The 67217-nt window shown below is 37.0% G+C and overlaps 5 protein-coding genes across 8 annotated transcripts; 3 read left to right on the plus strand and 2 right to left on the minus strand.

Moving 5' to 3' along the window:
• The first annotated feature begins 13507 nt into the window (after positions 1 to 13507).
• LOC104710935 (arogenate dehydratase 4, chloroplastic) lies at positions 13508 to 15459 on the plus strand. The gene has a single exon (XM_010427587.3). It carries the CDS (start codon positions 13860 to 13862, stop codon positions 15141 to 15143), a length of 1284 nt encoding a protein of 427 aa, XP_010425889.1. The 5' UTR covers positions 13508 to 13859; the 3' UTR covers positions 15144 to 15459.
• Positions 15460 to 36099: 20640 nt separating this feature from the next.
• On the plus strand, positions 36100 to 43238 carry LOC104710936 (kinesin-like protein KIN-14F). Of its 2 annotated transcripts, none has more exons than XM_010427588.2 (18): positions 36100 to 36481; positions 36824 to 37004; positions 38046 to 38209; positions 38293 to 38439; positions 38588 to 38974; positions 39123 to 39191; positions 39295 to 39522; positions 39660 to 39741; positions 39825 to 39920; positions 40004 to 40183; positions 40378 to 40484; positions 40592 to 40770; positions 40887 to 41051; positions 41144 to 41397; positions 41492 to 41655; positions 41740 to 41934; positions 42117 to 42838; positions 42915 to 43238. In XM_010427588.2, exons 2-18 carry the CDS (start codon positions 36908 to 36910, stop codon positions 43060 to 43062), a joined length of 3384 nt encoding a protein of 1127 aa, XP_010425890.2. In that variant the 5' UTR covers positions 36100 to 36481; positions 36824 to 36907; the 3' UTR covers positions 43063 to 43238. The 2 variants fall into 2 exon arrangements, with proteins under 2 accessions (XP_010425890.2, XP_087320675.1); XM_087464549.1 differs by having other exon boundaries at positions 36168 to 36481; positions 36878 to 37004.
• A 206-nt stretch (positions 43239 to 43444) lies between these two features.
• On the minus strand, positions 43445 to 44333 carry LOC104710937 (putative phytosulfokines 6). Its single transcript, XM_010427589.3, has 3 exons — positions 44176 to 44333; positions 44017 to 44081; positions 43445 to 43697 (listed from the first exon to the last, which is right to left on the minus strand). The coding sequence occupies exons 1-3, from the start codon at positions 44249 to 44251 to the stop codon at positions 43587 to 43589; spliced, it is 252 nt and encodes an 83-aa protein (XP_010425891.1). The 5' UTR covers positions 44252 to 44333; the 3' UTR covers positions 43445 to 43586.
• Positions 44334 to 50554: 6221 nt separating this feature from the next.
• LOC104710938 (histone deacetylase HDT1) lies at positions 50555 to 52561 on the plus strand. Of its 3 annotated transcripts, none has more exons than XM_010427590.3 (9): positions 50555 to 50726; positions 50968 to 51038; positions 51144 to 51358; positions 51477 to 51496; positions 51580 to 51636; positions 51714 to 51781; positions 51927 to 52074; positions 52158 to 52239; positions 52330 to 52561. In XM_010427590.3, exons 1-9 carry the CDS (start codon positions 50714 to 50716, stop codon positions 52391 to 52393), a joined length of 738 nt encoding a protein of 245 aa, XP_010425892.1. In that variant the 5' UTR covers positions 50555 to 50713; the 3' UTR covers positions 52394 to 52561. The 3 variants fall into 3 exon arrangements, with proteins under 3 accessions (XP_010425892.1, XP_010425893.1, XP_087320676.1); XM_010427591.3 differs by having other exon boundaries at positions 51720 to 51781; XM_087464550.1 differs by lacking the exon at positions 50968 to 51038 and having other exon boundaries at positions 50590 to 50726.
• Positions 52562 to 57075: 4514 nt separating this feature from the next.
• LOC147938250 (uncharacterized) lies at positions 57076 to 57393 on the minus strand. Its single transcript, XM_087465545.1, has one exon. The coding sequence runs from the start codon at positions 57391 to 57393 to the stop codon at positions 57076 to 57078; it is 318 nt and encodes a 105-aa protein (XP_087321671.1).
• Positions 57394 to 67217: the final 9824 nt, after the last annotated feature.

Raw genomic sequence — 67217 nt, forward strand, 5'->3', positions numbered from 1 at the left:
TACAGCTTCTAAGCAATGTTTTCTTGGTTTTACCCTGTTTTGGGACAAAATGGGTATAAGTGGCTTTTAAACTCTCCACATCTATCTCAAACTCTTATACTTAGTTAGTTGCATTGGATTAAGACACATTTTAACCCCATAAACACAAACATAGCTGTTTACAGCTACTAAGCAATTTTTTCTTGCTGTTAGGCTGTTTTGGGACAAAATGGGTATAAGTGGCTTTTAAACTATCCACATCTATCTCAAACTCTTATAATTAGTTAGTTGCATTGGATTAAGACACATTTTAACCCCATAAAAACTAACATAGCTGTTTACAGCTTCTAAGCAATGTTTTCTTGGTGTTAGCCTATTTTGGGATAAAATGGGTATAAGTGGCTTTTAAAACTCTCCAGCTTCATCTCAAACTCTTATAATTGGTTAGTTGCATTAGATTAAGACACATTTTAACCCCATAAACACTAACATAACTGTTTACAGCTTCTAAGCAATGTTTTCTTGGTTTTAGCCTGTTTTGGGACAAAATGGGTATAAGTGGCTTTTAAACTCTCCACATCTATCTCAGACTCTTATAATTAGTTAGTTGCATTGGATAAAGACACATTTTAACCCCATAAACACTAACATAGCTGTTTACAGCTTCTAAGCAATGTTTTCTTGGTTTTACCCTGTTTTGGGACAAAATGGGTATAAGTGGCTTTTAAACTCTCCACATCTATCTCAGACTCTTATAATTAGTTAGTTGCATTGGATTAAGACACATTTTAACCCCATAAAAACTAACATAGCTGTTTACAGCTTCTAAGCAATGTTTTCTTGGTGTTAGCCTATTTTGGGATAAAATGGGTATAAGTGGCTTTTAAAACTCTCCACATTCATCTCAAACTCTTATAATTAGTTAGTTGCATTGGATTAAGACACATTTTAACCCCATAAACACTAACATAGCTGTTTACAGCTTCTATGCAATGTTTTCTTGGTTTTAGCCTGTTTTGGGACAAAATGGGAATAAGTGGCTTTTAAACTCTCCACATCTATCTCAAAGTCTTATAATTAGTTAGTTGCATTGGATTAAGACACATTTTAACCCCATTAACACAAACATAGCTGTTTACAGCTTCTAAGCAATGTTTTCTTGGTTTTAGCCTGTTTTGGGACAAAATGGGTATAAGTGACTTTTAAACTCTCCACATCTATCTCAAACTCTTATAGTTAGTTAGTTGCATTGGATTAAGACACATTTTAACCCCATAAAAACTAACATAGCTGTTTACAGCTTCTAAGCAATGTTTTCTTGGTGTTAGCCTATTTTGGGATAAAATGGGTATAAGTGGGTTTTAAAACTCTCCACATTCATCTCAAAGTCTTATAATTAGCTAGTTGCATTGGATTAAGACACATTTTAACCCCATAAACACTAACATAACTGTTTACAGCTTCTAAGCAATGTTTTCTTGGTTTTAGCCTGTTTTGGGACAAAATAGGTATAAGTGGCTTTTAAACTCTCCACATCTATCTCAAACTCTTATACTTAGTTACTTGCATTGGATTAAGACACATTTTAACCCCATAAAAACTAACATAGCTGTTTACAGCTACTAAGCAATATTTTCTTGGTTTTAGCCTGTTTTGGGATAAAATGGGTATAAGTGGCTTTTAAAACTCTCCACATTCATCTCAAACTCTTATAATTAGTTAGTTGCATTGGATTAAGACACATTTTAACCCCATAAACACTAACATAACTGTTTACAGCTTCTAAGCAATGTTTTCTTGGTTTTAGCCTGTTTTGGGACAAAATGGGTATAAGTGGCTTTTAAACTCTCCACATCTATCTCAAACTCTTATACTTAGTTAGTTGCATCGGATAAAGACATATTTTAACCCCATAAACACTAACATAGCTGTTTACAGCTTCTAAGCAATGTTTTCTTGGTTTTACCCTGTTTTGGGACAAAATGGGTATAAGTGGCTTTTAAACTCTCCACATCTATCTCAGACTCTTATAATTAGTTAGTTGCATTGGATTAAGACACATTTTAACCCCATAAACACTAACATAACTGTTTATAGCTTCTAAGCAATGTTTTCTTGGTTTTAGCCTGTTTTGGGACAAAATGGGTATAAGTGGCTTTTAAACTCTCTACATCTATCTCAAACTCTTATACTTAGTTAGTTGCATTGGATTAAGACACATTTTAACCCCATAAACACTAACATAGCTGTTTACAGCTACTAAGCAATGTTTTCTTGGTTTTAGCCTCTATTAGGACAAAATGGGAATAAGTGGCTTTTAAACTCTCCACATCTATCTCAAACTCTTATAATTAGTTAGTTGCATTGGTTTAAGACACATTTTAACCCCATAAACACAAACATAGCTGTTTACAGCTACTAAGCAATTTTTTCTTGCTGTTAGGCTGTTTTGGGACAAAATGGGTATAAGTGGCTTTTAAACTCTCCACATCTATCTCAAACTCTTATAATTAGTTAGTTGCATTGGATTAAGACACATTTTAACCCCAGAAACACTAACATAGCTGTTTACAGCTTCTAAGCAATGTTTTCTTGGTTTTAGCCTCTATTGGGACAAAATGAGAATAAGTGGCTTTTAAACTCTCCACATCTATCTCAAACTCTTATAATTAGTTAGTTGCATTGGATTAAGATACATTTTAACCCCATAAACACTAACATAGCTGTTTACAGCTTCTAAGCAATGTTTTCTTGGTTTTAGCCTGTTTTGGGACAAAATGGGTATAAGTGGCTTTTAAACTCTCCACATCTATCTCAAACTCTTATAATTAGTTAGTTGCATTGGATAAAGACACATTTTAACCCCATAAACACTAACATAGCTGTTTACAGCTTCTAAGCAATGTTTTCTTGGTTTTACCCTGTTTTGGGACAAAATGGGTATAAGTGGCTTTTAAACTCTCCACATCTATCTCAAACTCTTATACTTAGTTAGTTGCATTGGATTAAGACACATTTTAACCCCATAAACACAAACATAGCTGTTTACAGCTACTAAGCAATTTTTTCTTGCGGTTAGGCTGTTTTGGGACAAAATGGGTATAAGTGGCTTTTAAACTCTCCACATCTATCTCAAACTCTTATAATTAGTTAGTTGCATTGGATTAAGACACATTTTAACCCCAGAAACACTAACATAGCTGTTTACAGCTTCTAAGCAATGTTTTCTTGGTTTTAGCCTCTATTGGGACAAAATGGGAATAAGTGGCTTTTAAACTCTCCACATCTATCTCAAACTCTTATAATTAGTTAGTTGCATTGGATTAAGATACATTTTAACCCCATAAACACTAACATAGCTGTTTAAAGCTTCTAAGCAATGTTTTCTTGGTTTTAGCCTGTTTTGGGACAAAATGGGTATAAGTGGCTTTTAAACTCTCCACATCTATCTCAAACTCTTATAATTAGTTAGTTGCATTGGATAAAGACACATTTTAACCCCATAAACACTAACATAGCTGTTTACAGCTTCTAAGCAATGTTTTCTTGGTTTTACCCTGTTTTGGGACAAAATGGGTATAAGTGGCTTTTAAACTCTCCACATCTATCTCAAACTCTTATAATTAGTTAGTTGCATTGGATTAAGACACATTTTAACCCCATAAAAACTAACATAGCTGTTTACAGCTTCTAAGCAATGTTTTCTTGGTGTTAGCCTGCTTTGGGATAAAATGGGTATAAGTGGCTTTTAAAACTCTCCACATTCATCTCAAACTCTTATAACTAGTTAGTTGCATTGGATTAAGACACATTTTAACCCCATAAACACTAACATAACTGTTTACAGCTTCTAAGCAATGTTTTCTTGGTTTTAGCCTGTTTTGGGATAAAATGGGTATAAGTGGCTTTTAAAACTCTCCACATTCATCTCAAACTCTTATAATTAGTTAGTTGCATTGGATTAAGACACATTTTAACCCCATAAACACTAACATAACTGTTTACAGCTTCTAAGCAATGTTTTCTTGGTTTTAGCCTGTTTTGGGACAAAATGGGTATAAGTGGCTTTTAAACTCTCCACATCTATCTCAAACTCTTATAATTAGTTAATTGCATTGGATTAAGACACATTTTAACCCCATAAATACTAACATAGCTGTTTACAGCTTCTAAGCAATGTTTTCTTGGTTTTACCCTGTTTTGGGACAAAATGGGTATAAGTGGCTTTTAAACTCTCCACATCTATCTCAAACTCTTATACTTAGTTAGTTGCATTGGATTAAGACACATTTTAACCCCATAAACACAAACATAGCTGTTTACAGCTACTAAGCAATTTTTTCTTGCTGTTAGGCTGTTTTGGGACAAAATGGGTATAAGTGGCTTTTAAACTCTCCACATCTATCTCAAACTCTTATAATTAGTTAGTTGCATTGGATTAAGACACATTTTAACCCCAGAAACACTAACATAGCTGTTTACAGCTTCTAAGCAATGTTTTCTTGGTTTTAGCCTCTATTGGGACAAAATGGGAATAAGTGGCTTTTAAACTCTCCACATCTATCTCAAACTCTTATAATTAGTTTGTTGCATTGGATTAAGATACATTTTAACCCCATAAACACTAACATAGCTGTTTACAGCTTCTAAGCAATGTTTTCTTGGTTTTAGCCTGTTTTGGGACAAAATGGGTATAAGTGGCTTTTAAACTCTCCACATCTATCTCAAACTCTTATAATTAGTTAGTTGCATTGGATAAAGACACATTTTAACCCCATAAACACTAACATAGCTGTTTACAGCTTCTAAGCAATGTTTTCTTGGTTTTACCCTGTTTTGGGACAAAATGGGTATAAGTGGCTTTTAAACTCTCCACATCTATCTCAAACTCTTATAATTAGTTAGTTGCATTGGATTAAGACACATTTTAACCCCATAAAAACTAACATAGCTGTTTACAGCTTCTAAGCAATGTTTTCTTGGTGTTAGCCTGCTTTGGGATAAAATGGGTATAAGTGGCTTTTAAAACTCTCCACATTCATCTCAAACTCTTATAATTAGTTAGTTGCATTGGATTAAGACACATTTTAACCCCATAAACACTAACATAACTGTTTACAGCTTATAAGCAATGTTTTCTTGGTTTTAGCCTGTTTTGGGACAAAATAGGTATAAGTGGCTTTTAAACTCTCCACATCTATCTCAAAGTCTTATAATTAGTTAGTTGCATTGGATTAAGACACATTTTAACCCCATAAACACTAACATAGCTGTTTACAGCTACTAAGCAATGTTTTCTTCGTTTTAGCCTGTTTTGGGACAAAATGGATATAAGTGGCTTTTAAACTCTCCCCATCCATCTCAAACTCTTATAACTAGTCAGTTGCATTGGATTAAGACACATTTTAACCCCAGAAACACTAACATAGCTATTTACAGCTTCTAAGCAATGTTTTCTTGGTTTTAGCCTGTTTTGGGACAAAATTGATATAAGTGGCTTTTAAACTCTCCACATCCATCTCAAACTCTTATAACTAGTCAGTTGCACTGGATTAAGACACATTTTAACCCCAGAAACACTAACATAGCTGTTTACAGCTTCTAAGCAATGTTTTCTTGGTTTTAGCCTATTTTGGGACAAAATGGGTATAAGTGGCTTTTAAACTCTCCACATCTATCTCAAACTCTTATAATTAGTTAGTTGCATTGGATTAAGACACATTTTAACCCCAGAAACACTAACATAGCTGTTTACAGGTTCTAAGCAATGTTTTCTTGGTGTTAGCCTGTTTTGGGACAAAATGTGTTTAAAGTGGCTTTTAAACTCTCCACATCTATCTCAAACTCTTATAATTAGTTAGTTGCATTCGATTAAGACACATTTTAACCCCATAAACACTAACATAACTGTTTACAGCTTCTAAGCAATGTTTTCTTGGTTTTAGCCTGTTTTGGGATAAAATGGGTATAAGTGGCTTTTAAAAATCTCCACATTCATCTCAAACTCTTATAATTAGTTAGTTGCATTGGATTAAGACACATTTTAACCCCATAAACACTAACATAACTGTTTACAGCTTCTAAGCAATGTTAAGGTTTAGGGGTTAGGGTTTAGGGTTTAGGGGTTAGGGTTTAGGGTTTAGGGTTTAGGGTTTAGACGGTGTTGGGTCTAGGGTGTTGGTTTTAGGGTTTAGGGTTTAGGGTTTAGGGTTTAGGGTTTAGGCTTTTGGTTTTAGGGTTTAGGGTTTTGGGTTTAGGGTTTAGGGTTTAGGGTTTATTGTCATTTGTATATGTCAGGTAATCTTTTAAACAAATGACGAAGTAAGTCCTATTATCGAACAATGTTCAGGTTTTATTCATCGAAAAGTGATTGACCAAGTGGATATAAAGAGGATCTAAAGTCCAGGTTTGGGATATGTTATGGATACGTACACAGTGACACCATTTTTTGCATCTAAACTCTCGAATCAACAGAGTGTAGGAGCTGATTAATCGTACTTGTTTAAAAAATATTCGATTTTCATGGTATCCGCAACAACATGTACATTTAGATACAGGCTGTTAATGGAAGGTAAACTATTGCTTTGTTGCATTGTAGATAAAGTTTGAGGTCGTCGGCGCGATGAAAACTGGTAACTAGTTAAGTAGTAAGGATATCCAAAGATGTCTGATCACGTTGATATACGTGGATATATGTTATGGTTGTAGATATAAGCCGCGAAACAACAGGGTACAGGAGCTGAGCAATCGTAAAATATTCAATTATTACGGTATCCACAAAAACATATACATTTGGATACCAGGTTTAACTGTAAGGGGTTTTTATAGGTAAACATTGCTTTATTGTTTTGTAGATAAACTTTGAAGTCGTTAAATAGTAACGATATCCAAACATGTCTGTCCACGTGGATATATGTGTATATATGTGTATATACGTGTATATATGTCATGATTGTTGATAAATGTTTTCGAGAGAATATGGTGTCCACATGGACACGTGAATAGATAAATACTTAACCGCGAATTTTTAAGAACCTAAAATAGGTAAAGGTTAATAGTACGGCATGATACAAACACACAGATAGGAAAACTAACAAAGGGAGCGAATGAAAGTTTGAAACTAATTGGAGTAGATGGGTGCCACATATTCCTTATAAACGTCCAATGCGTATTGTGCCCTGATATCATTGACGAAGGGGTCAGTGATCTAAGACATGAATTATGGACCAAATCCAGTAGCGGCGATCTCTAGCAAATTCATGGCAAGGGGACCACAATCACCACATCTCTCATTGACGTAAATGTCCTGGACCCTTGACCAAGTGAATGGAGTGCAGCCATGATCTTGAGTTGAAGGCGGTGTGCAAAGTTTAGAAATAAGGTATGGCAGCTGCTCTGTGAACGGGGCTATATAGTTGGCAACCTTAGCATTGTCGTATAGAGTGACATTAGGATCGAGGATTTCTATGCTATAATTGGAGAGGTTGATGACTAAGCCAACCCAGTGAGAATTGTCCCAAATGATCGGAATATATATCGTGTTCCAATCCACAAACCACTCTGAAGGAGAACCATAGGTTTTACGTTTTAGCTTATTGTCCCACTTGACTCTGGCCTTCACTTTTGCTTGACAGAAGGAAGGATACTTCTCTTGTAAGTAGTTCCTAAGCCAGGGTGAGAGGAAGATAGACCGTTCAATGGATAGGAGTTTAGACAGCTTTTTTTGTAGAAAATCCACTAAAACCTCCATATGCTGAGAAAAAAGGGTGAAAAGAATGTGTCAGTATAGATGAACTAAAATCGACTTCAGAAGTTGGTAGATAGGAAATACTTACCAATGTACTAACCCAATTCTTAGGCTTCGATAGCTGTTTAAAAAACAAGTTGTCAATTGGGTATCCACATTTGGTTATGTGTATCCTGGAGGTTTTGAAAATGGTATCCACAGTTAGCTCAATGATCTGATATTGTTAGAATAAAATACGGCATAGAATGTTTAGAAAGTTACGTGTTTGGGCATGATTCAGAGATTTTTTCATGAGGGATGCTAAATCTTTGTCGACAATGAGTAGAAGGCCAGGCAGATGGGACGGTGAAGGTGTAGGTATCCGCAAAACAGCCGAGATAAGGGCCTCTTCTGGTGCCGAGAGAACACCCTTTTGTGTAGGTCTGGGTGGCGAAGAATCACTGACATCAACATGGTTTGTGGGCGTAGCATTGCTCTGTGAGGTAAAATCAATCTCATTTTCAGCAAACTATTAGGCAGTAAAAAATTAGGCAGGGATTCGATGGAAAGTAGAGAAGGATGCAATACCTCTGTGTCTTCGCTGTCAGATTCGTTAGGTTGTATGGGGGACTCACGTCCATAATCCTAATGAAGCAATTTGGGAAATTTAAATTTAAGGTAAAATAGAGAAAGTTAAGTAATTGTTTTTGAAGTATTATTTGTCTGCGGTACCTCATCTTCACAAGCTCTGTCAATGTCAACATTGGTATCTTGGGAGAAAAAAGTATCGAAATGATGATGCATATCCATGTGGATATACCAAAGTTGTTCCTAAAAAACTAGCCAAGCTGACGTGTCCATGTGGATAGGATAAAAATGATAGGAAATTATCAAAATTGCTTACCTCAATTAACGTTAGGGGAGTGGCTTCCAACACATTATCAGCGTCAATTTTCTGCGTCAAGCTCATCAAGTGTTTGAGTATTCAGATATACTTGAGGATAGAGACTTACTCGGGAAGTATATTAATTTGGTGAAAAAATACCTCAATATCGTCGGAGGGTGTACCGTCAAGGACAGGACTAGGAGCAAGCAATTGAGGATTGACATTAGAGTTCCCCATAAATCCCTGTAACAAGCTGGTGTAAGGTTGTAGGGGTTGTGGATATACATTATCAGCGGAGTTAACTTGGTTTTGATCAATATGTGTCGCAGCATGTATATTGAAAATGTATCCACATGGACAGTGTAAGTTCTGCAAACTGAGGTAAGTGTGGAAGAAGGAAAGATATGGGATATGTACCGATTGGTCATCGAAGGGAACAGGTTTGGTGACAGTGTCATATACCAGGGATTGCTGTTTTTCAAAAAGTCGTTTAGGTAACAAAAAGGAAGCTACTTGAAGTTTCATATAAAAGGTACAAGTGTGTCTAACCTTAGTCTCGGTTTCATAAATGGGATAGAGGCAAGAGTCCGAACATCCTGAATCATCCTGATTCACATCTTTCATAGCGGACGGGCAGTTTTCAACAGAATGTTTCTGTATCAAATCCCTAATTTGATTAAGATGAATATAGATGCAGACAAACTAGGTCCTGGATAAAGGAAAACAACTACATACCGTTGTCCTAAAAGGGTGGACATATTGTTCCCAGTCGTGTTGGTTAAGAAGGATATCATCAGGAGACGTTACTGCTTTGGTAGGAGATTGTTGAGGAGTTGGTGGTGGCGTCTGGACCGTCACATTCTCTGCTGGGTTCTCTGGACAGGTAAACTCATCGACTGCGACAGTGGAAGGTGGTGATTCCTTGACAGTGGAAGCAGTAACGGATGCAGGCCTAGTAATGGTGCGCCTTAGTGGTAGTCTTAACCGCCTACGGAATCGTAGGGTGTTAATCTGAGCCTGTAGTTTCCTGTTCTCAGATTCTAACTTTTTAAACTTACTATCTGCCGCATCTCTAATAGAATTAAGTTCTCTCTCTACAACAGCTTTGAAATCAGCCAAAACGTTATCGTCAGTATTGGAGAAGATAACACGGGGGCTCTTAGAACTCGAGCATTTGGACTTGGGTGAAGGGTGATTGACACGAAGTTTGGCAGAAATCTATTTCTGCCTAGGAATAATGTGCTTCCTGTGAAGCCCTTTGCCCTTCTTATCTGGTAAAGTTATTAAAGGCAAAAAAACAATCACCCCCTGGCCATTCCTTCTTGGTGAAGATATGTCCTGCCTGAATGAGACTTTCCATATGAGCAATCCTTTGTCTTTAATCTCATCGTCCCACTCTCCCCAACCAGATTCTTGTTGAACAGCTTCCAAAAACGGAGAAACTAATAGCTGCGGTTGTGATAGACAAAATGTCATAATGTGTGTATCCACATGGATAATGTTATACAAAGATTAATAATGACGACATATGACAACTTACATCTGGATAATGCTCAACACATATGACGTCTGTCAGAGGTAGATTATTCTTTGGTAGGCCAACTGAAGACCATTCCAGGAAAGTGCGGCTGTCACCAGCACCTTGTACCTTGTCTCGTAATCCAGAAATGTTACGATATGCGAGCAGTTAAAGCGCAAGAGGGAAGCTATGCAAACTGAAGGACTTCTGTTGTAACTTCTCGGTGAAACTCTTCAAGGGGTCCGTTGCTTGAAGAACCTTGGCCTGCCGTTTAAGTCTTTTAGCCACTGGTTTGAATTGCGGTTTGAGATCAGGTCTCATAGTGGAAATAGTCTTCAAGAAGGATTCTCTGCCCTAAGGAAATGCTAGGAACAAGTCGATGTCTTCAAGCATCTTAACATACTTCCAAGTGGGTCTATGCGTTTGGCTGGAGGCAATGAGTACACCATCAACTATGAGAAGCAGCGCAAGCCGAAGCTTCCGATCTAAATCCTTGATAGTACGGTCTTCAAAAGAAGTGCACACATCACCTAGGGTCGCCTTGCGATCTTCCCCAATCAACTTGTCCCAGTAACATTCATCATCAGAGTCGGGAGCAGGGTTGTCTTCGGGGTCGTAACCTTCCGGAAATTCGACACATGGAAGGCCAGTTACCACACCAAATTCAACTAAAGAAAACCTCAAAGGGTATCCACCGAAAACAGTCCACAGCTCGTACTTTTTTTTGGACAAAAGCTGCCTACAAAGCCGAGCGTGGAGTATTTTGCAAGAGAAAGGAGACTCACCAATACGAAGCCTGAATAGAGAACCCATACTTGAGCTAAGAATCATATCGAATTGGGGAGTGCCTTTGAGGACCTTGTAAACTGTCACAGGATATCAGGTCGTGAGTAAACATTCAACCTAGCGTCGGAAAAACGGTCAGTTGCGAATAGACGGCGAGGGAGAAGATCATCCCATTCTGCAGATTTTTCTCCAGAAGTATCACCAACAGTTGTAGATGACGGTTCATCGGCCGAGAATTTGGATATGCGACGACGGGTCTCTGCCATGTGCGAAGGCGGTTAACGGCGGCAAGTTAAAGGGAAAACAGAACAAATGGAGGTAATGGGACAAACGGGAGGAGTGGTGGGATTCAAGGGATTCGTAATTGGTGAAATGCAAAATTAGGGTTGATGAGAATTGGGGATCTAGAGTTTGGGGAATTTGGGATTTTGTGTTTTTACGGTTGTTAAAAAAAATCTACTGAACAGAGAAAAAATAGACATAGGTAAGTTAAGTTTGGTAGAAGAGAGTTTTGAGGGGTAAGTTGTAATTTTACAGGTAGAAAGTATAGAGATAGTAGAAAGTGGGTGTGGGTGTTAATTGTTTATGAGAAAGTGGGTGTAGATGGATAATTTCCTTATTAAAAATATAAAGTCTATCAAAAATATGTTGTGTACTTCCCTTTTATTAAAAAGGGGATTCGTGTCTTCTATCTCTGTGTTTTAATTTATTTTGACAGATCGGCAAAATGTAAAATTTACTGAATTTCGGTTATAGACTCAATCCGGTTCTCGGTTAACCAAAATATTTTGTTTTTTGTTTGAATAACCGGATTATATTACATTTAATCCGGTTTTCCTAAATTGAAACCAAATTTTATCAATTACCGAACCAAATCGAATTATCCTAATGTTACCGAAAAAACAGAATTATTCAAAGATAACTGAAAAATCAGTTTTAAAAAATATGTCAGTTAATTTTTGTTTAAAATTTTAAAATCAAAATTAACCGAGAATAGAACCGAACCAAATTTATGTCGATTAATTTTGGTAACATTTTTGAAATCGAGACTAACCAAATTAACCAAATTGAACAGAAGAGCAGAATTCCGAGGGGTATACTTTTACGTTGAGATTGAACGAAACACTCTAAAAGAAGTTACGGATTTACCCTATCATAGATTCATAACCCTATTATTGTATTGGTGATCAAATCAACAACGTAAGAGGTTATAATAGTTTTTATTTTGCATATTAATAGTTTTATTTAAGGATAATGGAGGAGTAATAGTTTTTGCGCTGAAAATTTAGAACATTATTTAAGATGAAACAAATATACTTGGCTAAAATATGATACACATATAATAGTTAATATGCATATTACTCTTATCTAATTCATAAAAAATATAATTTTGACACATTTCACAAAAAAAAAAAATATATATATATATATATACATGTTTGCCTCTATTAGAAAATGGGAGATTTTTAAAAATATTATTTTCCTATGTTACTTTTTAAAAATAACTTTTTATATTGTTCATTTTCAAAAATACCCATTTTCAGTATATAAAATAAACCCTAAGTCATAAAGTCTAAAACTAAACCCTAAATGTAAAATAGAGAACCCAAACCTAAAAATTAATTTAAAAAATTAATTTAACATATTGTAATTATGTAAAGAGAGTAAAAATGAAAAATGTTAAAAAAAAAAATAGTATTTTTGAAAAATATATCAAAACAGGGTATTGCTAACAAATTCTTAAAAAATAAACAAAAAAATTAGAAAACCCCACCACGTGTCTGATAAACTGAAGGTTGTAAACTATATGTTTATAAGCAAGTCCTAGATATTTTGTTTTAACTTTTTACTGCCTATATGTAAACCACTTGCTGGCTTCAACCAAATTATATTCCTTTTTTTTTTTTGACAAACCAACCAAATTATATTCCATCTAGCTACTTTTACTAGAAACCGATTCAATCTGCAAAAGCCAGAAATTATTTACCAATCAAATACAAATCATAAATTCCAAATGATAGATCACCGTCCGACATTTCTTAAAACATGACATGATATTCAATTTGTTAACTTACACGTACCAAATATTTACACTAAAGCGAACAAATTAATAATACACATCTTCAACACTGAAATTGACCTACAACTTCATAAATCCAAAATGATAGATCACCGTCCAAAGTTATTTCTTAAAACTACTGTTTCCATTATGGTTCTGCTGCTTCTGCGCATGCACTCACAGATTTGGACGATCCTGTCAAAGTAAAAGAAGGTGAGCTAAACCGTATGTGTTATTCGTGGACATATAAATTCCACATAAGACAACGGAAACCTTGGGCCTACTACTGCAAATGTCTCTATTTTATATTTTATCAAAACTTATATACTCTTATAGTATATCTTTCGTAAAACTTTATTATTCAAAATTTTCGAAGTTAGGTAACTAATTAACTTCATATTCAATAATTTTATCAAAGAAAAAGTTACCACCCCTGCTCTAAATAAACACCAATGATACTACCATAAAAGCTAATATTGATTGAAAAATCTATGGACGTAAACCAACAATACAAAACCATGGTAAGAACTAAAAGAAGAACATCGCTTTCACGTAAACCAATAATATAATATATTTTGCTAAAACACTATTATTATACATTTCACATTTTTTTTTTAATTCCAAACTATAGCTTTTAGAAAATATAATCAAATATAATATATAGAAATTACATGGAAGGTGGTAGGTGAATGATTTTACCGAATTTCAAACGTCAAGACTCATTTTGCAAAAAAACAAACTTATTCTTGTGTGTGTATATAAGACCATCTCTCTTCTCCCTTATCTCTCAGCTTTGAGCTTCTCTCTCAACGAAAGAACTCCAGCTTCTCAATTCTATTAATCATAATACGCCGGCATTTTCGATTCTTAACTCTTGTTCTGTCTTTATCATCATTACTAAATCATGCAAGCCGCTACGTCGTGTGATCTCAAGTTCCGATCAACAACTCCGACAGCTAGGAGGAACAAACGTTTCTCCCACGCGATTCCAAAGCGCGTGTCTGTTACTTGCGGTTATAGGTCGGAGTCGTTTAGCTTCCCGAACGGTGTCTCCGTGAACCGAGCTGATTGGCAAAGCTCATGTGCCATTTTATCTAGCAAAGTTGCTTCCGTTGAAAACTCCGGCGGTTTAGCCGACAAAATCGCCGCCGTTAACGGTCACACGAACGGCTCCGTCAATCTTGGTATCGTCGCGGTTGAGTCGACTAACGGGAAATTAGCTCCGGTGCCGGTTCAGCCGTTGACGATTACTGATTTATCTCCGGCACCGTTGCATGGTTCTAGTCTCCGTGTAGCTTACCAGGGAGTTCCCGGCGCGTACTCGGAAGCAGCCGCCGGAAAAGCTTATCCTAATTGCGACGCTATTCCTTGTGACCAGTTCGACGTTGCTTTTCAGGCGGTGGAGCTTTGGATCGCTGATAGAGCCGTGCTTCCGGTGGAGAACTCACTCGGTGGTTCGATTCATCGGAACTATGATCTTCTCCTCCGTCACCGTCTCCACATCGTCGGTGAAGTTCAGATTCCGGTTCACCATTGCCTCCTCGCACTCCCCGGAGTCAGAACGGCTTGCGTTTCGCGAGTGATTTCTCATCCGCAAGCCTTGGCTCAGACGGAACACTCTCTCGACGTCCTTACACCACATGCAGCGCGTGAGGCTTTCCACGACACAGCGGCTGCTGCAGAATACATCGCAGCTAACAACCTTCACGACACGGCAGCTGTGGCTAGCTCACGCGCTGCCGAGCTCTACAACCTCCAGATATTGGCAGACGGTATCCAAGACGATCCCGGGAACGTCACACGCTTCCTAATGCTAGCGCGTGAGCCTATAATCCCACGCACTGACCGGCCGTTCAAGACGAGCATCGTCTTTGCTGCACAAGAGCACAAAGGAACCAGCGTTCTCTTCAAAGTCCTCTCGGCCTTTGCTTTCAGAGACATTAGCTTGACCAAGATCGAGTCGCGGCCTCACCACAACCGCCCACTCAGGGTCGTTGGCGACGGGAGCTTTGGCACGGCCAAGAACTTCGAGTACATGTTTTATGTTGATTTTGAGGCGTCGATGGCGGAGCCGCGTGCACAGAACGCGCTTGCGGAGGTTCAAGAGTACACGTCGTTCTTAAGAGTGCTGGGAAGTTACCCCATGGATATGACACCATGGTCCATGACATCCACCGAAGACGCATGACCCCATCGTTAAAGAAAAAAAAAAAAAAAACAAACCAATAAGTTTATTAAATTATTATGTATTTTTTGTTGTTGTGAAAATTGTGGTATATACTAAAATGAGACCGTAAATGTAGAGCTCATTATTCACGTGGTGATTAGGAGAAGAAAACAATTTATTTTATTTGTCTGTTACGATATTACCAGATCTCTTACTTTTTAGTAGTGATGAACATTAAGGTTCGCAGAATCTTTTATTGAAGAGTTCCTTTGATTTTATTTTGTAACTTCACTCAATTTTAATCAAGAAAAGCAAAGAATATTGGTGATTTAGAAAATAGAGTACATATTTTTTGTTTTTATCTAATCAACATAATTAGTATTTTGTTCTCAGGCTGTGTTTAGTATATGTTTTTTGGGTATTATTAGTAGATACCACAAATTTGGAGTATAATTAAGGAACTATCACTATGTCAGAAAAGTTGGGTAAATACCACTTTTCTAAGAGGTATTTTTACTTGTTTGCCCTCAAAACCTTAGGGAGGAGATAGCTGCAGCAGACATAACGTGTAACATAATGAAATAGCATGTTACATTACAAAATAACGGAATTTTCACTTTTTTAGATTTAATGGTGGGAGGGAGAGAAGGGAAGGGAGAGAGAGGAGGGAGAGATGAGGAGAGAGAGGAAGGAGAGAGAGGCGGAGTGAGAGATGGGGAGAGAGAGGAAGGAGAGAGAGGCGGAGGGAGAGAGAGGAAGGGAGAGAGGTGGAGGGAGAGAGAGGGAGAGAGAGGAAGGAGAGAGAGGCGGAGAGAGAGAGGAAGGGAGAAAGGGAGAGAGAGGAAGGAGAGAAAGGCCAGCAAAATAATTACCTACGCCCCATCCGACATGTACAGTGACAATTGTGGTAGTTTCTTTAATAAGTTTGATTATTATGCTATCCACTGCATAACGTACAGATGTTCGTAATTATGTTTCAGTCGCTGGGAGCTATCAAAGGCTTGAGACCGACCACTTAAAATTTGTTTAACTAGCATCGTGTTTACAATCTTTTGTTTTATGTGAAGACTTCATCTCCATTTCACTGTTGACCAAAGTTCTTCCTAAACTAACCACTATATCTACACCGTGAAACAATCTCTATATGACTAAAAGTCTAATAAACCAATGAAGAGGAATTCGAAAACAACTGTGAATGATCCAAAAAAAAAAGACCCACATAATACTAAATTTATTTAGAAGAAAAAGATTACGTTTAAAGTTGTATATATTATTCATAAATTGTAGATAGCGTGAAGATTTCCTTGAAATTTTCTGGAGTTGATAAAAAAAGAAAAGTCAGGGTCACGTGTGAACCCGAAAAGGTTCAACGTTTGTTGGTTTAAAAACAAATCAAGGAGCTCGCCCGATTGATTTCTAGGTAACTCACAAGAAATTGGAATTACAATTTCCAAGAAACTTATTTGTTACAAAATTGTAATCACAATATATCCACAGATATAGCTTTTGTTTTACTTTCGTTTTCTGGTGAGTAAAGATACTTTTAGAATCGACCAAACTTATACTTTAGAATTTCATACCAAAAAAAAAGATACTTGCATTTCCTCATTCAGTTTTGGTTACAAATGTTGGGAAATTCAGATGAATGTATGTTAAGTCCAAAGCTATGAACAGAGCCGATTTCTAATGATCTAGAGACTTGAAAGAAAAGAGATACATAACTAGGTGTAGTTCTATTACAAACAAATTCGAGACTACTGAAAACATTGTATAGCCCTTTCACAGCTTATATTATACGTCTTATATATTTTATTTGAATAAAGTCTAAAACAATGCCTTGTGCTAACTTTATAGAAAGTTAGGTCTGGCTATAAAAACTTATTACAGAATACAGATACGTCTGAATTCACAGTCTAGCCATATAAAGAGTCTTCCACCAAACATTTGTACTAATTATCTGCAACTAGGAGGATTTTAAACCAAACTCCAGACTAATCATCTAAATGTATTTAAGAACTAGTAATATTTTTAATCCACTTAAAACATCTGTATAGTAGTGACCAAAATGAGATAACATTTACGATTAGTAGATTGAAAATATATTTCCGATCACTCGATATTTGACATTGGAACTACCCCTTCCCACAATACAATCACGAATTAATCTGAATATTTACTATCTTTAAAATCATCGTAGTCAACAAAATTAAACTTACTTTAATTTTTTCAGGTGGGAGAACGATTATGTGATGATGGTAGAAGCGAAAAAAAAAACCATTTGGGGTTTGGTGGGAGAGAAATGGTCGAAAATATTTTATATATTTAGTTTCTTAATCTAACATCATCATGTTGTCATATTTGATCATGAAATAATATTTGGAAGTGTTTATGAGCATAAGAATTGCATGTACAATATTATTTCCCCATAATTTAGCATTACCACATAAGAAGAGGCGTGGATGAATCAGACGGGGTGGTAGTTGATTTTGTCTCGTTGCATTTCTTTTGCTATTTCAAGACTTTATTAACGTATAATAAGTCACTCATTAGGTAAGCAAAATAGAGTTTATGAGTAATAGATCAAATTTTAAGATTAAGCTAAAATTTTAAATATTATTTTTAAGTAATCATGTCCTATTATTACTCTGTTGTAATTTATTATAAGTGTGTAAAGGTAAACCAATTTATAATAATATTTAAAGGAATGTAATAGTATTGTTTTATTTAAGAGGAGTCAAGAAGAATGGCGAAATGATGAGCGAGGAAGTAGGTGAGAGAGATTTTATGTAAGGGGGTGGTAGGTGGCGTCGAAGGGAGCCATCAGCCATGCATTTTAGGATTTGCCGCGTTGTTTTTTTTTTTTGTCAACCGATATTATTGATAAAATTTGGTTCTAACCAAGATAAAATACAAAGTAGAATATTACGTTCAAAAAAGGATACTTAAGTTGGCGAATTACAAAATTGTCTCTAGAGACAAAGGTCAAAAGAAAACAAATTTTTCCTAGAAATTAGGTACTAACAATGAAACTAAAGAAAGTAGCCATACATAACAGAATATTTGATAACAAAAACGAAAAAGGATAACAATCTTAATCTAAAAAAAAAACAACCGGCAATAAAACCTTAAAAAAATAATAGAACCAAGAGAGCAAAGAATCTCTTCTTCTAACGCACAAGCAAGTAAGATTTATTAATAATGTCCACGGCCAACTCAAGAATAACATCAACCACCTCTTAACACGATGAGAGCCGATCTCTCGTAACCAAGAACCAGGGACTTCATAATACAGCAAGCAAGTCTACTCATTTCCGGAAGCGAGGACAACGTTGATACGCCCAAGAACGTCAAAAAAGTCTTCAAAACACGAGGAGAGAGGCCTAACTTCTCGAAGAACACCAATCACATAAACGAGACCGACGTAAAAGGAGAAGACTATGACCCACTAAGAACAATAAGAAGAAGAAGGAACTCGGTAAACTTAAGATTCTACCATCACATTCAAACAAAACGAAACCTCTGCTTAGAAAGAAGCCAAAAACATCCCAATCGACGGCTACTAAACCTGCTCGATACTACTAAGGACCACCATAAAGCTACCACTAACAACAACCAACTAAAGTGATTCTATCTAACTCTAGCAATTCGTCGAAGAAGAACAGCCAAAAGGCCGGCTTACCAGAAAACAAAAACAGACGAGACCATGGCCATGGATTCACGAAAAATCAAACCTCGAGATCCACCAACAAGAACAGAGCACCTGCCAGATCTACAGATCTCGAACACCCAACAACAACCCTCTCTGGAGAAGCTGACCACCGGCAGAACCAAACACCCTCGCCTTGAAAATCTACCATTTCCACCAAGATAAGTTTTTCTCCAACGAAATACATGAGATAGACGAATTGCAAAACCATAAAACTACAGCATAAACGAAAAGGGGAAGCCATTGGCGGCATCAGCGAGAAGCGCCAACCACCAGAGTGACTTCCCAGTCATAGATCTGAAAAAGCTAGGGTCTTATTATTTGGGAGAAGAGAGAGTGATGCTCTGTTTTACAACAAAAGCATGATGATTTGTTATGTTGTCTATATTTATTTTTTGAATATTAGATAAAATTTAAATAAAATATGTGTTATCAAATAAATTATTCAAAACGGCGTATAAATATTTTACTAATATACATAAATATCCAGTTAATTTCTAAAGATTTTACTCTCTCCCCTTAGGACGGCGATGGCGATTGCTCTAGAGTTTTGATCTGACAATGAATGTGTTCTTTTCTGTCTTGTTTTGGTTTCTTTGTATTTTTTTTGGGATTTTACTAGGTCTCTTTGAGGATGGTTTCAGATCGCGATCTTTGGGTTTCTATTTTAGGATTTAATTTTGCAATTGGGGGAAGGTTAGGCAGTTTTGGATCATGCGGCGATTGCAATGTATCTCTGATTTATTTCGTGATCTCCATTTATGGGGTTTTCCTGGTTTCGATTCCAAAGAAGGAAAAAAGAAAGGACTGTAATCTTACTCCGATTGGATTTGTAGTGTGTAATGGGGGTGTTATGATGATCAGATCTGGAGTGATCTGTCTCACTTGGTTAATGCTGTAGACTGGAGATCACGTCCTCTGCAGGATATGGTGTGTCAGATCTTCTTTGGTTTCTTTGGAAATGTGACGATGCGGATCTTCACTGCAGATGAGTATAAAAGCTCTTCTTTCGCAAGGAGGCAATATCATTACTCACCATACTATTTCTTCTTTGGCGGGTCTCTTTGGTTTTTCTCTCAGTTTTCTTGGATTTCTGTTTCTGCTACAACGTTACTCGTGATGTGGCAAAGTTTGGTTTTGGGTCAGAGATCGGGTGCGTAAGGTATGGTGCCCTCGGTGGTGAAGCGCAAGGTGAAGATTTTGTATTTTGATAACATGGCGCTTGTTGAGGGTTATTCCAAAACGGTGGTGGGAAGGTGCATGAACCTGAAATTGCAAGACATGAAGTCTCTTCTTTACATGTTTCCTCGAATCTGGCACTTTGAGGGCAAGGTGGTTTGTGCGGATCTCGGGATGGAAAAGTTTCAATTCGATTTTGATGAGGAATCATATATTGTCGAAGCTTTGAAGATGGCCCTCTTTCACTTTGATCATTGGATAGTTTCTATGGTTCACTGGAATCTGAAGGTGGATCCTTCATATCTGTCGTCTCTGACTTTTTGGATCTGCGTAATGGGTTTACCTTTCCAATTCTAGGCTGCTCCAACTTTTAGAAGCATTGGTGAGGTTTTGGAGACCGTGGTGGAGGTGGATATTGATGGAGGCAGAGTTCAGGTGACGGTGAATGGTCTCAAACCCCTCTTTTTTGAGACTGAGGTCGAGTTCTTCAATGGTGAAGAAACTGTTGCTTCCCATTGGTACGAAAGGCTGTCTAGTTTTTGCAAGAATTGCTCTAGCATGTGTCATGATGATGACCATTACTCATCTTTGGAGGAGGCTGCCTCGGGTCCACCTGTGTAACCAAAGGAGGATGCAGATGAACGACACCAAAGTTACAAAGACACAATCAAAGCAGAGAGACAGAGAGATTCTGGTCAGGATGGTGGTTCTAAAGTGGGGGGGGGGGGTACAGAGGTAAATCTAGTGGTGAGGGCTCTCGGTGGAAGGGAAGCGTCCCTTTGAGGGGAAGTTTGATAGGGGTTCTAAGGACCGGTCTGACCTACCAGCAAGGAAACCGGTGGTAAAGCAACGTCGTTTTCAGAACTATGTGCAGTATAATGAACATTGACATCTTCGGGAGGTTGCTAAGGGGTTTGTGGCTCTATTGCAGCCGACGGTGGAGGGTGGTGTGTCTGTAGTTGAGGCTTCTGCGGTGACCCTAGGCCGGCCAGCTAAGATTATTCGCAAAGCTTTGTTTAAGGATGGTGGAGCTGAGGATATTGAGGGTGTGGATTTGATGATCTCGCATAAGATGGAGGATCCGACGGTTACTGCTCATTTGCTTGCATAGGGGAAGTAGCTGCTCGCGCTTCTTATGAGGTTTGTGTGAACCCTGAGCCTACTGGTGTTGAGAAGGAGGAGTATGAAGCTCTTGTGGTTGTGATTTCTACCTCGAGTGGAGACAGCTATGTTCCAGCTGTAAAAGGGCTTGATATAGTGTGTCATGGGGATAAGGTGTCTCTGCTGAGGGTGTTGAACAAGTTTCTGTTGTGGAGGAGGTTACAGATGATCAAGTTGGTGTTGGTTCTGCTGAGGAGGCTTTTCTCCCTGGTGAGGCATCGGCCATTGCAGAGGCGGATACTTTGATGGAGACAGATCAACCGTCTGTGGTTGAAGTTGTTTCTTCCTCTATGGTGGAGAAACCACGCAAGGGAAGGGTCTAATGGGTCAACAAGGTATGGGTTTCAAGAAATTGAATGTGTATGTGCGTACGACTCCTCCCAAACGACCTTCTCTTAAGGGTCCTGCCTTAGCTAGGGAGACTATTACCCTGAAACCACAGGAGATGGAGAAGTAGGCCTGAGCATTCGGTTTTTTCGGGTTATTCGGTTCGGTTTAATCGGTTTTTCAAATTTTTGGTTTTTAACATCATGCCGAATTGAACCGAATAAAAGTTTGGTTTGGGTTTATTTGGTTCTCGGTTTATTCGGTTCGGTTATTTAGAGAATTTGACATTCTGAAGTAAACCGAAAAAAATTTGTTCGGTTAATTTAAACCAAAATAGACCAGAAAATAGAAAAACATATGTAAGTACTGCCAAAAAATGGAAGCGATGCCATTAAAAGTTACAAACCGTAGTGAGTAAGACCACAAGAAACACTTGAGATATGAACTAAGTAACTCTAACCAATGTACTTTCTAGGTTTGTAGTTACACCAAAAAGGCAGCATCATATTAACAGGTTCAAAGTTCACAGAATTGACTCAATCACCATCCATTGTTCAAAGGAAGAAGGTACTGACTCAATACCATCCATCGTTTAAGCCTTTAAGGCTGCAGGCTGCTTGCTAATCCATATCAAAAAACAAAAAAGGACAAAAGAGCAGCTTCCATGATCTTAGGCTGCAAGCTGCTAATCGACATCAAAAAGGAGAAAAGAGCAGCTTCCGTTTGAAACCTGTAATCATTGAAACACAACACAAATTAGCATATGAACCATACATTATTACATTCAATCAGAGAAAGTGAAATAGAAAGTTAAGAATACCTAACTTATACTAAAAGAGTAAAAGTTACTGAGTGAGAATTGCATTATGAGAATCTACAAAAGCAAACATATTGTTATTAACTGTAAAGAGTTAAGCTTGTATACACACCTAAATTTGATTACTTACCAAGAGACTCAAAGAACGCAGTTTCTTCCAACATTTGCACCAACTTAGCAACTTCTGCTTGTGTTTTAAAAGAAACTTGCAACCACTGTTGAGTGCATAACAACATTTCAACCATATAAGGAGTTAGAGAACTCCTATATGGATCCAATATTCTGCCGCTAGTATTGAAAACTGATTTTGAAACTACTGATAAGACTTGGCTAGCTAGAACATCTTTTGCAACTTCTAATACTATAGGGAACTTTTGGCTATTACACTTCCACCAAGACAGAACGTCATAAGGGAAACCCAAAGTAGTCTCCACTCTTGTTTGAGTTTTTTCATTCAAGTAGATATCCAACTCACTTCAACCATCTACCTTTCTATTAGAGTTAACCAACTTATTGTATATAACCTCCATCCCTTCACAACCATCCTCATCATCATCATCAAATGATTCACAAGTAGTGGTAGTAGTAGGTGCTGGCTCTGAGTCAGTTGGTTCCTCAACTTCAACAGTTTTGCTAAGTCTCAACCTGTATTCCTTATACAGTTTTTTTCATTACATTTAAGACTGAACCACTAAGCTGCATACATTCAATGGTATCCTTACCATAAAGTTGCTCAATGCATACATTAGCAAACTGAATCTTGTTGCAGGGATCAAAAGCAGAAGCCACGATCACAAACGGATTCATATTTATCAATCCATCCCAGTATTTTTCAAATTTATCCCTCATTATGTGTGCATCCTTTCTGACCTTCTCATTAGTGCTGCCACACTTGGTAATGAGATTTCTTTCAATGTTTACAATCTCATTGTAACAAAGACTGGAAGTCACTATTGTTGAAGCAGAGAATAGTAGAGTACACTTGTAAAAGATCTTGAGAAACTTAACTAACCTTGAAACATCTTCCCAATCAGAAAAAGGTGGTCCAACCCGTTTTTTTGTGTCTGTTCATCGATTACAAGGAAATAATCATCATACAGTTTCTCTTCACTCAACATCCTCTCAAATGGTACTCTTAACTTCAGAGCAGAAGTCAACATCAAGTACGTTGAATTCCACCTGGTGGGAACATCCATAGGCAAACTGCCTCTACAAACATTTCCGGAATCACACCTCATAGCAAAAGACTTCACTCGATTGAAAGATGACCTCACATGCTTGATAGCATTCCTAATAGCAACTATACTAAGCTTTGCTACTTTAAGACTATCTCCCACAATCAGATTGAGGATATGGGCACAACATCTCAAATGAATGAAATCACCATCTCTCACTAATGCTTTTCCTCCTCTGAGCCTCATCTCATCCTTGAACTCTTTCAAAGCCTTGTCATTTCCTTTAGCATTGTCAACTGTAACAGAAAACACTTTCCGAATCCCCCATTCTTCCAAGCAATCCATAAGTTGTCCATCATTATGGCTCCTTTATGATCTGTGATCACCTTGAAACTAAGTATCTTTTTCTGTATTTCCTAATTCTCATCAATCCTATGACCTGTGACAACCATGTAGTTGACAGAAGTTGTTGAAGACACCCAAATATATGTGGTGAGATAAATCATTTGCTTTTGAACACTAAACAAATGTTTAAGCTCCTCTTTCTCTTGCAGATACATTCCAACAATGTCTCTACAACATTTCCTTCTTGAAAAGGTCTTGTATATAGGCAGGATGTTAAAACAGAAATGCTTCCAACCCTCAGATTCCACAAATGAGAAGGGTAACTCATTCACCACAACCAACTCATTAACAGATCTCCTAAAGAGCTGAGAATCATACTTAATAACCCTCATATTCCCACTCTTAATACCACTCAAGACATTATGTTTCTCCCTTTCAACATGATCCTTGTACATTTTACATCTACCTATGTGACCTTTCATTGGACTAGTCACAATTGTCTTTGTGTCACATCCAATCTCTGTACCACAATACCTACAGTTGGCATACTTATCATCCTCCACCCTTTGTATGAAGTGTTGCCATACCTATGCTCGTTTAGCATACTTTTTATTTCGTTTCGGTGGTAAACCAGATTCTGGTGTCGCCCTCTTCTTTCTAGTCGCACCATGTTCTTCTCTGGTTATAGGTTCTCCAGTCACACCAGGTTCCTCTTTGTTATTACCTTGAGAAGCCATCTACAAAACAGAGTACAAGTTTAGCGTTAGACAAAGTAAAACTTCAATCGATTCTACTTAGATTCCATCAATCAAAAATTTTCACAAAAAAATCTCAAAATAGCTTAAACAAGTAATAACACTATAATCTATGTAAGTATCATCGACTAACTTTGACTCTTTCCTAACATGCTAGCACAAATCACGGTCAATCCACATATGCTGAAACATAGACCCAAATCAGTGCTCAAAACGAAATAAGCATATCAATGTTTTAAAAGCAAACCCGCACAAGATTGTCATAGAAACAACGAAATTAAGAGAACAAGCCACATAGATACACAAACACCGAGAATAGCTATAAGTGAACAACTTAAGTCAATTTGTTTCTAAGATATCAAATACAATCCAGAAAAAAATTATATGAAGACCTCAGAAATCCAAAGATTAACAAAAACAAAACCTCAGAAATAAACCCAGATGAAGAAAAATGAAAAAATGAATCGATTTACTAAAAATTAGAGTTAGGGTTTACAAACAAATTGAAAATAAAGATAGAGAATTATAGATTCTAAGACGAGCTTACAAAACAAATTAACAAAGGGTTTACAAACATTTTCACAAACTAAGAAAAAAGAAGAAAGAATTATCACTCAGAATTTCGACTAATCTCCAGATTCTCCACTATCAAAGCAACAAACAAGAGGCAGGAGAAGAATAATTGTTTTTGTCGGAAAGTACAAAGTAGGTTAGTATCGGATATAAACAAATATTTTTATTGGGTAACATGTTAGTCGATCACATATTTTTTAATTTGTAGACTTATTAAACATAGGTCCATCAGATAAATGTTTGGGCTTACTAAAAAAATGTTAAAATAGCCCAATACCAAAGCAAATTAAAAATGAAACTCATCTAACCTAATGAATCATTGTGAGAGACTTAGAGGACTAATGACAGCCACAACCTTCTTCAGTTCTTCTTCTCCAAAACACAGAGGCTAACAGGTGAAGAAGAAGATGGAGTGATGTAGAACAGAAACAGAATAACCGATCAGTTATAGGCCACCGAACCAAACCGAATTAAAAACCGAAACCCTCTGAAAATTCTGCCGATTGGTTTGCTCCTTCCTTCATCTTTGGTGCCGAGAACCGAAAATGTCGGTTCTTTCGGTTTATTCTGAACGCCTAGCCCAATGGAGAAGGGTGTCGCTGGTGGCACCAAACCACCTATTCTGAATGTTGCCAAATGAAGATCTTAAGTTGGAATTGTCAAAGGCTTGGCAATAAAGTTACTATTGGGTATCTCAGGGATTTATGGGGGAAGCAACGGCCGGATTTTTTGTTTCTGTCTGAAACTAGGCAATCTTGTTTGTTTTTAGAACCTTTTGTTGGTCATTTTAGTTATTAAGCTTTAAAAGCGGTTGGACATGTCGGTTGTAGTGGTGGTTTAGTATGATTTTATAATAATAATAATAATAATAATAATAATAATAATAATAATAATAATAATAATAATAATAATAATAATAATAATAATAATAATGTTTCAATTTATTTGAATCCAACAGACTTATTGATATGGAAGTTGAATTCAAAGGAAAATTATTATATTTGTCTTTTGTCTATGGGGATCCGGTTCTAAAGAACCGAGATTTGGTTTGTGAATGCTTAACACAAATTGGATTAGGGACCTTCCTTGGTTTCTAATTGGTGATTTCAATGAATTAAAAGGTATTCATGAGAAGCAGGGTGGAAAATTGCATCATGCTTCTTCTTTTTTGTCTTTTAACTCAATGATTCGACACTGTGGTTTACTCGAGTTCCCTTCTCTGGGCGATAGTCTTTCCTGGAAAGGGTGACAGGATAAGAAACCGATATGGTGCCTACTGGATCGGGGTTTAGTGAATGAGAAGTGGCATGATTTGTTTAGAAATTCCTTTACAGAATATTTAACAATAAATGCATCAGATCATAAGCCGGTGTTAGCTGTCCTTGAGGAAAATATCTAGCAGGGTCAGAGTAATTTTCCATTTGATAGGTGATGGCTTGATAAGGAGGGTCTCTTTGGGGCCATTGTCGAGGGTTAGGATTCGGGGACAAGATCGTCCACTTTCACTCTAGTGAACAAAATTACCACTTGTCGTCGTGCTTTTTCTCGGTGGAGGAAGGCACAACTACCTTACGGGCGGGAGACAATCGACGATTTGAAATCTAAATGATGCTACTCCGGTTGATGAACTTGCGGACCTTACTTGGCGGTCAAGAGAGGCGTATCGGGATGAGGAGGTTTATTGGTATCAGAAAAGCAGAAGCCGATGGATGGGATGAAGAGACCATAATACCAGTTATTTCCATGCCCAGACAAAGCAACGACGGGCTAGGAATTGCATTGTTGGTCTTCATGATCAGCATGGTAATTGGTCGATGGAGGAGAGCGATATCCAAAACATAGGAGTCTTATTTTCAAGAGCTTTTTACCTCGTCGGATCCTTCGGACTTTGAGGAGATTCTCAGCTAGGTTGGTACATCTATTAGTCGGGAGACTAATGACTTTTTCAACTCAAGAGGTTATAGAGCAAGAGATTAAGCATGTACTGTGTATGATGCATCCGGATAAAGCTCCGGGTCCGGATGGAATGACAGCATTTTTTACCATAAAGCATGGAGCATAGTTAAACCTGACCTGGTGATTTTGGTCAATTCTTTCCTGCAGGATGGTGTGTTTGATAAACGGTTAAATGTAATAAATATTTTCCTTATTCCAAAGGTGGATAAACCGACCAGGATAACAGAGTTACGGCCTATCAGTTTATCCAATGTCGGGTAAAATTATATCCAAGGTTCTATGCCAATGGCTGCGCGCTATCTTATCGTCTCTAGTCTCAGAAACTCAGTCGCTGTTTGTGGGGGCCGTTATATTTCAGATAATATTTTGATTGCAAAGGAGATGTTCCATGGGCTTCGTAATAATCCCTCTTGTAAACAGAAATTTATGGCTATCAAGACGGATATGAGTAAGTTATATGATCGGGTGAAATGACTTTTCCGAATGACAAAGGGGATCCTTTCTCGCCATATCTCTTTATCCTTTGTACGGAGGTGCTTATTGCACATTTTTGGAAAGCAGAACAGATGAAGCTTCTTATTGGCATCAAGGTCTCGAACGCTTGTCCAGCCATCTCTCATCTTTTATTTGCGGATAATAGTCTGTTTTTCTGTCGGGCCACAAAGGAGAAGTGTGAGGTGGTATTATGGATCTTAAAGAAGTATGAAAGGGTTTCAGGCCAACAAATTAATTTCCAGAAATCTTCTGTCCAATTTGGACATATGGTGGATACTGGCCTAAGAGAGGAGTTAAAAGGGGTTTTGGGGATAAAAAATTTGGGAGGCATGAGCTCTTATTTAGGTATTCCAGAGAGTTTGGAAGGTTCCAAAACGAAAAAATTTCGTTTGTCCAGGACAAGTTGCAAGCACGGGTTAGTGGGTAACCTGCTAGACTTTTATTGAAAGGTGGCAAGGATGTGATGATCAAGTCTGTCGGCTGTCCCTACTTTTGTGATGTCTTGTTTTTGGCTTTTGAAGACAGTCACGAGGAAATTAATTAGCGTGATCTCTAACTTTTGGTGGAGCTCGTCTGGGCAGTCAAGGGGATTGTAATACCACTATGCTGGCCAAGCAGCTCTGACGGTTAATCACAGTTCCGGATTCACTTTTTGCTCGGGTGTTTAAAGGCTGATATTATCGGCATTCTGATTCTTTGGATCTAATCAAATCTTACTCGCCGTTTTTTGGATGGAAAGTATAGTTTCTGCTCGTTCTCTGGTTAAGAAAGGACTTATTAAAAGGGTAGGATCTAGCGATTCCATTTCTGTATGGACTGACCCATGAATCTCTGCTCAATTCCCGAGACTAGCACTAGGCACGGGGCACCTATCGACCCCTTGCTTCGAGTTAAAAAAATTGTTGAAAGGAGTTTGAACACCTGGAATATGGTTAAGCTTATGGCTACGTTTGTGCCCGAGGATGTTGCTATTATTTTCGCATTGCCGCTACGACAGCCGAATAAACCGGATTTGTTGGAGTGACATTTTACTAAATCTATGAAATATACGGTTAAATCAAGATACCATATGTTTCGTTCTAATATGTCGGCATGCTCTAGTCCCAACGTATTTGGGCCAGATATTGTTCCTTTACATTCCTTTTTTTGGAAAATTTGTTGTCCCCCAGAGCTTCGACATTTTATGTGGCAAGTGTTTTCGGGTTGCATGGTTGAGGGGCAGTAACAGCTAATCTCCGGAAACGCGGAATGAGTTGTGATGCTGAATGTGGTCTTTGTGGTTCCCCGGAGGAAAAAATTAATCGCGCTCTCTTTGAATGTCCTCCGGCTAGACAAGTTTGGGCTCTGTCACAATTTTCGACAGCCCTAGGAACTTTCCCTTCCGGTTATGTTTTCACCAACACGGATTTTCCTTTTTGGCGGTTTAGCCAGGTTCCCGACTAGGATACGTTTCCATGGATCCTGTGGTATATTTGAAAATCTCAAAATAATAAATTATTTAGTAATCTGGATTCGAACCCACTAGCAATTTTGCGTTTAGCGGCTGATGAATTCCAAGGCCTGGTTTTTGGCTCAGACAGAGGAGATAATTACAAACTCGGTTAATACTCCCCCAGTTGTCCTCCGTGGAGGCGGAGGTCTTTGGGTTCCTAGGCATATGATGAGTTATTTATGTTTTGTAGATGGTTCTTGGAAAGCGACAGACCAGTATGCTGGTAGAGGATAGATCTGCTCTTCGCCCATGGGGGAGGATCCTGCTATGGGGGCAGCCAATCTTCGTCGAAGTTTTTCACCTATTCATGCCGAGATCGAGGCTCTTTTCTGGGCTATGCGATGTATGATTGGGACGGATAATCATCGTGTCATCTTCCTAACCGACTGCTCCGATTTGGTAAAGATGGTGTCTTTGCCTTCAGACTGGCCAGCTTTTACGCCTTATTTGGAGGAGATCCAGACAAATAAAGAGGAGTTTGCTTCTTTCTCCCTAGTTTACACCCCTCGCTCTCAGAATAGTAAAGCGGATAATCTAGCACGTCGTGTTCGTTCAGTATCGCGTTTAGTTACCTATATAAACAATATTTTTTCGCATTGGCTTGTTATACTATGTTATATATATATATATATATATATATATATATATATATATATCTATATTGCATAAGCTGATTTCTCCTATATTACAAAAGTCTTGAGAAATTGTATGAAACAGTATACTTTAATCCTACCATTTTATGAATGCAAATATATTTCACATACAAACCTAATAGATATTTGTAATATGTTCATATCAGTTCGAGAAAGAAAATATGTTCATTTCATTGGTCTAGCCATTATAATTCTGAGATCTCGTTTTAGATGTCAGATAGTTGCCTCAACTATTAAAAATGCAAAAACCAAAAGAATGAATCTCCAAGAGATTAAAACGTCGACCACTTTGAGAAAGTGGAGATGAGTTTTTTTTTTTTTTTTTTTTGAAGTAGAGGTGGACATTAATTTTGATCAGTTCTATAAACCAATTTAAAGGTGAACAACATTGTAGTATACATGTATACTCTAGCTAGATACAATTTAATGCATTATGTCACCTAATTTATCATGTAAGGTGACAACCCATTCAAAAGAGTGGCAGAGTTTTCATATGATATACATGAATAACAAACTGAATCATGCTAACAAACATAATTGTTTGGACCATACCAAAATTGAATTATAACTATATATATTTTGGAATTGGAAGGTTAAAAAAATGAAAGATGACTTTTCTATTATGGGATTCTTATCTTTTGCCATTACTTCACTCAAATATTATGAATGTGCCACTTTCACATAAATTTTATAGATTTGTCATTTTTTTTTTAAATGTGTGTTTTTATAATTTTTTTTTGTGCTAAAATACATACTTCATATCAAATACTAAACCCTAAGAAAAAATGGAACCAAGAAAACCCACACATAATGTGTTAAAATTTTATTTTTAAATCTTAAAAAATGACAAATCTAAAAATTTTAAGGTGAAATGGCAAAAACTATAAATACCATTGAAAAAGTCCTTATCTAGTAATTAACTCTTTCTATTAATGAGTTAGATAAAAGTACCAAAAGCAGGTTTTAGTATTTCATTTTCTAGGAATTTGCAAAAATATTTCACCATAATTCTTATATTTAGCAAATTAATGTATTTGATAAAATCTCTCTTAAAGTCTAAACTTTTAGTGTTGAAGACACTCTACTTGTCTTTGTAAGTTTAAAGTTTTGTTTCTAAACGAAGTACATGTGAGGCATGTGTGAGTCAAGCTATTGAGGACTTCAAGTTCAAATGTTGGCCATTGGTAAGAATAAAATCTACAGATACGTTTTATTGGTTTTATTTCCTTTTACACTGAATTAATAATTAGTATCAAAACTAAATCATAATCTAAAATTTTTAACTTTGTTAGAAGAGAATATAATACAATTTAGGGCCTTTTAAAGATACTTTGTGTTAGCAGCTTGTTTAGCAGTATTCAAGTCTAAGTTCTTATGCTTTTTTATACACTAGGTATTAGTCCATGCAACGCGTGGTTGCATGCATAATGATTTTTATTATAGAAATTTGACAAACAAACAACAACAACAACAACAACAACGACAAAACACAAAACAAAACAAACAAAAATTTGAGATATAGTTGAAGAGGATGAGAGAATGAATGAATGAAAGAGTGAGTATTTATAGGAATAGAAGTGATGTAAAATTATATTTAAAAAATAGAAATTATAATTCTAATTTATTATGTATTTAAATACAATTAAGTGGAGAAATATAGTTAGTACTTAGGGGTTACAATTCTAATTTATTATGTGTTTTAATACAATTGAGTGGAAAAATATAGTTAATGCATAATTTATACAATTTCAGTTTTATATCAAAGTGTGAGTTAAGTGTCATGATTAAATATATTTTATTTGTGATTTAAAATAAATAAATAAATAATATGCATAAAGTATTCGCTATGCTGCTCTGAAGAGGGTGCTAATCTGTTTAGCTTCTAAGAATACAAGGAAGGTGAAGAAGAAGTTTGACACTTGTGCCATTGTGTATTTAGAAGTTTAAGTTTTGTACATTTGAGTACAAATGTGCTTTTGCATGTGGTATTTAACTTTTGTATTCAAAATTTTCTTTGATTTCTGTGTTAGACATTTTTTTTCAAATTTGTGTTTGGATTTTTGTGTTTATAAATTTGGGTTAAGTTTCTTGTAACTTTGCAACAATATGTTCTATTCTGATTCTGAATAATGGACCCCTCATTTGGACATGATTTGTTAATGGATATGATATCTAATGGACATGGTCACTAGTTGTCCATAATCAAAATAGTCTATGTTAGATAAGTTTTAATAGACGTAAACATCCCATTCTGATAACTCTATACATGAACGACTTTTAAAAGGTTCAAAAAGGGCAAATGTACAAGGTCCAAAAGATTTTTTTTTTTTACACAACTTAGGACCTATTGAATTTATGTTATGAACTTTGTTAAAAATAATCCTTATTACAGGCTTACAGGACCCAATATTCTAATGAGATGAACATATCCCCTATTGAATTTATGTTATGAACTTTGTTAAAAATAATCCTTATTACAGGCTTACAGGACCCAATATTCTAATGAGATGAACATATCCGTAATAATGTTCAAATAAACTGGTAAATTTTGTATGATCAATTACAATGCTATAAAAATTACATTTGGTTGGAACTTTATTTTTAAATGTACTTTTCTGCATGATAAGGGGTTTTTTACTAAAAAAAATTGTACAAGACAGTGAAAAGAATATTACTTACAAACATAATGAAAATAAAGTAAGCAAATATTTTTTAAAAAAAAATCCATAAACATAATTTGGATTAAACTTGGGGTGGGAGTGACACTGTAAGTGCATTCACTAACCTAAATTGTATATTTGAAATTTGAAAATGAGGCCTCTCGAATAACTAACTAAGATGTGGCCACTTGTATGGTATGGCTTTTTGGATGGATCGGGCTAAGGCCGGACGGTGGCCTCCACATCACATATGTATATCTAATCGTAATTTTCAATAACTGATTTACCATGCACATCCTTGCAACACAAATCCGCTATTATTCAGCTCAAGGTCTTAAATTGAAAATCTCGAACACCAAACTATATACATCATCACTAAACAAAGGTTTGACTTATGCAAAGGCTTCTCACAAGTAATTATTTGGGCTGTTTATATAGCTCAGCCCATAATAGTCCATAGACATAATTGCGCAATTTAAGGTAAACACAACAAATAAAAGAGAGATTCATGCGCAAATGATGGGAAAGAAAAGAATGGACCATGCGACCAACAAACAAACAAAGCATTCTTACGGTCATAACTACTTCTTTCTTTCTTCCTTTTTGTTTTTAATCTCAATGTCTTAACCTTAATTGATTGGTTTATGAAAAAAAAAACAGAACAAATGAAAAGAAGGGACCTTGATAAAATTTACAAACTCATATCACCAGTTTTACTGTTTACTTTTGTCATATCTGAAGTCTGAACACAAGACTTCTACATCAAGCCTTTTTTTTTTCTTAACAACACTTCTACATCACGCTAGGGCTATCTTTTTTTCTTGTTTTTTTATATATTCAACTTCTCCCGTATTTCTAATTTTACCTTTCTCAACTTATAACCATATATTATCTTGTACTATTAAAGTATATTAGAAGAACATATAATACAAAGACATAATCTCTATATACTTATTTAAGCAATGTCATTTGAAGTTTAATCCTACTATCATGTGGCATATTACAAAAAATGTCATTGCATTTTAATTAATTTAATAACTAATAAAAGAAAAGCTTATATTGGTTTATAAAATGACAAACAATATTTTAAAAATTATTTAATAAAATTATTAAAAGATTCCATTTATTCTTTCAGAAATCTTAATAAACAATAACAAACTATTTAGAACAATTATAAAACTTAATATTATTTATAAAAATAAGATTAAATATTTGCATCCCTAAATCATTTAATAATAAAAATAAATTTTAAAACTAAGATACAACATTGCTTATATTTTCAATATATAAAACATTAGATTTAGTTTATTAAATATTTTTTCGTAATGTACATCGATGCAGTGACATCTTATTAAATCTAAGAAATCATAAATGTTAGATTTTATTCAATATAATATATACAACTAAGTAAAAATCAAAAATTTAAATCGAGATGTCTAAACACGACCGCTTCAATATGAGTTTTGTTTTATTTTATGAATTTTAACAAATTTATATAATTCACGGATTTGAACATTGTATCATGTACCGTGTTGAAATCAGAGTATGAAACTAAGTAAATTAAATATTAAAAATTATAAAATGTATAGAGTAAATCAAATAAAACTTCTACTATTATTTTATAACAAAAAAGTTACATTAAAGTTTACGCAAATATATTTCCGTACTATACAACACAAGTAACTATCTAGTATTTTATTGTTTCATATTCTCTCCCTGTTTCACAAAGAATATGAGAAAAAAATTTGTTTCATAAAAAGTATCATTCTACATTTTCAATGTATTTTTTTTATTAAATTTTCAAAAATAAAAACTCATTTCATTGAGTTTAAATCATTAACTACTTATTACATAGGGCTAAACATGTATAATTTTAAGTTTTTTTTTTAATTTATATGAATACGTTAAAATGATACTCTTTGTGAAACAGAAAGAGTAGTTTACTACTGTTATAAATTAATTTTAGAAATTTAATAATTTTAGTGCTATGCACAAAGCCACTATCATTTGAATTCCTAATTACTCAAAATTTACAGATTATAATGCAGATCAATTTTCTAGGTTTAGTAAAAAATTGAACTAAAAAACATGACTAGAACACCAATTAATATTGTTTAAAAATATTTCTATAGTTTTGGATAAATGGTTTATAACTTGTATATATATAAATATATACTATTATAGAAATATAAATATATACTATTATACTATAATATATTTTAATATTATAGAAAAATACAAAAATAAAAATCGTATATTTCTTAATGAAAATATTGGAAAATAAATAAAGAAAAAGCAATCTCGAAATCGAAAGCTTTCATTGTGCCGCTCGTAATCATTTGAATTCCATAGGATCCAACGTCCACTATTCCTATATGATTTCTTCTTTTATTTTCGAGGAAATAAACATCCCACCACTATCCAAAAAAAAAAAAAGTATAATTTTTAAAAATCACAGTCACATAATCGCAATGAACAAATATATCTTTCCGTATAACAGTACTTACATATATATCTAAAACTTCACTCATATTATATTAGATTTCAATAATATTATTCTGGTTCGAGTGGCTTTACCAAGTGATTATAATTTGAATAAGCTGGCCGCGGGCCGCCCTTTTATCTTCTCTCTTCTTTCTCTGTTTCGGTGTTTCCAAAAGACAAAATTTTATATTTATTTCTTAGTTCTTAAAAATAGCTTCACCTAACAAATTGAAGACATATATATATTCCAAAGTCGCATATATGTGTAAATTGATTCCAAAGTCACACATATATAAACTAAAATACGATGATGAAAGCAAAATATACAAAAGTTATAATATGAAGATGGAAATTGAAAAGGGAGGAATTGTTTTAGGGCATATCATGCTGTTTAGTGAGGTATCACAGGTGGGCCGACGTACGACTAGAATTTTCATTAGCTGACTCCTATGGATGCTCGCCACGTGTTGTCTTTTAATTCTTTAAAGGTCAACCATCTCATAATCTGCAAGAAGAGGAGTGAGTTTTACGTTTTAACCAGTGATTACAATTCACAACCATAAAAAAGTAATGTACACTTACTATACCATTCATGTCCGACAAATATATTAAAACGTAAGGTGTATTTTTTCCAGTCAGGTTTTCAAATCTGTCGAAAACGATTGAAGTTTGTTGGATGGTAATTTCATCGAACAATATATCGTTATTGGACCTTTAGTGCGTATGGTAGGCGATATGATGAGCAATGAGGAGTATGTAATTTGGTTATTTACGCTGGTTTTAGGATGAAACAAAGTATCTTTACAGACATAACATTGTCAGTTTGTCACATTGTTTTTTCTTTGTCCACGTAGGTCACATTGGTTCTTGAAACACCAAATAGAGGTATTTTCTGACAATCATGTGGCGCTTATATAAGAACTAAAAAGATGTGATTAGTTGGTGGATTGAAGAAAATATATGGATAAAAAAAAAGAGATTTAGTATTGGATCTAGTTAAGAAGTGATCCAATGACCAATTTTGTGTGTTTAGCGACCTGATAAAGAGGGCTAAAGAAATAAATATATATAATAAGGTTTCTTTCGAAGAAGGGTTGGAACTTTCGAAATTAAACAAACATTTTTATGACATTATATATATATATATATATATATAAATTATTCACAAGTTTTAACATTTTGCAACACTATTTGTGAAAGATACTAATAAATTAGTAGTATAGTGTTATGCATCCCGATAAATAGTAGAAATAAGCTTTGACGTTTTAAGGGGTAAATAAAAAACGGAAAGGCAAGTGAACCAACAACACTTGATTTTCTCTACACACGTCTCTCTTTCCCTATCTTCTGCCCGTTATAAAAAATACACAAAAGTGCAAAAGGCAGCTAATCAACTCTTGATTTTTCCTTTACACAAATCTCTCTGTTTCTTCTCTCTCACTCTCTCTATCTCATCTTAGAAGTTACGACATCCAAGAGCTCATCGTCCCAAGTTCTTTGTTCTGGTTCAAATGGTATGATCGATGGACAACATCATCCGTAGATTGGCTCCTCCCTTCATGTTCTATTCTTCTAATTAAGGTTCGTACAAGTTCTCTTCACTCCCACTTCTTCAAAATCTAGTTTGAATCATCGATATATTGTTGAATTCCTGATCTTGCTGTCAGAAATGCTTGATAATCATTTTCTTATGTGAAAATTAGTCAACCAGATTATAGAGATATAGAGATCTATCACTTCTTCATTAATGGATTACATATTGGATTATTTTACATTATTATATTTAATTACAATGTGGTCTTCTCACGCAATATAATCTATGAACGTCAGCATATGGTTTGCCTCCAAAAAAAAATATTTCTGTGTAAAATGCAAAATGGATCAAACTTGAAAAAATGTATATTGATGAAACCGTGTTTTCAGAAATTACTATAGTACAATCTTGTGGAAGGTCGAAGTAATAAATAAACTCAACAGCAAAGATAATAAAAGAAGAAAGGTGAAAAAATGCCACAAGAAGTAATGAGAGGATTAAAAGGTTTGGTGGTGTCGTCCACAAGCAATGGAGATTATGAGCTTGCACAACGAAAAGCTGAAGAAACAGGTTTGTCTCATCATCATGATCATTTCTTTGTTTTTTTCTTTTATTTTATTTTTCTTTTTAAACTGTTAAATATGAAAGATGAAAATCATATAAAGTAAAGAAAAAAGAAGTTGAAGATGGACCATATTGCTAATTAGCTTTGTGATTCACAAAAAAAAAAAAAAAAAAATTAAAAAATACGTTGGATTTGAATTAGAGAAAGTCGTTTAGAAATTGCTTTATGAAAATGGCTTTCATTAGAGGGTAACCCACCACAACGGCACAACTATTATTACTTTATATATGTTTGGTGGATATACATTTACGTAATACGTTACGATTACGACTAATCAGATATAATCTATAGTAAAAATTTTCTACATTTCAAATTTTCTATAGTCTCCCAAAACCTACTTCAAACTTTTTATAACAAAGAACAAACAAAAGAAAAATTTATAAAGCAAATAAAGCTGTCAAAATCAATACTAATGATTAGAATTAAGAGTTTTTTTTTTTGGTTAACTATGGTTTCGGTTTTGGGGTTTCTTGGTTTTGATTTGATGAGGAAAACATGCCGTAAATAAGAACAATTCTTTTTCGGTTCGGTCTTGGATAAAAATATATTAAAAATCTAATTAAACATATAAATATACTATCGTAGTCAATGTCATATCATTTGTAATATATTTAATCAACAAAAATAAATTATGAATTTTGGATGATTTGGTAAACTTTGGATTCGGTTCAAATGATCCCGTACAAAAATTTCAGTGACATTTCTAGTTAATTTAATTATAATAAAATTTGGTTTGTTTAGAAAAAAAAAAAAAAAGAAAAAAATATCGGTTTCGGTTATGTTTGGTTTGGTTCCCTAGAAATAATAATGAAATATGGACTCTTTTGAAGTCCATTAAGAATCTAAGATAGAGAATTGGGCTTTCAGTCATTATCTGAGCCCAATTCATTTCCCGCGTCAAGTTTCTTTTTCCATTTTCCGAGAAACAATAATAATAATAAATGTGGGTTTGTGTCTTTGTGCATTGTCAAAAAAAAACTCAAAAGCTGTGAGAAGGTACCAAGCGGTGGCATGGCTGAGACAAATGGACCAAGGCGCGGTGGAGACACTGCCGGAAAAACCGTCGGAAGACGAATTCTCCGTCGCCCTCCGCAACGGCCTCATTCTCTGCAACGTCCTCAACAAAGTCAATCCCGGTTCCGTTCTAAAGGTCCGATTTTTTTTTTATAATATATTTTCTTACTCCTCCAATGCAACGATCTAGAGTTTACGTTCCTGTGATTATTGAATCAGGTGGTGGAGAATCCGATAACGCCAGCTATTCAGTATGCCGAGGGAGCGGCTCAGTCCGCAATTCAGTATTTTGAGAACATGAGGAACTTTCTTAAAGCTGTAGAGGATATGCAGCTTTTAACATTTGGAGCTTCTGATCTCGAAAAGGTTCTGTTTTTATCATCAAATCATGTAGTTGTTACTTAAAAGTTTTGGCTATTGAGCGTACGCATATGTCATGTTCGATGAAATTCCCCAGAGAATGATTATGTGATGAAAGATTCTTACTTTGGGTTTTTTTTTTTTTTTTTGGCAGGGAGGATCATCGAACAAGGTAGTAGATTGTATTTTGTGTTTGAAAGGTTTTTACGAGTGGAAACAAGCTGGTGGAGTGGGAGTGTGGAGGTATGGAGGGACTGTGAGGATTGTTTCATTCAATCCAAAAGGTAGCTCTCCGCGGCAGCAGTATGGGATTGGTAGTGAAAGCACCACCACTGATGAGTCTGTATCTTTGGATGAATCTGAGTCTTCTTCTCAGTATGACCAGCTTTTGGATTTTCTTCACCTTTCTAATGAGATCTCGACTGAGGAATCTGAAACTGCAATCTCCATGGCTTTTCTTTTTGATCATTTCGCGCTTCAGCTTCTACAGGCTTATATCAAAGAGAGTGATGGGTCAAACGATCTGCCTTTAAATGAAATGGTAGGTAAGACATGCTTGAGTTAAGTTTGGTTGCTCTGTTACTCTGTATTTAGTTATGCAACAATGATACATTTCATTCCTGTTGAATCATTGTTTTATCAAGATTAGAAGGATGATCTCTGTTTCACTTCTTCATTACGATTTATAGGTGATCGATAGCTTGCTCAACAGGGTAGTTAAGGATTTCTCTGCAATACTAGTTTCTCAGGGGACTCAGGTACTAGTTACTCTGCATATATACTTTATGGAAATTTTTTCTAATGTTGAGACAATTCTGAATTCTCTGTGGTCTATAATTATTTTCTGGTATATACTTGCAGCTGGGTTCGTTTCTAAAGAAGATACTGAAATGTGATAATGGAGATCTATCAAGGTCAGGGTTTCTAGAAGCAGTCTTCAGATATCTTCAGCACAGAAAAGATCTGGTGACAAAGGAGTTTTCAAAGTTTTGTAAATGTGGCGTAAAGGTAGAGTTTATTAGACCAAGCATCCGCGAGTTTTCTCCTGGTCATGCAGATGCTATTGGTGTTCAACAGAAAGAGCTGGAGGTCAGAATTTACAATTCTCTTCCGATGCTATAATTTTTGAGTTTCTTGTGTTTTGAACCTTTTCATTTGGTTAATTCTTGAATGGTATGAGAACTTTTGTTATGAGATGGATTCATTTCTTCGTTGCACTCATGTAGGAAGTAAAATCAAATTTTGTGGAAACAAGATGCCAAGTTGAACAGATGCAGTCAGAATGGCAGGAAGAACTTCAAAGAATAGGTAATGAAATTTCTCTTAACCCAAATTTCATCTTCTTGGTAATCAAAACTTACATGATAAATCATCATCACCCTCCATGGCAGTTCATCACGTTAAATCCATGGAAGTTACATCTTCTTCTTACCACAAGGTTCTGGAGGAAAATCGCTTACTTTATAATGAGGTCCAAGATCTCAAAGGTACCACCCACCTATTACATCATTGCATTTGATTTTTAGTAGGTCTTTTTAGTGTATTGACTTGTGTTATCTATGTACTGTAGGGACCATTAGAGTCTACTGCAGAGTCAGACCTTTCTTGCAAGAACAAAAAGATATGCAATCAACTGTGGATTATATTGGAGAAAATGGTAATATTATTATTAATAATCCTTTCAAGCAGGAAAAAGATGCACGAAAAATATTTGCCTTCAACAAAGTGTTTGGACAGAATGTCTCACAAGGTATGTTTTATGTTTTTTTATTCCATCGATGTCCACCTACTAGTGTAGTCTAATTTTCGCTAAGATAAAAATGAGACTTTTCTTATATATGACTTAGCTTAGTAGTATTGGTTGCTTTTGCACCAGCTAACTGTTTTCATGATGCTTTCTTGTCTATTGTCTGTCATACTGATATTTGGTTGTTAACTTACCAGAGCAAATCTACATAGACACTCAACCGGTAATAAGGTCTGTCCTTGACGGATTCAATGTTTGTATCTTCGCGTATGGGCAAACTGGTTCAGGGAAAACGTATACGATGGTATGACCATTTTAGCTTGCACAGTTACTCCCATAAACCATCAGACATTTTAGTTTCTTCTTATCTCTTGGACATTGACTGGCTTATCTCTGTTTTTTTCCGTACAGAGTGGGCCAGATCTGATGACTGAGACTACTTGGGGTGTGAACTACCGAGCTCTACGTGATCTCTTCCAGCTTTCAAATGCAAGAACACATGTGGTGACTTATGAAATTGGAGTCCAAATGATCGAAATATATAATGAACAAGTTAGAGACTTACTAGTCAGTGATGGTTCCTCCAGAAGATATCCTTTCATATAATTTATAACAAAGAAGTCTTGCGTTCTATTGATATATTAACGAATTCGCCTCGAGTTTTTCCTCTTGAGACATACGCAATAATCCTTGACCAGCTTTTCACATTAGACATACGCAATAATTCTCAACTTAATGGCCTTAATGTACCCGACGCAAGCTTGATTCCAGTTTCTAATACTCGAGATGTTCTTGATTTGATGAGGATTGGCCAAAAGAATCGTGCGGTGGGCGCTACTGCTTTGAATGAGAGGAGCAGCCGTTCTCATAGGTAATTATTTTTAGTTCAATTTCTTAGTTCAAGCGGTAAACTTTTCCTATGATCATGTAATAGTCGTTGAACTGATGTATATTCGACTGCAGTGTATTGACTGTTCACGTCCAAGGTAAAGAATTGGCCTCAGGATCCATTTTAAGAGGCTGCCTTCATCTAGTGGATTTGGCTGGAAGTGAAAGAGTAGAAAAATCTGAAGCTGTAGGCGAGAGACTCAAAGAAGCTCAACACATAAACAAATCTTTGTCTGCACTAGGAGATGTCATCTATGCACTTGCACAAAAGAGTTCCCACATTCCCTACAGAAATAGCAAGCTTACACAAGTTCTTCAGGACTCCTTAGGTAAACACTAAGACGAGGTTTTGCTAATCATATTTGTCTATACAAATTTTGTTTTCTTTTGTAGCTTCATTCTTATCTATGAAACTATGTGCAGGTGGTCAAGCGAAAACTTTAATGTTTGTGCATATTAACCCTGAAGTTAACGCGGTAGGAGAGACTATCAGTACCCTTAAGTTTGCCCAAAGGGTTGCATCTATTGAACTTGGAGCAGCTCGATCAAACAAGGAAACCGGTGAAATTCGAGATCTTAAGGATGAGGTATATACATATGGCACCCGTTTCATTTTCGTTGCAAAAAGGGAAATAAATATGTGGTAACAATTGTTTCTTTCACATTTGCAGATATCTAGCCTTAAATCGGCAATGGAGAAGAAGGAAGCAGAGCTGGAACAATTGCGATCAGGTAACATTCGGAACACAACTGAATGTCAGAGAGCAAGAGCAGTTTCTCCTTTCCATCTCCCAAGAAATGGTAACGGTGCTGGAACAAAGGCTGAGGCAAGTCCACAGCCAAACGACAGTACCAGAAGCTACGAGGTAAACCACTCAGAGACTAGTTATTTTTTTTTTAACTTTATAACTGATCAGTTGGTAATAGAACTATTATCAATATCTTTATAACTGATCAGTACCAAAAGCTACGAGGTAAACTCACTCGGAGACTAGATTTTTCTTTGTTTATATGATCATCTAATCAGTTTAGTAAACGCCATTTGCAGACCAGAAGTTGCTCAACTGGCAAGCAGAGAAAGTCAGGGTTTCCATCTGCACTGAGAAACAGAGAAGCAAGCCCGAGGATGCCGAATCTAGCAGAAGAGAGGTTAAACCCGAGTCCGAATAGGAGGTCACTATCCACAGATAGAGGATCTGCCATCAAAAGCAGGAATAAGCCCGAAGTTACTCAAAACCTTCCGGTTGCAAGAACACCTTTTCCAGCTAGAGTACCAGTAGCCAAATCCTTTGCAACTGTTCCATTGAACCCATCAGCAGAAATCACTTCAGAGACATTTCACAATCATCAGAAGTTAAGTGCTCGAAAGCTTTTCCCCGAGATTGAGGAGGAACACATCAGGCATACACTTCATATACGTCAAGGTGGTGTTAAGAAGACCAGAGTCGAGAGCAGTAAATCCAAGGCAAAGCAACCATCGCCTGGTAGGTTTCAGAAACTTGATGTTGGGATCAGTTTGCGTTCTGAGGCAGATTCTGAAGCAAAGGTAGGAAAGTATCAGACCCAAAAGGGGAACAACAACCACAATGTGATACACTCAAGATTCCAAAACTTTGACGTGGGTATCAGCCTGTTCTCTGACCTCTGTGCCGGTGACAAATCAGATTCAACACTCAAGAGTGATTCCTCAGAGACAGACAACGAACCGCCCTTGAAATCGAAGAATTCCCAAAGAAATCTGTCCAAAAACTCCCTCAACAACAAACTAAGGTTACTATGAACTCCACAAGATCTTTCACTACGTATACTCAAACAAGTGTTAACTTCATTTATATATACCGCGCAGGGCGATTTATGCTCATGAGGACACTTCACTCGTGGATGACAAGCCTTCAAATGGTACAGCCCATATCAAAGAAGGTAATAGTAATATATCTATGCCCGAGTTCAGGAGAAGCCGTTCAACGCATCATGCAAGGTTCATGGTACCATAGAAACATATCCAAAACTACAATATACCTATCTCATAAATCCCTCACACATCATTATCCTTTGTACATTCACAACTTGAAGTTGGGTTTTCTTGGTTTTGTTATGTTCTTTTCCATAGTTGTGACTGAGATTGAACCGTTCCGTTTATTATATGAACGAGTGTCCCATGCCACAAAAAGATAGTATATTTATTCTTATTGTTCATTTAGATAATTAGATATCCCGCAAAAACAGAGTGAGTCACAACATATATGTTCTTTGTGTTTGACATTAGGTTTTCTATATACACTAGTGCTAGACACAATTTTAACAAATTTTGGAACATCAATACAATCACTATATTTTTTAAATCTTCATTAGAGCTGATAAAACAATCTCAGCAAGGAAAAAAAACAAAAATTGATTTCTTGGAGCCGTTCTGTCACACAGGTCTCATATACTGATATACAATACTTATATATATCTAAGTAACATCAACACAAAACATTACATATATGTAGGCAAATTAATTATAGTGTTAACAATGTCAATGCTTATGGTGCTGTGTGTAAATGTAGTCTAAGTGAGCTTCCGTCATCATCCTTCTCTTCAAACATTCTTCATCTCCTTCTCCACAATAATCCATCCCCATCAATTTCTATTTTTAGAAAGACAAGAAAAAAACTAACAGGTTAAGAAATAGATCTTTGGTTCTCCATATAATTTACTAATTATGAGATACTTTTGAGTACAATTAGGAAGAAATAAAAAAATACACCACTGAGTTTCTCATATAGAGTATCTTTTATTAAAAGTAAAAGTTGCAGACTAAATTTCGAGTTCAAATTTCAAGTTAGGAAAGAAAAAATTAATAAGAAAATCAATAAAAAAAAAAAAAAAAAAAACCAACGTGACTGAGAAGATTTTTCTTGGTATGCATCTGAAATCATATTTTAAGTGGTTGTAGATGGACTTACATTAACCGAGTCTTCTTCCACTGATGTAGCTGAGACTAATGGATTCAGCTCTGGATCCTCTTTTCCTGGTTGTATATTAAGATTGAAAGTTTTAGAAAGATGATTTGGTATTCATAATACAGATTTAAAAAAACTTAATCATTACTGTGTTCAACATACCTCTTCGAATTGCAGACGAACTTGTTGATAAAATGAAGAAGAGAACACACAAAACAAGGCACAAGGTTTGCTTCATGTTCTTCGGCTGAGAGAGAAAGAGCAAGTGAGAAGTTTGTGACAGACAAATAACGAATATAAATATACCGAGTCGATCTGAGATTCCATTTTTTTAGAAAAATATAATACCCTTAATTTGGTTGATTTTTTTTTTTTTTGGGTTCACGTCAATATCTCAAATTTGAATCAAACTATTAAATTAAATGGGGACTTAAAAATGTCAAATGCCAAATTATGTCCTCAACACTAATGTATACAAAAATGAAAAATCAAGTAATATATAGTATTAAAATTTTAAAATGTTAATGGGATAATATGATTTTAAGTTGATTAATATGAGCCATATATAATACTCTCTCCATTTTAAAATATATGATGTTTTAGTAGAAACACACATATTAAGAAAAAGTTATTTTTAAAAAATTTAACCAATCATACTCAAGACTGCATAATATATAATATAAAATTAATCTAAAGGTTGCATAGAAAGTTGGAAACATCGTATATTATGAAACAAAAATAATTCTCTAAACATCTTATATTATGAAAGGGAGGGTGGAAAATTAAGGGGGACAGGGAAATCTTTTGTAATTCGGGTGAGTGCCAAGTTTCACACTAAATAATTGGGGAAAAAGTGTGGTCCAACCAAAGTCTTAGACATACTAAATTACTAATGCTAAAGTCTTGCCTGTTCTGTCAGAGTTTTTCCAATCTAAGTCAACTCTTCCGACAATTGTTTGACAGCTGTTTCCCATCCCTCTTCCCATTCTCTGTTCAACCTTTTTCTTTTCTTTTCTATATTTTGCTTTATAATTGCTGTTATTTTATATTAAATACTTATATACTACTATAACACTAATTATATGCTAATATAATTGTAAAGTATGGATTTTTTTTAAGATGGTAAATTAAAAACAAGTATTATGTAAGTAATATTTTCATATGTAGTGTAGACATAATAATCTATACTAATAATTTGCAGCAGTTTTTGCTTAAAAATTATTTTGAAAACAATTAGCATTCAATGCATTGTTTTTAATATTAGTTACCAAAGATTTTAAAATTAATTATAGGTAAGATTTAAAAAATAAGGAAATCTTTCTACCTTATTCAAACATAAATATATGATTCTATTTCATTTTTATTTAAATATATATTTAATATATCTTGAATTATTCCATAATACATTTAGTTAATAAAAATTGTGATTTTTTCCTGCATATGATGTAATACAAATTTTTTAAAACAGATATATATTACTCAATAGATGAATAAAAATACGGGTACAATATCCCACATCGCCAAAAAAATTGGGCAATAGTTCAGAATCATACTATAAAAGAGACCAAAATGATTCAGAATACAAATGAGTAGAAAGCTTTATGTATCAGACATTCAAAATTAAAAAAAAAAAATTATTTGGTTTATTCCGGTTATTTATTTTAAAGATTTTTAAAAAGTTAAATATGATAAATATTTAAAACTTTTTAAAAGTCAAATATTATAAATATTTATATTTTATTAAAGGTATAAATATTATAAATATTTATATGTTTTAGATATGTTAAAAATATTAATAATATTTAAACTTTATAAGAAGTTTAACTATTATAAATATTTCAACTTTTTAAAAAGTTAGAAGACCTTTAAAATATTAATAATATATTTAAACTTTTACGAAACTTCAAATATGAGAAATACACAAGTATTTTAAGAATTCTAAGTACTATAATATTTAAACTTAATTTATAAGAAGCGTCAATCTTATTAAGTGTAAATGGTTACAATCTTAATAAATAACATATAAACTCAATCTAATATTTATAATACAAAATAATAAATATTAAAAATTAAGATGTTATAGTGCGAGTTAAATATCTCGGGACGGGGTTATATAGCTGGGGGTTTTATAGATATTTATCTAAATTTAAAATATCATAAATTCGGTGTTACACTGGTAAAACATTATTTCATTATTTTGTTAACACTATCGGTATCAGAGAATAGACATATCTAATTATATTGATTAAAATAATATTATGTAAAAAAATAAATTATATTACGGTATTATATAGTTTAAACCTTAAAATTAACAATTATTATATAATTATAACATATTTAACCAACAAATACAACTTATAATTTAAATTTTTTAGTAATAAATAATTTATCCCGCGGTACACCGCGGGTCCTAATCTAGTAAGTTAGAATAAATGGTGGAACGTTGGCAGGTAATTAGTAGCATTGAATAAGAAATTAAAACCATAACGAACAACTATAAATATTTAACGAAGAATTTATAAATATTTTGGAGAAATAACAAAAGTTGTGGACAAAATTGCATAACACATATAAGCGAAACCAGCAAAGCCTATGCAAGAGGCAACACTACCACTGTCCTTTAATGCTATAGTCACTCTCCCTCTCTACACCATTTATTCTGTTTTTATGTCGATGTCATACCAGTACCAATAAATAAATGTAAACGCAAACTAAAAGGTTGACATCTAAGTAATAAGTACACTTTGATGACGAAAACAACGAGATTAGCCCTGGACATTCAGGTACTCGAGTCGAGTTCGGGTAGGAACTGATCGGGTTCGGGTTTCTCGGGTAGATGAGTTTAGGACCCAATAGGATAAACAGAAAATATCAGTTTGGGTTTTACCGGGTTCGGGTCGGTTCGGGTCTAATCTTTCAGAACCTATAAATACCCGAAAAATCGGATATCATTCGGGTTCGGGTATTTTGTACCCGATTACCCGAAATTTAACCCGAAAATCTGAATTTTACCCGATTATTCAGAAATTTTAATGTTAAATATTAAAATAAAATTTTAAAAATAAAAATTTTAAAAAATATAGCTAAACATTTCAATATAATTTTGGTTATTTTGAGTATTTTCATTATTTTGATCTAAGAAAAAATAATATTTTTGAATTTTAAGTTGTAACTTTGAATAACTATGTTATATAAAAAATATATATAACTAATATTCTCTATATATGATTTTACTACGGGTATGTCGGGTATCCATTCGGTTTCGGTTCGGTTCTGGGTTCGGTTCCGGTTCTTCGGGTTTAGGAGATAAGGACTCAATAGGGTATTTTACCGGTTCCGGGTTCGGATTCGGATCCATATTTTCGGGTAGGTTCCAGTTCGGGTTTTCGGGTCCGGTTTTTTTGCCTAGGCCTAAACGAGATAGAACGAAACAATATACACCACGTTTAATTGGTAGTACAAACAACATACTCTTTTGTCATTCTAGAATAAATTTTTTGTTTTACAATACTTATTGTTTTAGATTTGTAATACATATGTTTAACATACCAGTTTTATCTCAAATATTTTAATATGCTGACCACCAATATAAATTTGAAAATATATTAAAGAAGTGATAAAATAGAAAACATAATTATTTTCTTAGTTTGAATAAAAAATCTTAAATGACGAATAATTTAAAACAGAGCGAGTATCATTTTGATAAGAAAAAATTTTACATTTTGACTGGGGCCAAACAATGAGGATGAAGTTTTGAAGCTGAATTAAACCTCAAATCTAATTTTGAAAACAAATATTTTACATTATAGTCTTAATATTAACAATAGTTAGCTTTGATGGTATCAGATTATAAATATGTTTAAAACATACATTAACAATATTACCTTTGATATTAATTATAAATAAAAAAGTCTATGATAAAATAAGCTCAATTATACTAAAATGAGTTTTTTTTAATACACTAAAACGAGATTTTGTTCCAAAAATACTATTACTGTTTTTTTTTGGGTCAAAATATCACTGAGATATTTTTCCGAAAATACTACAAAATTAAATTAAATTCTAAACCTTAAGAAATAGACCTAAACTCAAATTCAAACTTTTAAATTATAAACTCTTAATAATAGTTTTTAGTGTAAGTGATATTTTTGAACTAAAATATTTATTTAAAAAATAATTTTGGAATAAAAACTTAATTTACTAGTATTTTAGAGTTTTTTTTTTTTGAAAATTAAAATCAGTATAAATAGAGTTTCGTCTATTCGTCTAATTGATATAATATACATAATACATGGATGGATTTTGCACACCAAACAATGGACTTGTTCACATGCAAGTTTTCGGGAATTGCTAACTTTGGTACAACGTATATGCGTACCATTAAAAAGGTCACAAAAGTTCAATAGAATGACTGCATAGATCTAGTATATTTTTTAAAAAATCTTATTTTGATCCATATTCTATCAAGAATGATGGATCATTACGTTATAATCGTTATTGTACGTATATGATTATATAAACTCACATATTTTGGGACACTCACTTATTACGCCTTGAGGAGACAAACCCTAACCCCAAAGCTTTATCTCTTTAGCAACGACAAGGACAAGACACCACTTACTTCTATGGAATCTTATATCACAAAAATAAAACTCTTTTATAACCTTTACATCTATATAAATACAGAAACAAACACTATATAAGTGTAGCAGGTGAGTGGAATCTGCTCACACCGATACTAATAAGTAATAATACTACATACAAAATGTAATTGTATCAGTGATTCACATGTGAAATGATATAATGTATTGTAAACTGATACGTTGAGTAAAGTTAACTGTGAAGATATAGAAAAATTGGTATTTTCTTTGAACATAAGAATTTGCATGGATAAGAATCCTTTCTCTGTTATACACTAAAACAAGAGTTATTCCCTATTTCCCTTACCTTTGTTGTTATCTCTGCAAGTCTTCTCTACCGTCTCCTTTCACTCCTGATCAGTTTACAACTAGGAGGATTAATTATATCACTTAATGGAAGTGTTATGTTGTTGTATGTAGTATATAAAGGATAAAAAGGATGAGTTTGTCAGCTGATCAGGTCTCATTTCAGGCAGCGTCTAGACTCTCTCTTAACTTGAGCGTCTCAAGTTTCAGTTTCCTTATTGCTTCTCTCCCCAAGTAAGGTATTAGAATCATCCTATAATGTATTGATTAGCTTCTTGACATTGTCTTTCATATTACCACAAGGTTGCATCAAGAAAAAGAAGATAAAATCCATGTACTCGCGTCTTTCTTAGGTTAGGCGATATTGAGAACTACTTGAGCAGCAAAGGGTCTCTTGATTTACAGCGTGCCTTCCCAAGCGGAGCGGGCTGAGACGGTAAGCATTGTGGAACACCTCTCTCTAGCTACATATTCAATCACTCTGCTCCGATCCATTTCAAAATTTTAAGAACTTGTAATTCTGTTTATGTACCAACAGTGGTTTCAATATTATATGAGATACAAACAGAAGCGAGTTCCTTGGAAATAACTTTGACTGTTTCCTTAAATCGTTGGTTCTGAACAAGCGGGAAAAACCATGCACTTGATAGGGTGCTACAAGAGGAGGGAAACAGAACACATATCAACTGTTCATCCCCTGCTTTGCTTGGCCTTGTGCTGAAACAATGCTCATGGAAACAATATATAATCTGACCAATCCCAAATGATGGTTCAATTACTGACGCAGCGATCGCTCTTTTTTGATTGACGCCATATTCTTCTCGATTCTCACTAGTCACTATGTTCTTTAGGGTACACATGTAAAACTACTCCACTTCCTCTTTGGATTCCAGGGTTGCGTAACTTGCGTTTTAGCTTCTAGCTTATTCATCCATCGACTAACAAAACATTTAACCAAGCATGTTATTTCATTATAAACCATGACGATGAGACAAAGAAAGAAGCATTTCAGTAAAACAATAGACTTCAGTCAGTCTACCTCCAATGATTCAACCTCACATTCTTTTGATTTTCCTTAGAATACAAGACCCAACTTTTTCGTTACAGGAGTAACTACAAGTTTCTGAAATGAAAGAGAACCATATTAAGGTCAAGTTATGATTTACTTATGAAGACAGAGATGAAAATGTTGAGGTTCTGCAATACCTATACTTTTACGCGAGCTTAATGGCAGCATCTATCTTCGGCTTCGCTGCTTTTGAAGCTTTGTGAGAATACGGACGACGTTCCCCTGAGCTTCGTCGGAGGATGATTTAGCTGATAACGATTTTCGAAGAAGAGTCTCCTCTGTTTGAGTTTTGATCGAACCAAACGGTTATCCGGCTTTTTCAACTTTTAAGAACCAATCTCAGCCGAATTCAATTGAATTTCACGAAATTTTACCAAATTCTTTTACATTCCCTGCACTAACCGGCCAAACCAAACATAGTTATTCTACAAAAAAAAAAACCGAATTAAAATCAATAACTGAACCGATTTAAACCAAATTTTATTCGGTGACTCTTTAACTGAAAAAACCGGATCCCCGGTTCGAAGTCGCAGAAACAAGAACCCTAAAGAGACCAAAGCACTTGAAACGCTCTGTTATAAATACTCTTCCCTAAAAACCCTTTCTTCTCTTCTTCCATTCTTTAGCTGTCATAAACCCTAAAAAATCCTATCTTTTTCACACTTATCATCCTCGATTCTTAGCTATGGAGTTCTGGGGTAAGAATCTTCTCTCTTTTGAGTCGTTTAATCAGTGATTTGTGTCTCAGTTTGGTTTTCTAAAACCTCTTTAGGATAATCTGTTTTTGAGCTCTCTTGTGGCTTTTTAAGTTGAAATATTGATTGGAAAAGGAATATATTGTAATAGGAAATGGTATGGTAGGGAATAACTTAAAGCTGTTTTTGGATATTCATTTTGATTTTTTTTTTTTTTTTTTTTTTTTGTAAATGATGTAATCAGGTATTGAAGTTAAACCAGGAAAGCCAGTTAAAGTGACTCCTGAAAGGCACACACTTATCCACGTTTCTCAGGTTTAGTATCAAATGTAACAATTAGATGTGATTCTGAGCGTTTTTAAGGTTCATTGTAACAATCTTGGAACTTCCTTTGTGATTTGTGTGTGTGTGTGTGTGTAGGCATCACTTGGAGAATGTAAAAACAAGAAGGAAGAGTTTGTGTCTGTACATGTAAAGGTTGGTGACCAGAAACTTGTCATGGGAAACCTATCAACTGAGAACATCCCGCAGCTTTTCTGTGATTTGGTATTCGAGAAAGAGTTTGAGCTTTCTCACAACTGGGGCAAAGGAAGTCTTTACTTTGTTGGATACACATCTCCCAACATTGCAGATAAATATCCTTTGATGATGTTTTTTTATTGCAACTTTTGTGTTTGGTTTTTAGATAGTTTCTCTATTGATTTGTGTTTCCATGGTGATTTCCTTAACTCTTACTCGATTGTGTATTTTCACTGATGGAGAAGACTTTTCTGGTGAGTCTCACTTTTGATTCACTTTCTGACTGTGATATTAGCTTGGCTGCTAATAAGTCACTATATATATCTTGATTTGACAGATTCAGAGGAAGAAGAGGAAGAGGTTGAAGAAGTCCCTGCCACCATTACCGCTAATGGTACTTAAACTAGGCAGAGACTACTACTTGCTGTCTTGATTTGTTTTTCTTGATGCTTGGTAAATAACGACTTTCAGTTGCAGGGAATCCAAAACCAAAGGCCAAGCCTGCACAAGTGAAAAAGAATGCAAAGCCAGCCGATGGAGTGAGTTTGCTATAGCTTTCTGTGATTTGTCTCTTTGTTTGCTATAGCTTTCTGTTTGATTTGTCTCTTTTGTTGAGTGAGGAGATGAGACATGTTTTTCTCAAGAAATGTTTAGTGACACATGCTTGTGTCATGATTCTTGCAGATGGTTGTTGATGAGGATTCAGAGGAAGAAGAAGAGACACCTACACCTAAGAAGCCTGTATCAAGCAAGAAGAGAGCAAATGAAGAAGCCCCTAAAACACCTGTGTCATCAAAGAAGGCGAAAGTAGCAGTTACTCCTCAGAAAACAGGTAGAGATATACAAACATTTTATGCACTGACTAAGAAAAACATAAGTAGTGTGATTTGAACCTGCGTATCTTCTTTGGCACAGATGAGAAGAAGAAGGGTGGAAAAAACCCTGCAACCCAGAGCCCAAAGTCAGCCAGTCAAGTCTCCTGTGGTTCATGCAAGAAGTGAGACTCTCTCACTCTCTCTTTATCCAACTATCTCTTCATTGCTCATATTTATTCGTGTAATAACATTTTTGCTTATTGGCTGATCAGGACGTTCAACTCAGGGAATGCACTTGAGTCTCACAACAAGGCCAAGCACGCTGCTGCCAAGTGAAGTGGTTTCTTAGAGAGCTTATCAACCAAATTACTCTGTTTTGGGTTTCTGAGTAGGATCATTATGATATCTTTGGAATTTTGCTTCTAGTCTTTATGAAACCTTCGGATTTTCTTATCCTTTTTTTGGATAACAAGTTTTGATTAAAGAAAGCCAGTTGAAATCTAATTACTAGTTAGCTAATCATATGGTGGAAATGGTTGCTTAAAATTGAAAAATTGGGTTGAACAAAATTGGGTTGAATAGTATTCAACTCATTTCATCTGAACAAGTTGAACACTTTTGCTGTAGGATTAGTTTATTTTTTCAACTTTTTAAGTTGAAGGGGCTGAATAATTTTTTTCAACCTATTCAACCTTTTCAATGCAAATGGTGAAAATTGGTTGAAAAAAATTATTCAACCTGTTCAATCCCTTCAACCTTGCAACTATTTGCACTCATAAATGAATTAAAATCTGGTTCAATTCACACTAAATAACCCGGAACACAATAATTTTGAGGAACCGGTTGAGCCGGTCAAATCAGGTCAACAACAAAAAAAGAAGGAAACTAATCTTTAATTGAGAAATTAATTAGCTTTTCTTTGATAGAATAGGCAAATTTCCTTTTTCTGCAATTTCATCATCTGATCACCAAAATAGGTTTCTCTTTCAGAGTTCTTCTTCTACTTACAAACACACTCACAATTCCAAACAATGTCTCCTTTCTCTTCATTATCTTCAAAGATTTCGCAACTTTCTTCTCTGTCAAAAACAATGATATACGTAGGATTTAGTCACAGATAGATTCCGTCCGACGCAGACTTCATCAAACTCGCAATCAAATACGATCTTATCCTTGATGCAATGCTGTTTTCACTATGGATAGTGGTACTTGTTCAAACAGGAATACCTAAGATGGTGATCGATTACCACACCTTCCAGATCTCGAAAGCAACTTCTCGTGAGACGATGAGGCATCTGGCTATCATGATAAGAAGTGTAAGTGTTAATTGGTATTTTCCTGTTAATAGAATCATATATGCATCAATTGACCCTATTTTGTCGTTGGCCGATAAGACCATTGATATCAAAAGGATTGACAAAGAGATGGCTATGTTATGTGGTCTCTTGGCTTTGGTCTTGTTGCTCATGAACCTGTTCGGATTCTTTGGGGGGAGTTTTGTGTCTACTTGTTTCTCCTCCGTTTTTCTTCTTGGTTCAACAATTCATCAAGCGAAGAAACGTTATAGAATCTCGAGATTCGATTGCTTGGAGTCGAAGATTCAAACCACACGGATTGGTTTTAGGGTTGAATTCAATTGTTTGTTTTTTCAGGTATTACGTTGAGTAAACTGTTGATGTCCGAATCAGTCACAATTAGTATGTTTAGTTCGGTAAAAAGGAGGTCGAAGTTCTCTTCTATTTAATCGGTGCCGAGACACAAAAGACGGGTTACAACACGACTTAAATGAGTTACAAGAACAGTTGAGGATGATAGACGAGCTAATAACTCGTCGATTCCTAAGCTGTTGACTTTGAAGCCGTTGACTCTTGCTTGGACGAGCTAGGGCTCTTGTACTTCTGTATGAATTCTCTTGCCTTTTTCCGCGATCCTCGCTCCCGAAGACTGTACGCCTGTATTTATAGGGAATCGTGTCGGTTCGTCCACTTAAAAGACCATAATACCCCTCCTTCCTTAGGAGGTTTATTTTGGGCTTTTTCCTGGGCCAGGCCTTTTGTTTAGGGTGAGATCCTCTTTAAGTTCGTATATATGTATACATATATATGTTTCAAGCTTTATTCTGACACCGTTTCTATCGTCCTTTTCTAGCCGAGACAATGGGCAAGTTGAATCTGAACCTTCCTGACGCATTTGCTCGTTATCGCCGAACTGTAGAGCCGTCATCCATTCCTCGTTCGACTCCCCAACCAGATGCTCGTCGTGCTGTCTCTTCTTCTGGTGCTGGTTCGACCAAGAAGGTTCCTTCTCGATCACATCAGTCGTCCGATACTCAATCGAAACACCTTTCCAAGCCTCTTCCCCCAAATCGCCGCACTGAATCTGCTGAGACACTCCCGAGGAGGAAGGTGGACGAGACTTCTGGCCGTGATACTGAGGTCACAAGAGGTTCTCAGAAGAGGAAGAAGGGTGTTGACCAAGAGTGACATGACCCGTCGAAGAGGCAAAAAATGTTTGAATTTGGTTGGAGTTTTTCCCACACTTCCGAGGCTCGTGCTTTTCTGAATGACTCCTCCGCTTGCTCCGAGCTCTTTTGGAAGATTCATTTCGGACCTGGTCGCATACCCTCTGTTGAGAAGACGAGGGAAGCGAATGCAATTGCCAACGTGGCTCACGCCTCTTTTGAGGTTTGTTCGTTCAACCCGTTTCTTTCTTTTGCTCTCCTTTTTTTTTTGTTCTTACCCCCCCCCCCTTTTTTTTTTGGAAATAGCTTATAGCCCGAACAAATCGCTTAACCTCGCACTACGAGCGTCGCATCCATGACCTGGAGGACGATCGGTCAGGAGCATCAACTTTTTCTGAGAGGATTGAACGCCTCGAGGCCCAGTTAGGAGAAGCTGTTCAATCCAATCAGAGGCTCAGCGACGAGGTATCGAAATTCGAGAGCCAACGGCGCAAATGGGTCGCAGAGCGGGATGATCTTAAGATGAAGCTTGAGACGTCGAATGCTGCTTGTGCTAGGATGGAGCTTACTCTCAACTCTGAGACAAGGAGGCTCAGAGATCGGCGAGAGGACTTTGGGTATCATGAGAGGATTAAGGCTTTTCATGAAATGGCCGTTCGTGTGTAGAGGTTGCTAACCAAACACAAGGAGTATGCCGATGCGGTCGAAGCGTCGAGGGAGAAATTCCTCGAGTATAACCAAGCCGTTGGGAATGTCCAGATGCTCGAAACGCTCGTCGCCGAGGCACAAATTTCTATACTCGAGGAGGGCATCAAGGACAAGGTCGTCGCTGTGATGAATCAGCTGAAGGGCGAGGTCGAGGATTTCGATCTTCCGGATATTACTGATGCTGACTTTGGTGTGTCCAGGGTTTTTGCCGGGCCTCTTCCTCCGATTCCGGCATGGGTCTCCTCTCCCGTTAGCGGGGATGGAGATGGGTCTGAGAGCAGAGAAATTGAAGGGGACGGGGGCGAAAAACAGAACGAACAGGAGCAGGTTGACGACCCTCCCGCTGATGGAACCGAAGAGCAGATCGCCAACCTTCCTACCGACGATCTACCACGTTCTGCGACCCCCAGGCATGAGTCTCCGGTTACTGGTTTAGTCTCATAATTGCTTTATTGTCTTAGTTGCCGTGTTGAGGGGTCGGCTCCCTCGTACTTTTGTGTGCCGTGTGTAGGGGTCGGCTCCCTTGAAAACTCTATCCTTTTGGTTGGGCATTTATTTAGGACCTCATTTAATGCCTTTGACTTTTGAAACGCTGCTTATTGGTCGTACTTGTTGGGACTTGTGACTTGTGCCCTATAAATAGCCTTCCTGGTTCACTTCATTTTTGTTATCTTGGTGAGTTTTGTTACGTTTGTAGGGAAGAGGTGCTCTGATTCCGGTGATTACAAGGTTGGCGTGGTTGCGGAGAACGTGGGAACGACTTGCCATGGGACCGGACGAGGCAATTCATGCGGAACTTGCCTATTGTCATGCACGCATTCGGCGGCTGAGGGCCTACATCATCGCCACTCGTCGTTCGTTTGAGCGTTACTTCTCCTTCTGCCGTATTGACTGGCAAGTAGAGTGCCTCGAAATTTTGATCAACGAAGGGCTCTTGGTACCAAGATTGCGATGGGACGAACTGCTGGAAGAACGCTCTCGTCGTGGGGCGTTGTTTGCAGAAGTGTCAGTACTCGACCTTGAACCAGGCGATCTGGAGGTTGTCGGTCGAAGGCTGTTTGAGGGTCATGCAGATATTGAGGCTTGTAAAACTCGTATCGACGTGCTTCGTCGTTACATCACACAATTGGAGAGCACGAGGCACTATTTTTGTGAAAGTAACCACGCTGAAGGAATCTGCACGTATCTCGAGGAGATGGTTGCGGGAGGTGCGAGCGCTCCAATGAAAGTGCTAAAGGGTTTGAAGGAGTCGTGCCTCTATTGGCGGACAATGATCGGCGGATTGGAGTTTGACAAACTGTCCAGTGCCAACCTAGGCCTTGAGTGATTTGTGTGGAATTTGTTCGCCAGGAACAGCTTTTTTTAACGCTCCTCCCCTTTTTTTTCAGATGTGGCGTATTGGGGTCGACACCCGTTTATCATTGCTCAATTAAATAAAGTTTTTTTTTATACGCGAGTTACGACTCGACTGTTTTCGTTTTTTTTTAATGAGATGCAACTTGTGAAGGTCGGCTTATCTTTGCGTGCGAGTTATGACTTGGCTTTTATAAGGTGCGACTCGAGTAGGTCGGCTTACCCTCTTGTGCAAGTTGCGACTCGGCTTACAATAATACGTCGGAACGTCGAGTCATCACCGGGCCAGGGTAATAACTGAAATAACTTTGCAAACGACGACTCATTCTTATGAGAAAGAAATTTTTTTATTACTGGCAGTTGTGTCCCGTAAAATGGGACTGCCTACGTACCCTCCGATAAGGAAGGATCAAGCCGCTCGTATTGCACATTATATGGTTATTCAAACTATTGAAAGAATGAGCTGGATATAGCCGAGCTTGTTTAGTTTTTTTTTTTAGTAGTAGTAGCGCTTTAGATGCATCGAATTCCAAGACCTCGGCACTGGTTCGCCGCCCATTGTCAAGAGTTCGTACACGCTGGGATGAACGACCTTTAATACTAGGTATGGGCCTTCCCAATTGGCTCCCATTTTTACGGCATCTGGCTCGGCAGTGTTTTCGAAGACCTTACGGAGGACGAGATCCCCTTTGTCGAAATGCCGGTTGTGGACTTTCTTGTTGTAATATTTTGCTGCGGCGAGCTGATAGTTCTGGATTCGTAGGAGCGCCTTGTCTCGTTCTTCTTCCAACTCGTCGAGTCTATCCGTGAGCATCTAATTATTCAGCACGGTGTTTTGGACGAGCATTGTTCGTCGGAGACTCGAGCTGCCGACCTCAGCGGGTGCCATTGCTTCCATCCCATAAGCAAGGGAGAATGGGGTTTGGTTAGTTGACGTCCTCGGGGTTGTTCGGTAGGACCAGAGTACTCCGTCAAGTTCATCCGCCCAAACACCCTTCTTGGCGTCCAATCTTTTCTTCAGGCCATCGAGTATGGTTTTATTTGTTGCTTCAGCCTGGCCGTTTCCTTGTGGATACCTCAGCGTCGACTTTCTCAATTTGATTCGCCACCGTGCGCAAAATTTTTTGAATTGCATGGAGATGAACTGCGACCCGTTGTCAGTGACTATTTCGTAGGGGAGACCATGGCGACAAATTATATACTTCCAGACGAAGAGTTGGACGTCCTTGGCCTTGATGTTGGCGTAAGACTCGGCTTCGACCATTTTGGTGAAAAAATAATCAGTGAGGACGAGTATATACCGCTTCTGTCTAGAGGTCGGTGGCGGGCCAATGATGTCCATTGCCCAGCGCATGAAAGGGTAAGGAGCTACTCCGGCTTGCAAGAGTTCGGTCAGCTGATTAATAATGGGGGCGTGTCGCTGGCAATTTTCACACTTGGCGACGAACCTTTCGCAATCGGCCAGTAATGACCATGCTTCTTGATTCGTAGTGCTAAGGCTCGGCCACCAGAGTGGTTTCCTCCAGCTCCCTCGTGAGTCTCCATCATGACGCGCTCGGTGTCATCGCCGTGTATGCAAAGTAACATGGCTCCTAACGCCGTCCATCGAAGTAAATGGTCTTTCATCAGGGTGTAGCGGGCGGCCTTGGCCTTTAATCTTTGTCTGGCCCATTTGTCTGTCGGTACGTCGCCGTCAGCGACATATGCACGGATTTCAACTCGCCAATCCGTCACGTCATTTTCTGATGGAGGTTCGCATCCTCGGCGTGACCTCATTGTCCGATAGGTTGTCCGGATTTTGTTGGGCTGGTGAAGAGCGAGGCATGTTTCGGCGTGCGTTTTACCTATGCTTGGCGTATCAATGCTTTCGACCAGGATAATTCGTTGAAGATCGGGATCCGACGTTGAGGCGAGTGCTGCTAAAGCGTCGGCCGGGACGTTATCTCCTCTGGGGATTTTGATGAGCTCGAACTCGTCAAAGCGTTTGGACAAAATCCTAACGACGTCAAGGTAAGCGTCCATGGGTTCGCTTTTGGTATCATACTCACCGCTGAACTGGTTGGCGATGAGTTGAGAGTCGCAAAAAGCTCGTATTCGCTTGATTTGCATTCCGTTGGCGAGCCTAAGCCCGACAATGAGTGCTTCATACTCGGCGACGTTGTTGGTTGCCTGGAATCGAAGACGGAAGGATTGCTCCAAAATTTCTCCGGTCGGCAAAGTTAGTCGAATCAATTCCCGACCCAAGGTGAGAGGATGCACCGTCCACGTGCAGGATCCATCGGTCGTCTGAAGGGTCGATGGGTGTTGGTTCGGCTTCTCCTAATGGTAGTTCGATTAAAAAGTCGGCTAGTACTTGGGACTTAGCAGCCGGAGGAGTTCGATACTCGATGTCGTACTCGCTGAGTTTGATCGCCCACTTTGTTAACCAACCGGACTGGTTCGGGCTGTGCAGTATAGATCGTAATGGTTGATTGGACAAGACAGCGACAGTGTGTGACTGGAAGTACGGTCGGAGCTTTCTTGCTGATGTGATGACAGCTAGGGCGACCTTCTCGACTGTTGGGTAGCGGGTTTCTGCGTCGTCGAGTGATTTGCTTACGTAAAAGATAGGTCGTTGTTCTCCACAATCGTCTTTGATGAGTACACCACTGACGGCCGACTCGGAGATCGCAATATAAAGAAATAAGATTTCGCCGAGCTTCGGCTTTGCTAAGATCGGCGGAGTCGATAAATAAATTTTTAACTTGTTGAACGCGCTGTGATAGGCTTCGGTCTATTCGAACTTGCCCTTGGTTTTGAGAAGCTGGTAGAATGGCAGAACTTGTCGGTCGATCTGGGTATAAAACGGTTCAAAGCGGCAATTCGTCCAGTTAATCGTTGTACCTCTCTGGCATTCTTTGGCAATGGTAAATCGATGATCGCTTTAATTTGCTTTGGGTTCGCCTCGATGCATTGCCTAGTTACCAGATATCCAAGGAATTCACCGGATTTAACTGCAAATGTGCATTTGGCCGGGTTCAGCTTCATCCCGTACTTGTTCAGGGTGTCGAAGCATTGTCTTAGATGAGTGATATGATCCTTTGAATGCTGTGATTTGACGAGCATGTCGTCGATATAGACTTCCATAGTCCCGCATTTTTCAGGCCGATGGGCATGACCTTATAACAGTATGTCCCCCTATCCGTGATAAACGACGTTTTTTCCTGGTCGTCCTTGTGCATTAGAATCTGGTTGTATTCAGAGAAGGCGTCCATAAAGCTTAACAGCTCGTTGCATGCGGTTGCCTCGACGAGTTGATCAATCCTTGGTAATGGGAAACTATCCTTCGGGCAGACTTTATTGAGATTGGTAATGGGAAACTCGCCACTTTCCGTTCTTTTTATTGACGACTACCGGATTAGCTAACCATTCAGGATATTTGACTTCCATGATTGATCCGGCGCCGAGGAGCTTTTCAACTTCGTCGTTCACTGCTTGTGATCGCTCGGGACCTAACTTGCGCCGCTTATGCTTAACCGGCTTATGCGTTGGGTCAGCATTGAGTTCGTGAGTCGTGACGCTTGGATCGATCCCCTTCATATCAGTCACGCTCCATGCAAACGTCAAGATGTTGGTTTTGAGGAAGAGTATTAACTCGTTACGCATGGCCGAAGTTATCTCCGTGCGGATATTCACACATCGTTTCTTATCGTCCTCGTCGAGACTCACCTCTTCGACCGCGGCAACGCCTTGTTGGACAGGGGTCGGTCTTCCATCTGTTGGCGACGTGCTATCGTCACCGACCCGCTGCTTTGATTGCTATAATTTCTTTCCGGTGCGAAACTTATGCTCGAACAGGAAGCAGGCCCTTGCGGTTTGCTGGTTACCACACAGTGTGTATATTCCTTTTGAAGTTGGGAACTTAACACAATGATGATACGTCGACGGGACTGCTTTCATCTTGTGGAGCCATGGAGTTCTGAGGATAACATTACAGATCGTTGGTTTGTCAATAACTGCGAACCTGAAGTATCTAGCTATCCCTCTAACAAAGATTGGTAGAGTGATGGTGCCGACTGACATAAGGTGATCCCCGTCGAAGGCAGCTAGGACGTCTCTGAAAATAACATTGACCGAACTTCAAGTGTCTATCAGTATTCTCGTTACTTCGCTTTTGCCGATCTAAAGCTCGACGACCAGTGGATCATTATGCGGCAGATCCAAACCCTCCATATCTCTTCCGTCGAAAGTAATTGGCATGCTTTCAGCCTCGAACTTTGATGGCCAGGATTTCTTCATTTCTGCCTTCTTGGTATAATCCCTGATCGCTCTGACCGAGTCATTGCATCTAGCTAATCCGCCCAGTATCATGTTTATTCTCCTTATCGTCGGAGGGCGTTGATCGGGCTTACGATCTGTATGTGGTCGCTTTTCATGACTGTTGTCATTTTGAATTTCCATCTCGTCTTCACTTTGGTCGGCGAGAATCTTTGAGTCTTTGACGAATTTTCGAGCGATACTTTCAGCGCGCTTGGTATCGCTTCGTCCAGGTTGGATTGTCTTGCTTCTGTTGGGTTCGACGACTATTGCTCCTTTCTTGTATCGTTCCATCAAGACCCTCTGGAGGTAATGACATTCTTCAGGTTTATGGGTGGTACTATAGTCGCAGTACAAAGTCACACTACTCTCACCTCCCTCCTTCCGGATGTACTTGTTTTCGCCGATCGCAAAAGTTCGACAAGTTCGGTCTTGGATTCTGGTGAAATGTTGCCGTGGTTCGACGTGCTCGACTTTTGGAGCCACGGCTACGGACTGTTTGGTTACCGTACTCGCCTCCGCGGAGTGCTTCTTTGCGTTGATAGCTTTCTCTTCCTCGAGTCCAATGTGTTTTGCAGCTCGGAGTAATGCATCGGCTATGGTCTCTACGTGTGTTAAGGACAGTTCTTCCTTAAACCAAGACTCATACCAAAGTGTGTTTCGAAGCGAGACGATAGCAGCAGCGTCTGGAATTGAAATGTTGACGATGATCTCTTTTAATCATCCGATAAAGGACCGAAGTGACTCGTCCCGATACTGAGTTAAGGCGTACAAGTCGGCGTGGGAGTTCTTGTCCTCCATCAGAACAGAGAATTGCTTTAAGAACTCAGTTATCAGCTCCTTGATACTGTCAATTGATCCAGGCGGGAGTCGCGAGAACCAGCTCAAGGCAGTTCTCGTTAGATGCTCGGCGAAGACTTGACAAGCTCCAGCATCGTACTCTTCCGGGCTAAATTGTAAAGGGCCGAGGGCCACGCCAAAGGTGAGTAAGAAATCTCGTGGGTCGACCGTTCCGTCATAGTGACCCAACCTTGGCTTGACTGCCCGTTTAACTGTTGTCGTGGCGAGTCTTCGAGAGAATGGAGTTCGCTGTGTTGCTTCGAGCATAAGTCCGACTTCGGGCGCTTTGTCCGTCGCTTTCAGGTATATCGCTGCCATTTCCTTCATTTGCTCTCTGATTTCTTTTAGCTCGGCATCCTTTGTCCGATCTGTTACTTCGTCATTTTGCTCGTTAAGGCGTGAGGTAGGATTGCGGTCTAATCCGCTGGTTTGCGCATACGACCCTGGCGTTGCTCTTGCCGAGAGGAAGTTCATTGGGTTGTGCCGGATGTTGTGGAGATGATTGATTTCATCTTGCGAGTTAACTTGTGCTGCGGTGAGCGCATCCAACCGGCTGTTAGTTCATTCTTCTTGCTGGTCAAGACGTGTCAGGATTCCGCGGAACAGCTCGTTTATACTGGAGACGGGCTGGTTGTTGAGCAAGGTGAGTTGTGTAGGAGCCTGCGTTAGCTCTGCGATCGTAGGGGTCGTCAAATTCGTCGCTATGACGAAAGTCTCCGGACTCTCCACTGTTACGACCTTTCTCGGAGCATCCGGTGTGGGGAGAACCGTCTGCTCCGCCTGATTCGTTGATGGGGTAGTCGTTCCCCCCGACGAGCCAGCTTCTCTGTTTCCTAAGCAGAAGGTCGTAGGTTCGACTCCTACCTGGCGCGCCAAATTGTTGATGTCCGAATCGGTCACAATTAGTATGTTTAGTTTGGTAAAAAGGAGGTCGAAGTTCTCTTCTATTTAATCGGTGCTGAGACACAAAAGACGGGTTACAACACGACTTAAACGAGTTACAAGAACAGTTGAGGATGATAGACGAGCTAATAACTCGTCGATTCCTAAGCTGTTGACTTTGAAGCCGTTGACTCTTGCTTCGACGAGCTAGGGCTCTTGTACTTCTGTATGAATTCTCTTGCCTTTTTCCGCGATACTCGCTCCCGAAGACTGTACACCTGTATTTATAGGGAATCGTGTCGGTTCGTCCATTTAAAATACCATAATACCCCTCTTTCCTTAGGAGTTTATTTTGGGTTTTTTCCTGGGCCAGGCCTTTTGTTTAGGGTGAGATCCACCCCTAACATAAACTCAAGATTAGATGGCTTGGAGATGAAGACTTAAACCTTCGTTTTTTAGGGTTGAATCGTTTGGTGGTGATCTTTGGTAGTCTTCTTTTTTTTTTTTTTTTTTTTTCATCTGTTGTAATTACTTTGCTTTTCCAATTCGAATTTGTTCCAATTTATAGTATCTACTACTCCATGTTTATCAGAGAGTTTGATCAATTGAAGGCAAAAAGCAAAATACAGGTTTTTGCAAGCTTTTTTTTTTTAATACTCTGTATGATAAATATACTGATACGAACAAAACAAAGCTCGAGTTTGCACAAAACCTAATAAAAGGTAAAAGTGAATATTTCAGGCTCAAATCTATGTCGCAACTCTCGAAACTCAGGGGGCTATCGCACTAACATTGATATATCGAATAAGATAAGTCTTTATGGAAGGATTCAAAATTAGAATTAAGTAGTTAACCATTATACGAAGTAAGAGCCAGTCTCTCTAACTTAGTTTGAAGTACTGTAGATTCTTTTCATAAGTACTTTTTCAAATTAGCTGTTCGAAAGACCACAAACCCTCGATCTAGCCTGGCTCATGTTAACGTATAAGGCAAACTATTGAATATGTGGCTAAAACTTGACATACATAGAGTTACATGTATAATAAGCTACAAAGTTTCAATATTACACATCTAAATATATTCTATTTTGGATGTATAAATGCTTAACTTACATTTTTTTCAAAAGAATCTTTTTAATTAATTGAAAAAAAATTGTTTTGTTTTTGTTTTTCTTACTATAATTCTACCTATTTTACTGATAAATGTCACTAATATTTACCAAACTAGACTCTGAATTTAACACTAGTATACAAATGAAAATCACAAAAGATATATGATTGGGTCTGCAAACTCTGGGATTGAGCTTCACCTTGTTGAGCTTCTTAGGCTTTTCGGAAAATATCTTTAGCTTTTGGCAATTTATGCATTGTTTCTTATGTTTGCTTCATAAAGCATCCTCCATCGATTAATCTCGATGGTTAATCCATACAGAAGTTAAGGGTTGGTTAGATTGGTTAATCTGCGCAGAAGTTACGGATTGATTAAGTTGCACTAATAGCTCTCTTTGGAATCTTGAGACGGAGTTTATTGAGAAATTCGGTATTTCCCTTAATTTCTTTCAGATTTTGTTCACGACCGATCCTTCACACATTTTTAAGAAACATTGGTATTTGATCTCCAAAAATTTTGAGATTTTTTATGACAAAAGTTAGCCCCCAAAAAATTTGTTAATGCAAAAACAGGCCACAATTTTATGAAAATTTAAGATTTGGTCTCAACTTTTTAATTTATCTATTTGTTATTGCAAAACTAGGCCTCATATTTCTAAAATTTTAAAATTTGATCTCAATTTTGAAATTTTATATATAAAATCCATAAAGAAAAGTTGTGGTGTGTTGGGTCCCAAATTCTACAGGATAGGCCTTGAATTAGTCCTTTTTTTTAGTTTACTTTTGTAAATGTTGACCTTGCTAGCTATTATAACCGTTCTTTGATTTTTAGACTGTCTCTTCTGTAGTGACTTTTTGATGAGAATATAGTTTGACAAATTGAAAAAAGAAAAGTTATGGACCGGGTCTAATTCAAGCCCTACAGTAGAAAAGCCAATATGTGCGCTTAAACCCGACACCAAAACCGATACATGAAGCTTCCTTTTAATAAACCGTCGATTAAAACTTATCAAGGGCTACGATCTCTTAATGATCTCTTTATCTATATATACATTTTTTGAGACATTTATGAAATAAATCCTAAAGTTCAAACCTATTTACAAGTATGCCATTAATATTAATTATTAATTTCATAAAAATTTGTAAAACTTGGGTTTGTTCAAAGTACTCTCCTTTACAAAGGCCCAAACCCATTGCTATCCTAAAATTTTGGATATGATATTTTCCCAGATCTTACCTATTTAGTCTGTCGAGATCAAAATAAATAAAAAAAATCAACTTTCCCAATTGTAGAAGAAGAAGACACGACCCATATATCTCTCTATAACAAAAATTATTATTTAATTTAATTTTCTCATTACAATGGATCAACTGAAAGTTTAAAACTTCAAAAATTAAAAGGATTATATGCACAACAAAACTGTATATTCCAAAGTGTCTAATTATAAATAGATTAAACAAACTAAATTACAATGTCACAATATAGTATACACATATAATTTTAAATTTTATTAATAATTTCAAATACTATTATCTATATATTGCAAACCAAATAGACACGTAAAAAAAATTTGTACAGTTTATACTACATAAAATTTAATTAACAATATGATATCCTAACTTCACTACATAATATATTGAGTTAACATATTGTTCACTTAAAATTTAGAAAACAGTACTTAAATTGTTTTAAAGTTAAAAATAGCCCGCGGTGTACCGCGGGTGAATATCTAGTATCTAATAAAAACCTCGGCATTTTCGTTTCCTGATTTGGTTTTAACTCATCTTTCTTTTCTGTCAAGAACGATGAAGCAAGTAGGATTTAGTCACAGATTGATTTCGACGGACAAAGATTTCATAAAATTCGTGATGAAATACGACCTTATCCTTGTTGCAACGCTGATTTCACTGCGGTATATGGTACTTGGTCGATTTCTACAACTTTGAGTTATCCAAAGTAACTTTCCGTGAGACGATGGGGCTTTTCGCTAAGATCATATTTTCTTTTCTGTGACGACCTTTTTGCAACAAATATGCATCGTTTGACGCTGCTTTGTCGGGCGATAAGACCATTGATATCAAAAGAACTGACAAAGAGATAGCTATGTTATGTAGTTTTTTGGCTTTGGCCTGCTCTCTCATGAACCTGAAGGGATTCTTCTGGGGAGTTTTTGAGAGTCCAGGTCCAATAACAAAGAGTCCAAGCCCAATAACAGTTGAAAGTTCAGCCCAGCAAGTCACTTTCCCTCCTCTGCAGCAAAATGACAAAAGTACAAAACAGAGGAGAGTGACGACGAAGGTACAAGGAACACCAGCTGGAGAGAGCTGTGCAGTGGTCCTATCGAGCCGTTATGATGTTCTCTCATCAGTAGAGAGAGAGTAGATGTCATACACTTGTCACAAGATCCTTAAGCTATGGATTAGGTCTAGAATGTTCCCATTGATGTATAAATACTATCTTGATTTAAAGAACAGACTATCAATAAGAAAAGCAAAAGTTCAATATCACAAATCTCTTATATCGTTTGTTCTTATGGTATCAGAGCCTCTCTAAATCCCTAACCGGTTGCTGTCATGGCAGAAAGACTTGATTCCTATCCTTTTCCGTCTAATATCCATGTTGCTAGTTCTGTCACCATCAAACTAAGTGACACGAACTATCTTCTATGGAAGACTCAGTTTGAATCTCTACTCTGGTCCTAGAAGCTGCTTGGTTTCGTCAATGGTCAGATTCCAGCTCCTGCAGCTACTCGTGTCACCACTGTCAACGATGTTCAAGTCACAAGCCCAAATCCGGCGTATGAAGCTTGGATCTGCACTGATGAGCTTATCAAGTCATGGTTGTTTGGAACCCTCTCCGAAGAGGTTCTTGGTCTCGTTCATGCTATGTCTACGTCTCAAGAGGTATGGCTCTCCCTTGCGTCTAGTTTCAACAGAAGTTCTGTGACTAGAGAATGTGAGCTGTTGCGTCGTCTTAATCTTCTGAACATGAAAGATAGGACCTTTTCAGTCTATTGTCGTGAGTTTTGTGCTATCTGTGATAATCTTAGTGCGATTGGAAAGCAAGTCAATGAGTCCATGAAGGTTGTTTTGTTCTTGAATGGATTGGCTAGAGAATATGACCCTATTGCTACTGTTATCCAAAGTTTGTTGTCTCGTTTGCCGTCTCCCACTTTTAATGATGTTGTTCTTGAGGTTTCTGGGTTTGACTCTAAGCTGCAAACGTATGATACTGCCTCTGATGTTTCTCCAAACCTGGCCTTCCAAACACAACGAGGTGGTACTAACTCTCGTGGAAGGGGAGGCAGAGGTAACTTCTCAACTCGTGGTTGAGGCTTCTCTCAGCAGGTTAATAACTCTGGTTGGAATCAGTCCGGTGGAGCAAACAGTGTTCATCCGGTTTGTCAGATTTTTGGAAGGGTCGGTCATGTTGCTCTGAAATTGCTGGAACAGGTTTGATAACTCCTATCAGAGTGAGGATGCTCCACAAGCTCTTGCTGCGCTTCAGGTT

Source organism: Camelina sativa, chromosome 9, assembly GCF_030686135.1.
Source record: "Camelina sativa cultivar CO46 ecotype springtype chromosome 9, ASM3068613v1".
NCBI classification, from domain to species: Eukaryota; Viridiplantae; Streptophyta; class Magnoliopsida; order Brassicales; family Brassicaceae; genus Camelina; species Camelina sativa.

What these genes read in the sequence shown, in the direction of transcription:
- LOC104710938 (XM_010427590.3), top strand. An exon ending in TGCCACCATTACCGCTAATG is followed by an intron (nt 51,637 to 51,713) that starts GTACTTAAACTA and finishes AACGACTTTCAG; the next exon opens with TTGCAGGGAATCCAAAACCA. An exon ending in TCCTGTGGTTCATGCAAGAA is followed by an intron (nt 52,240 to 52,329) that starts GTGAGACTCTCT and finishes TTGGCTGATCAG; the next exon opens with GACGTTCAACTCAGGGAATG.
- LOC147938250 (XM_087465545.1), bottom strand. Translation starts at nt 57,393, where the DNA reads ATGCTCACGGATAGACTCGACGAGTTGGAAGAAGAACGAGACAAGGCG.
- LOC104710935 (XM_010427587.3), top strand. Translation starts at nt 13,860, where the DNA reads ATGCAAGCCGCTACGTCGTGTGATCTCAAGTTCCGATCAACAACTCCG.
- LOC104710937 (XM_010427589.3), bottom strand. Translation starts at nt 44,251, where the DNA reads ATGAAGCAAACCTTGTGCCTTGTTTTGTGTGTTCTCTTCTTCATTTTA. An exon ending in TTCGTCTGCAATTCGAAGAG is followed by an intron (nt 44,082 to 44,175) that starts GTATGTTGAACA and finishes ATATACAACCAG; the next exon opens with GAAAAGAGGATCCAGAGCTG. An exon ending in TGGAAGAAGACTCGGTTAAT is followed by an intron (nt 43,698 to 44,016) that starts GTAAGTCCATCT and finishes TTCTAAAAATAG; the next exon opens with AAATTGATGGGGATGGATTA.
- LOC104710936 (XM_010427588.2), top strand. Translation starts at nt 36,908, where the DNA reads ATGCCACAAGAAGTAATGAGAGGATTAAAAGGTTTGGTGGTGTCGTCC. An exon ending in CAGGGAAAACGTATACGATG is followed by an intron (nt 40,485 to 40,591) that starts GTATGACCATTT and finishes TTTTCCGTACAG; the next exon opens with AGTGGGCCAGATCTGATGAC. An exon ending in AGTTCTTCAGGACTCCTTAG is followed by an intron (nt 41,398 to 41,491) that starts GTAAACACTAAG and finishes AACTATGTGCAG; the next exon opens with GTGGTCAAGCGAAAACTTTA.